We start from the raw sequence: 55,391 nt of genomic DNA, 5'->3' as shown, positions 1-55,391 counted from the left end.
AGAGCTCATGTTAAGGCACAGCAGCCAAATTTATAATTATTACTTGGTCTTACCTTAATACAGCAATATGTGACACTTTGTTTGTTCCTCTCATGTCTGTCCCATTAGTTCCTACTGTGATTCAGGTCTGTCCCGTTAGTCCTACTGTGATTCGGGTACCCAGTGATAGCAGCCTGCTAGCAGATGTTGCTAACTCTTCATCTCAGCTCTCAACTACCTGTACAGGTGACCCCTAACTCAGTGTCTGCAGGTGTATCAGCTGTTGTTCCAGCTACTGCTGCTGATGACTTCTGGGTCATAGCTGTGTTTAACTTTTACATTCAAAAATGTTCGTTTGTCCATTTTGTTAGCTGAAATTAACTCTCGCTGCTAGTGTTAACTTTGAAAATAGCACTTGATTGTCTGTGATTGGTCGGTTGTTTACCAATATGATGCTTTTGCGCACAAGTCAGGATATGATAGGCTGATATGACGCTTTTTTTGTTTAGACTGCCTACCCATAGGCTGCAACATACAGTCACACACAGCCAGTACATGTCTACACACAAGACAACTAACACCCAGTGTTATGTTTACACACACTCGCCAGCAGAAATGTATTATGCACCCACCACCCCTGGAGGTGCTGGAGCCAATCAAATAAGTGCCGGTCACGATCTGAGAGGTGCTGGATCTTGTTCTGGGGGGATCCGGCCCAAATTAAGCCCTGCTTATCTGGCTCTGTGTAAAAAAGTAATTGCCCCCTTGTTAAATAATGAGTTAACTACAGTTTTTGGAAAGCTGAGTTCAATTTCACTGGCCACACCCAGGCCTGATGACCACCAGATTGGTTGAATGTAAAAAAATTCCTTAAATAGAAGCTGTCAGACAAAATGAAGTGGGCTACAAGATCTCAGAAAGAAACGCATCACACCACCATCCAAAGAAATTCAAGAACTAATGGGAAACAAAGTGATTGAAATCTATCAGTCTGGAAAAGGTTACAAAGACATTTCCAAGGCATTGTGACTCCAGAGAACCACAGTGAGAGCCATTATCCACAAATAGAGAAAACTAGGAACAGTTGTGAACCTTCCCAGGAGTGGTTGGCCAACCAAAATGACTCCAAGAGTGCAAAGACGACTCATCACAAAAGAACCCAGAACCACAGCCAAAGACCTGCAGGCTTTACTGGCCTCAGTTAAGGTCAGAGTTCATGAATCAACCATCAGAAAGACACTGGGCAAAAATGGCATCATGGAAGAGTTTCAAGACCAAAACCACCGCTGAAAAAAAAGAGCACAAAGGCTCGTCTCACATTTGACCAGAAACATCTTGATGATCCCCAAGACTTTTGGAGAAATTCCAAATTCTTCTGTGGACTGACCAGACAGAGGTTGAACTTTATGGAAGATGTGTGGCCCGTTACATCTGGAGTAAAAATAACACAACATTTGATAAAAAGAACATCATGCCAACAGTCAAACATGGTGGTGGCAGTGTGATGGTCTGGGGCTGCTTTGCTGCTTCGGGACCTGGACCACTTGATGTGATTGATGGAACCATGAATTCTGCTGTCCACCAGAAAAATTGTGAAGGCCAACATCCGGCCATCAGTTCATGACCTCAAGGTCAAGCGCTCTTGGGTTATGCAGCAGGACAACGACCTGAAATATACCAGAAAGTCCACCTCTGAATGGCTCAAGAAAACCCAAACTAAGGTTTTGGAGTGTCGAAGTCAAAGTCCGGACTTAAATCCAACTGAGATGCTGTGGTGTGACCTTAAACAGGCAATTCATACTGGAAAACCCTCCAATATAGCTGAGTTAAAACAATTCTTTGAAGAGGAGTGGGCCAAAAGTCCTCCACAGTGATGAAAAAGACTCATCAGCAGTTACCATAAACGCTTGATTTCAGTTATTGCTGCCAAGGATGGAACAACCAGTTATTGGGATCAGGGGGAAATTACTTCTTCACACAGGGCCAGATAGATTGTTGGTGACCTAAAATTGTCACTATCGATAAATAGCAAAATATAATAATTTAATATTATATATATATATATATATATATATATATATATATATATAATATTAGGGCTGTCAAAGTTAACGCATTAATATCGCGTTAACTCAAATTACTTTTAACGCCGCTAATTTTTGTGTCGCACGATTAACGCATGTGCTTTCTGTATGACCCTCGACCCATCCCGTAGTTTGCCAGACCAGGAAGTGGCGCCGTCGTGATGTGGTGCAAGCGAGCAGAAATGGATACAGGACAGAGACTTTTGAATGACAGGTTCAGCTTTCAGATCATGTCAGATAAGACTGAAGTTATTTTCTCTTACTGTCGACATGAACGGAGTTACAGGAAGTTTATAGAGTCTTGTATAGCCCGCATCATTCGCTGGCCATGCACACCGCTAATGCAGAGAGCCACCCCCCTCGCCATGCTGGATTTGTTTACAATGGAGACACTCAGACAACTCTGCAGGGATGGACTCGCTATCTGGTATACCGGGCATTTCCCGGTATGCCGACGCACTTTTGGGCCTGTATGATTTATTCATTTATTTAGACTATTATATCTGCCATGAACCGGCACTACAGCTGCGCTATTGACTGTTGACTGGTCCGATCACGTCTCCTAAAGGTCCGCTCTCATCCCCACGCAGCTCCTGCTTGAAAGTGAAAGTATTCGGAAAAAAAACGAAACTTACTAAAACTATCGACTGGAACTGTGAACAAACGCCAAATTTAAATAACAGTCAACCAAAATGCTGCAAAACTGTCAAAGACTCTGCAGTCCCTGTAGGAGATTGTCTGATGCTGGTGAATGTACAGCTCCATCATGAGGAGGAGGAGGAGACCAAGCAGCAGAGGCTGGTGTGTGACAGGAGAGCAGAGGTTAGTGAATGAGCTCTGTAGAGTATCAGAATAGAAGCTGAAAGCATTATTAGAGTGTGGGTCTCCTTTATTTAGGAAGAAAAAAATGGTTTTAGATTAAATCTGTAGCTCTTCTATGATCTGAAGAATGAAGAGATGGTTAAGTCCTCTTACTACACCTTAAAAGTTCTCCACTGAGACTTCTTTTACTTTGTGTGTTCATGAGTTTTGAAAAGAGGCTTCACATGTGTTTTTATTGACATCATTCTAGTAAATCTACTGGACTGATGACAGTCATTTCTTACTGTCAGCATTTATTTTACATTTGGACTACATTTTGTAGTTTGAAAGTAAAAATATACTAAATAATAGCAGACATTTTTAAGTAATGACTTGCTTTTTCTCTTGAGCAGGGCAGATGTGTCCACCTTACTCACATCAGAACAGTGAAACACCATTAGATGTGCCTGTGCCTTACTGCTGAGCTCTCAGCAGAGACTTGACTTCTTTATGTCCATGTGTGATGATGAGATCTGATGTTTGGTGTTCAGCTGCTGAGAACAGAGGAGTTAACTTCTAGAAGTCTAAAGTTTGACTCTACATTGTGGTATTATTCAGTAATGTTACATTAAGGTCAGTATCTCCATCTGTTGTGGCTCCGACTAGAGAATTTTCTGGACTTTATCTGTTGCTGTTTTGGGTTGTTGACATGAACAAACATTTGCAAAAAGAAAGCATTTTTGTCCACTTGTGTTGATAAGGGTATTTAAATCTTGAGAAATAGTACTGTAAGGTACATTTAGAATAGACAAAAAAGTGCAATTAATTGCGAGTTAACTATGGAATTTGTGAGATTAATCGCGATTAAAAATTTTAATCTATTGACAGCTCTAATATATATATATATATATATATATATATATATTTTTTTTTTTTTTTTTTTTTTGCAAGACTTTTTTTCACACAAGATCAGACCTGATAATAAATATCAAATATTAGTATATTTTTAAGAATTCAACCCTTTCAGTGCCAGTTCAAGTAAAAAGTAAACAACAGGAAATCAGGAACAAGCATGCTGCCCTCATGACATCTATGGAAAAAAGGCCAACATTTGGTAATGAACAGGACAACGGATGAATCTGAAGACCAAAAAATGCCAAACAATGACCTCCACACCCTCAAGGGTTAATGATTAGAATAATAAAGGTTTACCTCCTTCAGGATGTCCTCCAGCACGGCAGGGTCGTTCAGATCCAGAGAGGAGCTCTGCTTCACCAGCCTCACCTTGATCACTTGTTTGGAGGCTGTTAGGGCTTTAAAAAGAAAGTTCATGAACAAATCAACATTGGTGATGGATATTCATCTGGATTCCTACAAATGTCCAAGTGAAACAAGATAATCGTGCCAGTTTTGGTTCTGATTCCCTCTTTCTGACCAAAGTCAGCAAAGGACCGCTCATCTGAAGGTTGTAGATTTTCCTGTGATGGGAGGTGTGTGTGGAGTGGTTTTACCCTCCCTGATCTGCTCTGAAGATGATCAGAGTCGCTCTGATCTAAAACATTTTACATGTTCAGTATCAATGATCAGAATTCCTGCTGTGTGGCAGGAACACCGAGGACAGTCAGGAATGCTCTCTGTGGATTGTTGCAAGAAATGGAATGACAGCCAATCAGGAAGCAAGATGACTGAAGGAGGAAGCAGAACAAACCCAGCCATGGCAACGATAGTAAACATGAGGCGGGAAGTTAGATGGACGTCAGAAATAGAGGAGCAACTTCTTGATTTGTGGCGACAACAGGAGTGTTTATACACCATGTCCTGTAAAACAAACCACAGTCCAACAGACAACAATGGATGTAGACAGCTAGCTAACAGCTAGCTACATCTACCTGAACTGAATTTGATCTTACCGCTGTAGCAGATGGATGCTCTCTTGTTGTGGCATGGCCAGTCCCCCCATTTGCCAGAGTTTCCAAAGTCAGCTGCCACACACATCTCATTCCCATAGTAGTTGTTGGGTTCAGTACTTCCCCAGTACCTAAATGTGGATCTACTTCCATCCACCCACTTCCAGGACTCCCTGGAGAGGCCAATCCAGACATTTAGTCCTGATGCCTGCTCTTTTATCTTCTGGTTCTCCTCCATGTTCCTCACACTGGCCAGGTCAGTGTGGTGTTCTCTGCAGTAGATCACAGCATCAGACCATGACATGGCGGTGGGGGCGAGGACAAATGTCACATTGGACCCTGAAGATAGACCAAAGAGAGAGAGATCAACATAACAAGGACATCTGTCCTCAGTGGTGGACTCTCCTTCAGTGCCCCAGTGGATCCCCTGGTAAGTAATGGTGACCACACCCCTAAATCTTGAATTTGATGTTTTACATCAAATAATTAAAGACATTTCCATAAAAAGTTACAGCTTAGCACACAGCAGAAACAACACAGTCTGGAATAAACGACTTTAAATGATGATCCCTGAACCAACGTGAAGCTGAGAGGTAAAGAAACTTCACTGGTTGAAGCTCAAATGTTTCCTGTTTTACCTGTAACGTCACTGCAGACTGGCTTATAGTGGTCCTCACACCATTTATCATTCCACAGTCCAGTTTGTTCCATGACCACACAGTGCTGTCTGCTGACATAGTTCCTAGGTTGTCCAGTTGCCCAGTTTCTGAATTCGCTTTCTCCAGGTTTGTAGAAACTTGTGTTTGTCAGTGACCACCTCCAACTGTTCACATCATCGTACAGACCGATCCAGGCATGCTGAAAGCAAAATTTGATGGTTTCTTCAGCTTCAGTGGTGGAAAAAGTCCTCAGAATCTTTACTGGAGTCATCTACCAAACCATGAAAATGTTCTGAGTAGTTGTACATCACTCTAGGGGCGTGTCTTACTGTTGCATAATGAAACATACGCTACAGGAAGCTGCTGTTCTGTTGCTGTACTTCATTCACGTCTGCTGCTTTGGTACTTGTGATGGACCGTTTTTATTCTCTGTGAGGTCAGTTGCCCAAGCTCACCCCTAAAATGTTGACCTTCAGCTCACCCACCCAAAAAATCTGAGTTCTACAAAGTAATGTCAATGAAATAAAAATGTGTGATTTAAAAAAAGTGACAACATAAATATTCACCCCCTTTAAAGTGACTGACCCAATCCGATGGGCAACTAGTACTAGTAGTCTCATGATAAGTGAAAATAAAATTTTTTAAACATTACTTTGTAAAAATCATTTTTAAAAATGTTATACCAGCAGGTAAGGTTAAATACAGTTTCATGGATTTCTTTTGTAAAAAAAAAAAAATATATATATATATATAGACCATGATTGATTCATAAAGGCAATAAAAGGGTAAAACATGCGAGGAAAAATGTAAAAATACTGTTATTGTTTTATTACTGTTATTTATTGTGATCTTGTATTGAAGATTTTTTTGTTACTCTCAGTTATATAAACTTAAAACAAAAAGTAAGGCAATTTGTGTTTGGTATATGATTTCTTTGTTGTAACAATGCTTCGTGGTAATAAATCGTATACTGTTGCAAAGCCTGTTTATTACCCTTTTAAATGATGCCACAATTGTAAGGATCATGCATTTGTGTGATGAGCAGCAGAGCTGAGTATGTGGGTTGCGCCCATGAAAAATGTGCCAAAATTTCTCTGCCAGTGCTAAACAGCTTATTTTGCTCCTGGCTCTTGTTTTGAGCTTCTGGTACCCCCGGGATTGGCAGCACCTGTGAGCATGGGCCCAGTGGTCAGTAGATGTCTGCTTCAAGAATCGGCATGCCACGTTTGACTGATCTGGATAGGGCCCGTCGGCTGGGCAACTTCAAGCTGGTGTTTCGCAAAACCAAGTTGTAGCATTGTTTGGGGTGAACCCTAGTACCATCTCCAAACTGAAGGCCAAGTTCCATTTAACGGGGAATGTCAAAGACAGGCCCCAAAGTGGGCGTCCCAAGAAGACGACACCCAAGAATACTAATTTCTCACCCTGTCAGCAAGAACTCTATCCTCCAAGATGACAACACTCGCCCCCACAGAACGGGGTTTATCAGAGACTACCTCCAGAATTTGGGAGTGGAGAGGATGGAATGTCCTGCCAGCAGTCCTGACCTTTGACCCCATTGAACACTTGTGGGATCAGCTTGGGTGTGCTGTTGGTGCCAGAGTGACCAACACAACCACGCTGGCTGACTTGCGATAAATGCTGGTTGAAGAATTGGATGCCATCCCACAGCAGTGTGTGACCAGGCTGGTGACCAGCATGAGGAGGAGGAGCCAGGCTGGTGACCAGCATGAGGAGGAGGAGCCAGGCTGTTGTGGCTGTGTATGGTTCTTCCACACACTACTGAGGCTCCTGTTTGTTAAATGAATAAATTGTTATATTGTCAATATGTCTTGTTTCTTCAGACTTGAATCATCCAATCCACCAAACACCAAAGAAAAGTCAATGGTAGAATCAGCTGTTTGGCACTGGCAGAGAAGATTTGGCACATTTTTCATGGGCGCAACCCACATACTTAGCTCTGCTGCTCATCCCACAAATGCATGATCCTTACAAATGTGGCATCATTTAAAAGGGTAATAAACAGGCTTTCCAACTGTATAAGATTTATTACCACGAAGCATTGATACAACAAAGAAATCATGTACCAAACAGAAATTGCCTTACTTTTTGTTTTAAGTTTATTTCTGATTACTGTTCCCTCTCCTGTTGAGCTGTTGTATTTTTCCCCAATGGGGGATCAATAAAAGTTTATTTAATTTTAAATAAAGCTTATGTTGACCGGTCTGATTTCCAGGCTACACTTTTCAAACTGCCATACTTCTCAGTGTTGATTGTGGAAACTATTTTAAATTTAGTGATTGCTTTTAGATTGAAATATTTTAGTTTTAGTCACATTTTAGTAATTTTTATAGTTTTAGACTAGTTTTAGTGGATGAAAACTAGGGCTGTTAACATTAGTGTGTTAACACTTGTGATTAATATGAAAACCCTAACACGTTAAAAAAATAATAACACAATTAAATCATATGACTAAATTTGACTACTAACGTAGTCCTCCAGCGCAGATATTTATGTGCCTGGGGGTGAAGAGGTGAGAGGTCAGACACAGCCAGCAGTGATGAGTGAGGAGACAGACCCAGGTCTGCTTAATGGTGATTTTCTTTTTAAAAAGCTGGAGAATGTTTGTTAAGATAAAACTAAAACTGTGGGTACATGCTGCAGTGGTGAACTGTCTTTACAGCGAAGCACAATGAGTCTGAAGTACCGCCTTCAGACAAAGCACATCTTTGCTAATGTTAGCAAAGATACTAACAACAACACGGGATCAAGCCATGGTCATACCACTCTGTTCAGCTGCTTCAGGACAGTTTTCTTCTTCAGCTGCTCAGATAAATGCTGAAAAGTGCTCCAGAACTTTGAGACAGTCCTGTTTGTTAACAATATTAACCCAGTGTAGAAATCTGCGGTGGAATCGGCAAAACTGAAGTTAATTAGTGAACTTTAAGCCGAAGACATGATGCGTTCAAGTAACCTCTGTAAATTAGAAGCAGGAAAGGTCAGCACTCAAAATGTCCTTTTACCGTTTATTTAGGCTTAACAGGCCACACTGGACGCGTTATTTGTATTTTTCCCTTATTTTAAGTGTCTTCATCCCTATTCATTGATTTTTTTATCTATATTTTTCTTTTTTCTTTTTTTTCTTTTAGTTTATTATCCTGTTTTGGTGAAGTTTTTTACCCTCTGCGTTCGTCTACTTTAGATCCCTAACTGTATGCCTAAAAGAGTACTTTCTGTATAGAAGATTCCTGTGTAACTTATTACAGGTATTTTTGAGACACTCACTTCCTGAGCGACACTGTTTTTGTAAAGTGTTACAGTATTTATAATATTTGAATAACAGACTGTCTGGCACATGACTCTCCAGTTTAGGATGGATACCTGGATACCTGACATGTCTTTTTATAAATGATCATATCAGGCTTCTGGCCACTAGGTGGAGTGTTTACTTATTCAAGACTTAAATTATATCCTTCTCTTGGATAACTAGCTCCTTCCTGGAGCTTTTAAACCATTTGATTTATTAGCTTTAATATGTTTCTATTGAAACTGAAGTATTTTGTATGAGATAGGAATTACTATTAGTCATTTGGATTTCAAAGGTTTAAAAGGATAAATTTGTCTCTGGAGAGTCATGCCTTGAGCCCTCTGGCATGGTTTAGGTAGGTAGGTTTCAATGATCAGTTGTGTCTTACCCAGCTTAAACTAAGAGTCTTATTTTCAAGGATGTACCTGTACCTTTAGAGTCATTTCCTGTATATAAGGTGCCCTTCCGCTCTTTGTCTACAACGCTGACCTACGTGTCGAAACGCGTCCGTTGTGGCCTGTTAAGCCTAAATAAACGGTAAAAGGACATTTTGAGTGCTGACCTTTCCTGCTTCTTGTTTAAACTTTATGGTCCTGCACCTACTTTTCAGTTTAATGTTAGGAGAGTGCTCCTTTTTTTGCTTTTCCGTAACCTCTGTAAATTAGACAACTGTATTCTATGATATGATGTGTTCACATGTCACATAAAAATGGAAAAATGTAGTTTTTCCTGAGAACCTTTAACAAATACAGTGTGACTATGTGTTTATATTTGAGGGATACAGAATAGATGTGACAGACTGAATCACAGCTTTTTAACTCAAGCACTACTGTCATGATCCAGATTCTGATTTGTCTTGTTCCTGAGTTTCTCTGGTGTTTTTCTTTGTTAATTCTCTGTTTTTTCCATGTTTTTAGTTTTACTTTGTATTTGTATTCCTAGTTTGCACTTTTTGGTATTTTGTGAGTTAGCTTTTCTTCCCCTGTGTTTCCTGTTTAGTTTAACTCCCTGTGTTTGTATGTGTTTCCTTGCTCCCTTCCTAGTGTCTCTTCCTGCTCCAGTGTTCTTGAGTATTGAGAAGTTTCCTGTTTTATTTTGGAGTTGCCTTCCCTTGTGTGTGATGCCAGTTTTTCTTCCTGCCTCAGTTTCCCTCCACTGTGATTACCCTCACTAGTTTCACCTGAGTCTGGTTATCCACACCTGTCTCTCCTGGTGCAATCACTCCCTGTGTATTTAGGTTTTGAGTTTCTCCCTGTCTTTAGTCAGTTCATTGTTTGCTGTTTGATGTTCCTGTGCTGCCTGTGAAGTCTTCCTCGTGTTCTGGATTTTTATAACCTGGTTTGTTATTTTTGTAAGAAAGTTTTGTTGGAGTTTCTTCCTTGGGATTTTTGTTAACTAAATTTAGTTTGTCTTTTTATCTGCTATTGGGTCCCGTTTTAAGTTTTTTCACCACACTCATGACAATTACTCGGCTAAGACCACCCGTAGTTAAATATTTGACCTTATTTTGTCTTTCCACCAAACTATACAAGTATTGATAGTGGTATTGATAAGGACTCAGATCAGCACTTTCAATGTGCTGTACACAGAATTAAAAGAATAAAAATAAAACACTTGACCATAACAACCTTTAAAAATCTAAAAACATAAAAATATACTTAAATTATTGAAAAGATGCTGATTAATCATGATTAATCAAAGCGTTGTGATGTTTATGTAATTTTGATCAGGTTAATGATAATTTTTTTTTAATTGAGTAACAGCACTAATGAAAACTAAAAAACACAGTACTCTGTTCATTCTGCTCAAATCTGCCATGTCATTCAGGATCTTCATGTCGTTCATGTCGTCTATGGTGGCCAGGTCTGTGTATTTCTCTCTGCAGTAGCTCTGAGCCTCGGTCATGTTCTTCTTCTCATAAACAAAATGAAACCGACGCTCAGCATGACAGAGAACGGCACACAGTCCTGCAGAGGAGAGAAGCACCATCATCAGATTCAGACACAAACATTACTGAGAAAATCAAGTATGGCTGCCATCGTTTCTGGGAGAAAAACTCCTGCAATGAAAAATGAGGTTGACAGTTCATGGTTTAATGTTGACCCTGCTAGGCTCTCAGGTCAGACCTAAATTCAGAATCCGGCCCCTGCTGTGACTGACACCGCTGCATTATTACATTCAATGTTTTCTTTTAAACTGAAGCCTGCCATGGAAAAATAACATTTACATTTAAAAATGTAGCCATGAGTAACATCTATAACTGACGTATATATTGAACCATTGTTGTCACACATAACATTTTAAATGTTTATCTCTGTTTGATTTTCCCCCTCTTCCCTCCAACTTTAAACAACCGCCCTAGTGGCGCCCTGGCGACCCCCCAGGGTCCAGGAGCCCCACTTTTAAACACCCTGAGTTAGGATGACTTGCCTGCTGCAGAGATGATGCTCAGGAGAATCTTCTCCATCCTCGCCGCTTCTCTCTTCCTCCCTCAGCTCAGAATGAAGATCTGCAGCTGCTGGAATAACGCTGGGGTTAAATAGGAACCTTGTAACATGCAAATTTATTCAGGTGAAAACTGCCTATCAGACTCTTCAGTGTCACAGGGCCGGGTTATTCAGAAGGTTTAATCCTGATAGAAAATGACTCAGATGGTAGACCACCCCCTTTTACCAAGGATCAGGTCATCCAGCTCACTTTAACCACACTTATTTTATATAAAGACTCCATAGGATCAACCTGATGCATGAACAATCTTCTAAGGACTATTAAACACAGATAAAAAGATTTTATAAATCAATCATGGTAAATATAATTTGGGATGGGCAGGAAGAAGTGATCTGAAAGAGAGACACAAGGTAAGTTTACAAAATAAAACAGGAAATGACAAGACTGGGAAACCTGAGGAAAAATAAAAAAGACTTCACTAAATCAACCAGGGGATGTGACACAGCTGGAGAGATCCACCAGGCGCCGCTCCACTTTACAGAATCTGTCAACCCTTCATCGACCCGATCAAAGGTTCAAGTCAGCCGATCTAAGCGGTAGCTACGGACTCCCTTCTTTCATCTAGATGGCTCACCTCCAGACTCCATCCCTCTACGGTAAAGTAGGTGATTCTGGTCTAAGTCCTCCTGAACGGGCTGATGTGGTTCACTCAGGTTCCATTAAAAGCCACAAATCAAGTCAGACCACTTTTCCAAAATCTATTTACAAATTCCAAAGTTTATTATTTTCCTGGATTTCAGATCACACTCACCCTTCATCAAATCAGATTGTTATCATATCTTTTTGTAACATTTAGTCATGTCCTGGTTTTTTTCATACATTATAGTCAATATTAGTTATGTGATTTATAAAGTGTAATCCTGTTATTCATGATAAATCTTCAGAACTTAAGTCGTTTGTCCTGAAAGCATCATTTTGGGAATATTGTCCCCAAAACAAGAATTCACAGCTGAAGTTATGAGACTGATAAACATTTAAAGGTTAAATGTGGTTATTCCATGTTTAATTCCCACATACGTGGGTGGAACCCCTTTTTAACAAATGCAATTTAAACTTCATATCTCTTGTCAAGTAAAGTTGAATCATTCCCTGTTTGAGGACTCCAGAGTGAGAACACCCTTTACCCTGAGCAAAAGATAACATACAGTCTATATGATGGAAAATCATAAAGCTAACTGCTGCAAGCTATTTTTGAGTGTAATAGATATTAAGAAATGAAATGTTTTAATCATTGTATGAAATGTATTGAACAAAGTTAAAGAAAAGTCCAGGACATGTCTCAACATGTCCTGTTCAGAAGTGCTGACCAGCCATGAGTCGTGCTTAACTGTGGGACAAGAGTGATGCTTGAGTATAAAAAGGGGAAGTCAAGAGTCAAAAGGGAATCTTTTAGAAATGAATAATTCATGGGTAAGAATTAAACTATAAGCAATCGATTGGTTAAGAAACACGCTAATATGAACCGATCGGCTAGAAAATGTGCTCCTATGTAAATGCTTGTATGAGACAGACCATCAGTATAAAAACAGGAGAACAGAACAAAATCTTGTTCCTCTACCCCGGACACCTTAGGAGCAAGATCCAGACTGCAAGAAGAAGTACAGGGTCGCTTCTCTACAGTTATTCTATTTTGCTGCTTTTGGGACTGAGTTTGGAGAGATTTACAGAAAAAAACTCTTTATTTACCACTGTTGGATTATTTCCCTGAGGAGTGGCAAATCGGGGTGGATAACCATCCTTTCCAACTGTGGACTACAAATTCGGACGGAGTTCCTTCTACTCTCCAGCCACAAGGAGCTAAAAGGAATTTGGATTATTTCTAAGGATTTTGTACAAGATCTTGGGACTATCCAAAGCCTATAGTTTGTTAAGAGGGGCCGCCTCGGCCTGGAGGCCCCTCTCTCGGTCTCCTAAATTAAAGGACTAAAACTCAGCATAAACTCTTGTGCAGCTGGCATGAACAAATGGATAACTGGCACCAACACAAGGGATAGTTGGTGGAATCAGTGACTGATGTCCATGCGAGCACTTGTCCATCTGGAGTGCTGGATGGGTTGATTGGATGATTGATTAATCTGATCAGCAGTAATGCATTTTGTGCACTTGGACAAGTTAACTGCACAAGGTTTTTACTACAAATTTTATATTACCATTAATTATCTCTATTAATCATAAGGTCTTACCTTACTCAATTATTCCATGATTTTAAGTTGTATGCTTTGCCCTGCTAAATTGAAATAAAATACTTAATTTGCACTTAAAGACAAGGACTGGACATTTGACTTCGTCTTTTAAAGTGCTCTGAGACCACTGATCCTGCAAGTTACATGTAACTTACATCTAAGGTTCCTATAGGTTATCCTAGCCAATAAAAGTAAGAGACCCTTGGGATTTTTTGTATAAATCTCTAAACTATTTCCTAACACAATTACCAAGAGCCAAGATTCATAGAGGAGAGCTGCCGTTAACTGACGCGTCTAATGTTAGTGTTCAGTCTAAGGCTACTCGTCTGAGTGCAGCATTAGAGGAAGTAGGGTAGACGTCAGGAGGAGGGCAGTTAGGAAGTTAGGCGAGTCTCCTCGCCCCCAGCTTAAACACTGTCAGTTCCCTCTGTCGCTAATACCGATAGGGTATTACAGCTGACAGTCTCACCTGAAGGATAGAGAGCTGGTCCGGTACCTCCTGTACAGGACTATAAGGAGGAGTCTTTTTTAATAATTCCACCTTGATGATGTTCCCCCTGTCAGGTACAGATCCTCAGCTGATGGAATATATTCATAGAAATGTTTGGAGTTGTAACGGTACGTTATTAAAGGGGACATATTATGCAAAAATCACTTTTTCAGGCTTGTCTAACAGAAACATGTGACCCTGGTCTGTCCACAATTCCCTCAAGTACCAGGAAAATCCATCCCCTCCCGCACCTCTCTTTCTCCAACTTTCAGAAAATGTGTGCTGAAACAAGCAGTTCTCAGATTTTCCCCTCATGATGTCATGTGGGGAGTTAGCACCGCCCCCAGGTTCTGATGGCCATCCCCACTTGTAAGAACATTCTGCCCTCCTCTCATCCATAAGCCAAATCCTTTCCTGAGAGGGGCGGAGTCAGACAGCTCAGTAACATTTAAAGCCACAGACACAGAAACAGCTGGTTCTGAGCAGGGCTGACACAGAGGGGGTTTTGGACATGCAGAAATCAATACTGGAGTGTTTTTCTGTAACAAACTTCCCAGTCATGTTTTGGGGACCTCTGAGACCAATATAAACTTGTCTGTAAAGGGTAAAATATGTGACCTATAAGAATTTATTTAGTCTGGGAAAAGAAGAATATAAAGCAGTGTTTGGCTTCCTAAAAAAATCTGGTTTAATGAACAGAATTTAGTTTAATGTAATCATGTATTTACTTTCCTAAAGCCAACTGGGAACTCTGGCCACACTGCAGCATAGTAGGCGGTGGTAACACACCTTTATCGTTGGATGCCACTGGCACTTAACCTTTAAAGCAGAAGGATTCACCTGTTTCCTGTGTCTCACTGGTGAATCCATCTTGCAAAGCTCCCATTTGAACCATTTGGGCCCAGTTAGAAAGTGACCGGACCAATCAGCGTCAAAGGGCGTACTTTCAGGAGCGGCAGAGTTGTGATGTAAGCACAGCGAGAAGAGACCGGTGAATGGATGGCAGAAGACATTAGTGTGGATGCTGCTAAAGTGCCAAGATATTTAGAACTTGACGACACTTCTTCGTTAAAACAAGAATAACAGTGAGATATTTTCTTTTCACAAACAATAATAGTCGTGTACCGACATGTCTACAGTCACCATGATCAGCTATCTATGGACTTTATTCGTCAGTACCTGCGCCCCTCGGTTTGGGGCTACGACGTCAGGTGTTTTGTAGAATATGACTCCTTTCTGTGATTATTTCCCAGCATGCATTTGGTGGAAATTCACAACAGCAATTTTTGGGTAGAGAACAAGATGCAGAAGGACATGGAGATCACATCTGAGTTCATTTCTCTTATAATCCGATGTTTTTAAATCATTATCATCGAGCAGAAACAAAAGTAAAGTTAAACAACGAAGCAAGTTTGCATGTCACTGTAACAACTGATCAGCTATCCCAGAAACACTTCAGAATAAAAGTACCAAATGAAAAAACAAGCCGTCTCACCACATAAACAAACTGCTGGAGCTTTTACTTTGAAAACTCCCAGTGGCGGTTTACCCTTCCTGTCATGTCAGCCTGAAATGAACTGACAGACAAGGCAGACAAACACACAGGTGCAGAGCTCTGACTGCAGCTCTGAGCAGAAAAGTTTTTCAATCTCTTGAGTTCTGAGCGGACATTCAGCAGCTCCAGACTGATCCACCCTCACATTCACATTTTGAAGAATGAAGTGAATGAATGTGCTTAAGCACAACACCGGCTCCCATTGGTCTTGGACAACAGTCACGTCACTGAGAAACACAATTTGCATACGACCAGACCTACGATAATATCAAACACATTTGATATTATCCTAACACCAAGACTAAAGAAAGACCACCTTAAAACGGCTCAGATCGAGTCTTAAGACCACCTTACACCTAACAACTGAGACAACGGGAGTGAGCTGCAACTTTAGCAAGAGTCCCATGATTTTACTCCAACTTTGGAATTGTCTGTGACTTTGCAATCAAAGGAAAAGTCATAAGGTGTAAGGTCGACTTTAGGCTTCAGAGCAGCCATGTAGGCAGAGTCTTTGTTCAGTAAGTCCAAAACATTGTTGAGTCCCAACAGGTGTGTGTGACCTAAAACCAATATTTGGAATTATTAGGCAGTAATTGAAACACACCACTAGGTGGTGCTGTAGCATTGTATGGTGTTCTGCTAAGGTAAGCAATTTTAGGTGTTTGTCCTATCCTGGACACCGTAGTTGCAATTGTTCTGTAGGGGGTGTCATGTTTGGCTAAGTATTCCCTTTTTTTTTTTTTTACCATTGTTGAAGGTAAGCAGTGCTCCTGGCAGCCCGCATTTTAACTAAATATAGAAGTTAAACCGCAATTAAACAGTTGATCTCTTTAAAATATGTTTCTGTGAAGTGTAAAGCACTGTTTAGTCAGATTTTAAGTGCTGTATGTTGAGATTACAGCCTAGATCACCTTAAATAGTTTGTGCTTATTTCCATGCCATGGGTGGGTATCTTTGTGTGAATGCAGTAGGACATGCTAGTATTTTCTATTTGTTGGTTGCTGAAAGTGTAACTTATTGGGTATTTTTGCACAGTGAATGAAAGGGTAATGCTATTATTTGCTGTTTTAAAGTATAAGGCAGTTTATTTACATTGAAGAGAAATGATTTACAGTGTATGTCATCACAGACAAACAACAGTATTCTCTTTTTTCACTCTTGTTGAAGGTTGTACGAGCATGAACAGTTGGCAACAATTAAAACCAGAATCTCCATCACAACTACGACCCCTGCTGTCTGACCCTCTTCTCTCTGAATGACACCCTGCACCCAATACACCAAGAAACACAACACAGAGCTACGCAGGGTTTGTGAAGCGGCGCCCTCCATACAGCAGACACACAGAGCCTTTGGGTTACAGAATCATGATGGATTTTTTATGACAAACAAAATGTACTTAATGTGGCAAACATAAAACTGCAGGTTAAACATGTGCCGCCCAGGCCTCAGAGTTGATTGGCTGGTAGTTGTGTTAAATGGAGCCAGCCCGTCAGAGTTGTGGGCATGATCACTTAACCCTTACCATTAACCCTTCATCATTTATCCCTTACCATTTACCCGTTATCCCTAATCCTTTATCATTATCCCTACGTCCTTCAACCCTTATCATAAACCCTTTATCCCTCGACCCTTATCATCATCCCATCATCCCTTAGCTCTTACCATTGACCCTTCAGTAAAACACTTGAAAATCAGTCTACTTACAGCTCATCAACTACTTAACATCAAATAACCTCTTTGACACTTGTCAATCTGGCTTTCTTCTCTACTATAGCACTGAAACAGCCTTAATCAAAGTAATAAATGACCTGCACTTTAACACAGACTCCAACAAACTATCTGATCTAATTCTTCTTGACCTCTCTGCAGCCTTCGATACAGTGGACCACAATATTTAAATCAACAGATTAGAGGAATGGGTGGGGCTGTCTGGTACAGCCCTACTTTGGGTCAAAACCTATCTGCAAGACAGAGATTTCTTTGTGTCCATAGATGATTTTAAATCAAATACAGTAGGTTTTAAGTGCTGACTACCTCAAGGATCAATTCTCACACCATTATAATTTAACATTTACATGCTACTACTACATATCATTCAGCAATACAGAATAAACTACCACAATTATTCAGACGATACACAACTGTACATTTCTCTATCCTCAGACCATCCTGATCCCATAAACTCATCCACCAATGTTTAAATGAAATACACCTGTGGATGTCTGAAAACTTTTTACAATTCAACAAAGACAAAACAGAAATTCTCATATTTGGTTCCAAAACTCAAAGACATAAAATCACTGCTCATCTCAGTTCAGTATCCTTAAAATGCAATACAGAAGCAAAGACTCTTGGTGTTATCATGGACAGTGATCTAAACTTCAAAAGTCACATAAATCAGATCACAAAATCAGCATTCATCTAAAAACATCTGAAAAACTAGAAAAGCACTCGGAGAGCGCAGACCTCCGCCAAGGCAGCTCAGTCCCCCCCAGCAGTGAAGAATCCTTTAAAAAATTCCTGGACCCTGGACGGTGATCCAGGTCACTCCCAAAATCTAATCAGTTCTTCCATATGCCATTTTTGACATTTCCTGAAAATGTCATCAAAATCTGTCCATACCTTTATGAGTTATGTTGCTAACAAACTAACAAACTAACCCTGCTGATAACATAACCTCCTTGGCGGAGGTAATAAGGAACCTTCTGCCAACACCCAACGCAGAAAAATGAGTACATGCATTTATTACAGGGGGGTTAGACTACTGCAATGGTTTATTCACCGGCCTTCCTAAATCATCTGTTCAGAGATAAATACTGCCTCAAGACTTCTTACCAGAACCAAAACATTTGAACATATCACGCCAGTCCTCACATCTCTCCACTGGCTCCCGGTTCAACCTAGGATCAATTTTAAGATTTTGTTGCTGGTTCACAAAGCACTGAATGTCCTGGTGCCTCAGTACATTAAAGATAAGCTAATAAGCTATGCTCCAGCCAGAACTCTCAGGTCTACAAGCAGCGGTCTTCTGACTTCTGCAGGAGAGGCTGCTTTTGGCTTCTGTGCCCCGAGTAAATGGAATGCCCTGCCCGCAGACCTAAGAGCGGCTCCAACAGTAAACCTTATCAATAATCCTTCATCCCTCAACCCTTATCATCATCCCTTCATCTATCAACCCTTATCATCAAATTGAAATATTTGTCCCTCTCTAGGCCTTGGAGAAAAGTCAGAACAACAGCAGCACACAATTCTAACCTGTTTATCCAATCAGATCATTTCCAGTCAACAGTGGTGATAGTTCCTCTTAACCTTCTGATTGGGGAGCCAAACATGTTTTCCACTGATCTGAATGAATCATCACAGCTCTGTACAAAGACATCTACAGATGTGGGTTGTGTCCACAGTGTCTCACTCATTTGAATGTTTGTGTTTGCATGAACAAAGTAAGGTCAAAGCAATGGTGAAGGATAAACTCACATCCTCGGTTGGTCCAGCGATAGACATCCAAATGATGGATTAAGACAAGGCTGGAAGAAAGGCTGCAGCAGCAACACACCTTCCCTCTCCTGTTGTATCGTCTTCATTTTTGTTCCAGTAATTAGGTCTGAAAATGTTGATTTCAACAGACAAATCACATAAATGTTCACTTCACAATGATTTAAAGAGAGAGAAGAAGCACATAGATATGGCTAAGAGCTAAAAAACAAAGATTGTTTAACTTTTGAAAATAATTAAAATCTAATGAAGCCTGCCAGTTAGTTCTGCCAGTAATCTCGAGCACAATCATTCACACCTGACATGCGTCTTAATCAAATCACATGACTCACATCCTCCTAAATTAGTGGGCTATTTAAGCTGCGAGATTTCCTTTCTCTTCCTCTGCTGCAACGCTGCGCCTGGATCAACGCTGTGCTCTCGCCTTCAACCCACCCCCACCCCCACCCCAGCATCCACCTGCTGGCTCTGACTGGGGGTTAAAGCTGTTATATACTCCTCAAATTTTGTATGTAAAATCTGTGAGGAGTGATTAAGTCGGCGCCTGACGCTAAACATAATATGTTGCATAATAAATGGTTAAACACACTTCTACACGAGATTATTGGCTGAAAAATGTTCTAATACCACTATTTATTCTGTTATCTGTTATGTCTGTAATGAAATGCTGGCATATGCAGCAGCAGCAGCTGATGTATTAATCTTCATAGTGTCTCACACATGAGTAGAGCTGGGAAACCCTCCTTCTACCCCTAAAACAAATCTGTGGCCAAGGTCAAGCTAGGCGGCACCCTTTCTCTGGGCCTTTTCACCCCTAGTAGTACACCCACAGACCGCCACAAAGTTTCCTCTATGGACCCCTAAGCTTATCCTGGAGACAAGTAGCAGAGCACATTTTGGGTAAAGTTGCTAATTTAGGTCTTGGGAAGCCTCTTTTTACCATGAACTGTGCAGTGTTTAACTTGAAGTGTTTGCCACTGTTTTACAAAAGTCTTGTTAAATCTGGTGACTGTTGGAAACTGGTGGACTGGGCCTGAACACGTCTCTGTACTGGCTGTTGAAGGAGCCCATACTGAAAGGCTCTGGTCTGGGCAGCTGTTTGGAGGAAGTGCTGATGATGTCTGAGACCCTGGTAAAACATGGAGTCATTACTGTCCAACATCTGTGTGAACTGGCAGGAGGAAGTCTGGACAATATTGTGACCTTTGCCATTGTGACCTTTGCCATCTCTGGTCTGTCCAAGCGGTTGGGCTGCTCTTGGAAAAGTCCCGGAAGGTGCTGCCTCATGAGGACAAAGCTCTTCTTCAAAAGTGTTTTGTTGGGCAGTTGCTACCTGATGATTTAGATGACTTTCCAAGGATGTGCATCAGACCAAAGCTGGCAGACTGTGAAGGTCAGCGCCCTCTGCTGGAGGTTAACAGTGAGGCGTGGATGCCAATGGACTGTGGAAAAGGGAAAATCCTTTATCAGGAGTGTGTCAAGGCTTTGAATAAGAACAAAAGTAAAGAGAGATCAGACACACCATGGAGGGAGCATTTAAAAGTCAAATCAGAAGTAAATCCTGTTTGAAGCATGCTTTTTACAGCACCATTAACCAAAAGTATGGGTGATTAACAATGGCGTATCCTTCATGGAATTGTGGCTGTAAATGCTTTTGTTTCTGTGTTGTATCCTGAAGTAAGAGATAATTGGAAACAATATTTCATTGTTTCCTACAGTGTGCCAGATTAAGGCAGTTATTTGGGATACTGAACAGCGGTGGAGCTACACAGCAAAATCGCCAGTGTTAGATTAACACTGAGAGTGTTAAATCTAACACTAGAAAAGTGTGTATATGTGTCCACTCTTTTGAGTGTTAATTCAACACTTATCAAAGTGTTACTTTTTTTTTTTTTAAAGTGAACCAGTGTTACTGCAACACTGTATGGTGTCAAAAATTTACACTGGTGAACACTGAGTAGTGATGATAGTACTCGACACTGGTGTCAGTGTTAAAAATTTACACAACGGAGTGTATTACAACTAATTTCAGCAGGTGTATAATACTGTGGATAGCAACTGCCCCTCTTCTACCAACCTGAGAATAACAAGAAACAAGACATGTAAGCTCTACTAAATAAGTGATGATAATCAGACACACTTGACAATATTGACTGCCACCTCACATTGTGAGGTGTTTGACAGTGATCAGGGTATTAGGCAGTAGATTCCACTGAGAACCTTGTCACAGATTGATCAGTTATTCTCACTCCCCAGCAGACATTATGCTGTTACCACAGCCAAAACTTGACCAACCTAGAAGACAACTACACTCATGGTGCAAAAGTTTTTAATGCATCAAAAACTTACGAACTCAAGATAATTCAAGAAACATGAGCAAGTGAATCCCAGCAGTGATCCCTGTACAAGAGGCAACATCTAAACACAGCTAATCATCTAAATACATCTAAAAACATCTGAAACCAGCTTAACACTCTGCACTAAGGCATGATGGGAAAACTCTGCCCTTCAGATTTGATATTGCAGTAGGCGGGGCTTGGATCAACTGACTCTCTACAGTGTTGGAATAACACTGGTTGATTTAACACTGTCAAATAACTCCAACACTGAAGACCATTTACTCTGAATGGAGTTAAAATAACACTTTGAGTGTTAAAATCAACACTGAAATGTTTAACACTGAGAATTCAACACTCCAGTTTTTGCTGTGCACTTACACCGACACCATGCAGATGCTTTGCAGCAACCCGTGGCTAAACCTGTTGACTCAAAACAGACGTGACTCGACAAATCCTCTGCCTGCAAACTGCCACCAAGATCTGTCCGGGCACAGAAGATAACAGAGTCTGTGGCCATGTTCATACGCAAGAACCTTCGACTGTAAAGTGTCGTGGAAAACCAAGGGTTTAAGAAGCTGGTACAGGTGAGCTCTCCATGTTTTACCATTTTGAACAGGAATGAGGAATTTCAAACTGAATTCACCTTTTTAAACCCAAATTTGAGCCGGCACACTGGGCTTCTCTGAGAAGTCAGAAATGAATCAAGCATAACATTCAACCACTAAAACTCATTTTTCTTTTCAGGAATGCAAGTAAATAACTATAATTTGACATATTCATCAAGAAATAATAATGTGCTTTACTATTTTTTCAGGGTTTTTTTGTGAATCAGTAAATTTGAAATTTCATGGATAACAATAATATTTATATTTTAGCATTAAAAATATCATTAGGGTTAAAGAGCTTCTACATATTGGTGTATTAACAATTGTAGAAACATTAAAAAATGATTTTGGTAATTACCAATGCTGTTCATTTAGGGCAGCTGTGGCAGAAACCTTACTTTGGGTGGTGGTCTAATAGATTTGCACTGTATTTGAATGAAGTTGCAAACTGTGTGCACACAGAATATTTTTGTTGTGTTGTCTCATGGAATGCAGTCAGTTTGTAATTATTTGAACACTCACTGGCAAATTTTATTAAAACAATTTTACCTCCATTATACACCCTCACAATGCATTAAAACTAACTGTAAAAATGATAAAGCTCCTCTTTACTGATGTGATTCATCTATTTTTTCAGCAGAGTGGGCTAATAAATGCCGCAGACAGTGAGGCAGTTGAGGTGCTGGAGCAGCAGGCAGAGCCAGCTGATGACCCTGGACCCCAATCAAAGAAAGCAAGGGACTCTTGAGCTCTGGCTGATCTCCTGGGGAACACATATACAACCCCAGTAGCAGTGTCCAGAACCACAGATGACAAGGCATTAGATGAGGTGATGAGGTACAAAGAGGTAAAACCACTGCCACTCTCCACCAATCCACTCAACTGGTGGAGGGAACATGAGGAGGAATACCCCCTGTTGTCATGCCAAGCTAAACGGTACCTCTGTATCCCAGGAAGTAGTGTACCAGCTGAGATCTTCTCAACAGCTGGTGACATTGTCACAGCCCAGAGAAATGCTTTGAAGCCTGAACATGTAGACCAGCTGCTTTTCCTAAACAACAATCTACATGTGCACACTTTGTATGTAGCCAGAAATGCAGGGAAGTGGTTCAGATGTGATACTGTTAAAAAAATGTTGTGTGAGGTTTATCCCAATTTCAAGAGGAACAAAATATTATCTAAGTTTACATGTGCTTCACCTTTTCAGTGTTTATACAGAACTGTCATGTTTTTTTTTTTACTTTTGTACTCCATATTATACACAAAAAAGTTATTGTGCAAATTTTTATTTTTATCATAATTTCCAAGAGGAAAGATATATTATTTAAGTTTACATGCACTTTGCATTTTCAGTGTTTCAACAGAACTGTCATGTTTTTAACTTTTGTACTCCATATGCACAAGTTATTATTGTGCAATTTTTTAGTTTCAGATGTTGTATTGCTCAAAAATGTGAGGTGACATACCACATATGTTCACATGGGCATGGAAATAAGTATTTTAAAATTGTCAACAGGTACTCTAATTATTTGTGCATTTCTACTTCTTACTGAATTGACATTGAAGCATTTAAATCAATATTGAAACAAATCGATATTGAATCGAATTGCAACCTAAAGAATCGAAATTGAATCAAATCGTGAGGTTCTTAACATTACCCAGCCCTACTATTGCCCTGTGTCCAATTGTTTATAATGTGTGTATTTTATGTACCTGACAGTGCCTGTGAGAACAAATACCCCTTTGGGGACAGTAAAGGTCTATCTATCTTTAATATCTGCCTGGCTGGTAAAAAATTTCACTTACCAGCCACTCTGGTTGGTAAGTGGAAAAAAAAGTGCATCTTCCAGCAGCTGCAGAAGCAAACTGTGAGTGCTTTGACATGGACTTGAGTGTCCCAGTTCTGAGCCTGATCCTGGATCAGATTGGTGATATGGTGTTTCCATGCTCACAGAGATACCTGATTCTTGAGCTCCTTGTAGGCATGATAAATACTAGTATCCAGGTTTCTGATCACTGCGTATTATTAGCCCAGGTGTCTGTCATGTTTATTTTTTTACAGCAGCGGACAGTGGCCAAGCATCTTGTCCAAGATTTTGAGAGATTTGAAAGTTTCTGGATCAGAGCCTCCTCTTTAGTTCTGATGTTACACTGTAACTAGGGATGTATTATTAGCATGATATCAGAATCAGCAGATATTTGATTATAAAGTTAATTATCATTTTAGACGGACATGAACATTTCTACTGAGATTTACAGCAGACATATAAGGTGTAAGCCCATAAGGGGGACCAACGCAGCCTTCAGCGGAGTAGGACTGTGATCAGAGTGGCTGATCTTTCAAAGGGTACTACCTCTTCTGCTGGTGTATTCGTGGACTTAGCTGGGTGTCGTGCATTATACAGTAAGTCAAACTCCTGAAAGATGGGAAGAATTTATGGGACTTGCTAAGCATTTAAACTAAAGTGAATCATATAATGGTGGTACCTTGTTACACTCACTGCATGGTCTGGATGTGCACCTATGTCCCAAGTTCCTGCTGTTGAGTTAGTTATTTGCTGTTCAGTGAGAATATTGCTAGCATGAATGTTTATTGTGTGTCTATATCCTCATTTGCTAACGGTAAGTTGTGCAGCTCTTAATTAGGTGCAGGCTTAGCGGCACCGGTCACGTGTGGAAAGTAGGTCAGGTTGTTTTCCCACTCTCTGCCAATAGATGGCAGCATCAGCATAGTCACTGCTCTCTGGCAGTAGCGAGGATTTGCAGAGTCATTGGCCATGGTTACATGATGTTTTTAATTCAGAATTAATTATTCAGAATTAAATAATTCGGAATTAAAGTATTCTCCTTCGCGTTTACATGGACATAGTACTTCCAAATTAAGGTTTACATGGAAAACACATTTAATCGCCTTTATTCAATTCCGCCTAAGGTCTGGGGGTTAGGAAGGATTCTGATTGGACAGGGGGCGGACGTGACGTATTTACGTCTACCAAAAGAAAACAAACTCCGTCTGCTTTCGTCACTCCAAGCTCTACATTATATCCATGGCTGTGTCCGCAGTCACTCCCTATTCGCTATATAGTGCACTACATAGTGAATAGGCCTTTTTGTAGTGGTGTCCCAATTCTGAGTGAGCATTGTTATTCACTATATAGGGCACTCATTTTCCCATAATGCACTGTGAAAAGTAGCGAACAACCGATGGTCACTAGTCCAGCAATATTTACCAAAATGCATCGCGATGGCTGCTCTCAAACATGATGGACGAACGAGAGGAGCACAGGAACATATAAAAACTTTTTAAAATGCTTTTTTTGTTTGTTGGTTTTACCAAATCTGTAAGAAAATATTAAGGATTCAAAACGGAGTAACTTTTTCCCTATGATGATTACAAGACATGAGGCCATCATCTTAATGCAAAAATAAGTGATAATACAAAAAATGTAGATTATTTTGTCACTATAGACACAACTTTTTTATCTATTAGTATATATATTTTTTTTTTTTTAAAATACGTTACATTTTGTATCAGTTTTCATTGAAATTCCACCGTTAATTCTGATCTTCAGCAGTTGTCAAGAAAATTTACAAGCTGTTGCTGCTTAACGTTTTAATTGTGAGACGGCGATTACGTCATCGCCCTCGGCCATAGTAGCGCCCGAAATCATTTTTGTATTTTGCAGTTGAGTCCACTATATATATATGCATGTGTCAGACTTGTGAGAATTTCATAAATTGCGCCAAAATTCTCATGAAACTGAGTCAAAGCATCCCAGCACAAGTGTGACCCCAGCTCTGACATGTGGAGGAGGAGGTTCTGTGGTCATTGAGGGTGTGGGTTTGCTCAGCTCTGATCATAAAGTCAGAAAGAACAAGCAGAAAACATGGACTCAGAAATTACATTCATTCATGTAAAGAAGAGAAATAACTTGAAGGCTATTAATGTTGTTTAATAAAGGGCCAAGATAGAGACCTGCTCTGGAGGAAAGGTATCCTTGAATGACTTCTTTTGTGATCTGGCACTATATAGAAAATACAAGTAAATAAAATGAACTTTAACTTCAAGGGGGACTTGAGGTGCTGTCAGGGGGGCAGGGCGCCCCCTAGAATGGAAGGGGACACACTGGAAAAGCCACAAAGAACAAAGTGTGGGAGAGAAAGAATAATAAAGCTCATATTCACACACAGTTAAAAAGACATGACAAATGAAATATATTTACACTGCTTCCATGGACTGGTGAAGTTTTCTTTTTTAATAAATCTACAGTGGACTGGCTGAAAATGAAGCATTTTCAAGTGCACCTTGAACTTGAACTTGAATCCTGACATTAAATTGCTCCTATAGGTTTTATAAACGTCTTTATACGCCGTTTTTGTGAACTTCATGAGACCATTATGTGAATCATAGAATTTGACATTTCTATATCATTTAAATTACCACACATTTATTATGGCAAAGATGGTTTGCTTTTCCAAAGTGTTGTCACTATAATTACAAATTTGTGCATCAAAATTCACAAAAATATAAGACCAATATATTTTAACACTGTAAACTCTCACATAAGTTCTTTAGTTGTTTTACCACAGGGTATTTAAAAAGACAGGCTTTAATATGAGAAAACATATCACAAGAATTCTTGAAAGCCTTATTTATTTATTTATTTATTTATTTAAGGAAACCCACTTTGTGCAAAATAAACAGTAATCAGCTCGCAGTAAGAAAGAAACCACCTCAGGCTCATCTTCAGACTGGGAGAAACCCTTATAAATCAATAAGCAGTTATTCATATGTTTACAAGATTAATTTATCAGAGCAGATCAAAACTGTAACACTTTCAATGAAATGATCAAGTACATTCAGAAAAGAATTATTTCACTTTCATACACAGCCCTTTGAGATGTTTGAAAATTTCTTTCATTTTTACTCCGTATATAATCGGATTAAAAAGGGGATGATATACAACCACCTGGAAGGTCATTATTAAACGTGCAGTTTTAGAAATGCGAGATTCCAGTCTGATTTTAAGTGTATCATATATGACCAACAGGCACAAATTAACTAAAACCAGCAGGTGTGGTAAACACGTCTGAGCAGCTTTCCTCCTGACTTCTCCACAGCTTCTGTAGGACACTATGAGGATCTGTGTGTATGTGAAAATGATGAAGAGAAAAGGACAGATTACAAGATTTAAAAAAATGATTAACCCAAGTGTTGTTAATGTACGTGAGCTTTCACAGTGAAGCTTTAACATGGAGTTGTTGCAGAAAATCCCTTGTAAAGTGAAGCTGCAGAGTTTTCTTTGTGTGAGTAATGTCACTTGCACTGTAAGTTGAAAAGCAGGCAGAAACCAAGCCAGGACTAAGAGAGCAATAACAGTAGTTTTCCTCATGATAACTGGATGCTGCAGAGGTTTACAGATGGACACATATCTGTCAAAGGCCATGGCTGACAGCAGTAAGAACTCTGATAAACCCAATGAATAAAACAGGAACAGTTGAAAGTAGCACATTGGATATGATATGACCTGTGTCTCAGACAGAACATCAACCAACAGCTTTGGGTAGATAGAAGTGCTGAAGAGAAGAGAGTTGATTAGCAGTGCTGCAATGAAAATATACATGGGTTCATGCAGGTTTTGGTGAGTCACAATCAGCCATACAATAGTTGCATTAAAGCAGAGGATTAAAATATAAACAGTGAGAATGATGAGAAAATAAACATAGCTGTATTTCTCTAGTCCTACAAACCCACCTAGAGTTATATATGTCACATTCATCTTTCTGTCCATCAAGCACCAAACAAACATTCATCTCTGAAATATGAAGGTGAGATTACAGGCAAACCCACTGAATTTGATTAAGGAGTTTCACATGAAGAACATTAGAGGAGAGGAAACGTAAAGTGATGAAGTACAACCTGTTAAACAAAAATCACATATTTTCAATATCAGGACCTGAATGCTGCAGAGCCTGCTTGTATTTATACCTGAAAAGTTCCCTGTTTGAGTCTGTGGGATGTTTTCATCAGGTAGTTTCATCCTCCATGGATCTCATTAACCTTTCTGGAAACATGTTGACTACTTCAGTGAACTCTAGAGGCCTTCATGTGTTTGAGTTTATGCAACTTTAGTTGGGTGTTTGCCCATGTTTAGTTTTCCATCTTATAAATTCTGTCTTATGATAAAAATTGCTTTTTTCTTAAATCGCAAGAGGTCCAAACAAATTTGAGTCAGCCATCAGAAATCCCCCTTCTTCTCAGCTTCATACTGTGTAAAGGAAATATAAAATACATGCAAAGGTTGTTCGGTGTCCATGCATCAGTGGATGTTATGTTCAGGGTAATGTTGTCTTTTTAATCCCAGCTGCAGTGCTGCAGGAGAAAATAACAATAACAGATATTCATGTGACATCAGACAGTGAGAGTCAGAGCAGTTCCAGTTTCTGAAGCATCAGAAAGCACATATGGATGACAGGGTTGAGTAGGGAGCCATAATCGGCCTTACTTCAGTTAACAAACAGACTTGACAGTGTTGGCTGAGGGCAGTATGGATCCTCTTTTAGGGCTGTCACCTTTAAAAAAAACACCTTTGAATTTAGAATATGATAACGTGATGTTGGAACATATTGGAACAGTCCTGATGTTTTCTGGTGTGGCATCATACAGTCTAACTATGTGACTTGATATTGTTGTGCGACCTGGGATGGTGTAGCGTGGCTCCAGTTTCATCATCAGGTCCTGGAAACCCTCTCCAGAAGCAACACCAATAGGCCACATATCCTTGCATATGAATCTTGTCTGTTATGGCTTTTTTAGGAGCTTCTGGCAAAGGGCCTGCTGAAAAATAATTATTCACTCAAGGTTGTACATCTGACATAGCGCCACTCCTCTGTGGAGCCTCCTCCACTCCCTCACTGGGGTGAAAAGCCGCCAGGTATGCCTGTAGATTTGTAGTCATTGACCAGTATGAGAGCTGCTTGGTACAGAGACACACGGCTCTATCTTTATTTTACCATCTACAGAGTAGAATCAAAATACTTCTACACAGCGCTTCTGAGATGTTTTGGTGTTGTAATTTTCCACTCGTTGCTCCACTTGCTAACGCCTTCCATTGTAAAATAGCGTTAGAGTCTTAGCAGAGGTCAAGAGGGCATGCAACGGACAAGTTTCTGTGAGGGCGCCCTCTGCTGGGTCGACTGGCAAACTACTTCAGACTCCATGATGCACTGATAGGGGGTGGATTTTGACTTTGAACGTCTCATTTCAGTTGGAATATGAACTTTCACCCTCAGGTTGGAATGAATGTTCAGATTTGGAATAAAAAGTGACAGCCCTATCCTCTTTGGTGTAATCTGTAACGTTTGAGGCCCTAATGTTGAGTTCATAAAGACACCAGATAAAGCCCTGATGGTACAGAACCACACAGTGTCTGGATTTCAGCCTACATTCATCCAGTCAGTGATGCATGTAAACTGACTCTTCTCCATTTTCATCCTCTTGTTTTTAACATGAAGAAAAATCAAGAGCATAACTTCAATCAGACTGATCATAAAATAAAAGAGAATCTCTTAGGTGATGGGGTGCTGACAGATAACAGATTCTGTTTTCATGCTTGTACATCAGACTCTGTGGTGTTCACTTAATGTGGCTGCTTTTAAAGCAAGACTAAAAATGTCCAGTCCATAAATATTTATCACAGATTAAACAACATAGTCTAAGCACGCTGAGTTGAATTTTATTGAGCCACATTTGAAGTTATTTGCAGAGGAGATGAATATCTCTGACCAAATAACAGTTTTGTGAAGAAATGCCAGAGGAAAAGGACCCAAAAACAGACTCAGGACACAGAGTCAAAGTCAGAACTGGTTTAATCAGTTCAGTGGTTCAGTACGCAGGAGGTCAATCAAAACAGGTGAAGGCTCTACCAGCACAATATGAAAGTTGACAACTGTTCTTTGTGAGTTTATTACATCAGACACAAACAAGAGGTCAAGACTGTTTAATGGGATGTTTTGGTATTTTTCAAGCTGAGTTGTGTAAGATCCCTGACAAGAGTTTTGGCATTACTCTTTAGAGCAGGGGTGTCAAACTTCTGGCCAGTCAGCAGGTGCGAGACGTTTAGGGAAAGATGGACATTTAAAAAAATATTAGGTCCTTGTGCTGGGGTCAGTGCTCGGGCCTTAACAGGTTGTATAAACATCTGGATCAGTATTGACTAAAATTAATTTGGAAGTATAATATAGGATATCTGCAGAAATGTAATACTCATCCCTGTTTAGTTCTATTGTATGTGTTTGAAATGGTTTAACACAACTTAACTTTTCAAACGTTGTTCTTATTACAGCCAAAGTTATAGTCATATTGTTTCTGGTGTCATCATTTCTCAGTTGTTTGTGATGAGCGAGGTGTTTTCTCAGCAGAATGCTCCCTGAGGTAGTACCTCAGGGTGGCCACAGGGTCATAATCAGCTGTTTACAGACTGGCTGTAGTCCGGCCGTCCCCTGATGCCGTCTCTGTTGTTCACTGGTCACCTGGGAGGTGACAGTAGAGACCCTAATGACTCTCATTACTGTACCATTACAGTAGCAGGGTGGACATTACTGCTGGTATCAGAAAGAGTTTCATCATACTGATTAGTGCTTACTTTTTCTCTCCTTTCCTCTGAGACAGTACGCACACACACTCACAGACACAAACAATCCTTTCATTATGATTCACTTTCTCAGATATCAAACCAAGTTGTGACCTCTGAACTTCTGTCAGATCGTGAAAGTTGTTTCTCCAAGAGATAGCTTTGAAACTTTCTGATGTAGAAAGATTTGAAAGACTGAATGAAAGTAGCCATCATTGAAACCTGTAAGCCCTCTGTAAGGGACGCTTCTGCATCATTAAAAAGCCTCAATTCAATAGTGTTCAACCTTATTCATACTGCTATCAAGTAGGGCTGCACAGTGGAGTAAAGTTTGATCACGATCACCATTACTGGCCTCCCACAATCAAAGAAACACGAATAACAGCATTATCCATACTGAAATAGACTGCAGGAGCTGTTATTAGCTTTAATTAGGGTTGTCCTGATCAGCCCGATCCGATTTTTAAAAATTTTATATCTGCCGATACCGAGTCCTTATCCGATCCTCATAATTACCTAGAATAGAGTTTCAACTGTTTCTGTTTTCTAAAATAACTGAAGTAAACTGAATAACTACTAGATATCTCAAACTTATTCCATTTAACTCAGTACAGCCAACATTGTTGAAAAAAACATAAAATCACATTTCTGCTCAGAATGGTGTAATAGCTCTGTTTCACTTTAATCATTTGTCAAAAAATAAAATTACATTTTCACTTAGTGCAGTGTTTGAATTAAATCAGACAATAGATCAGTCTGACAGACCTGAGCAGTCAAATAAAGTGAACTCTAATAACCTCAGTTCCTCCTAGAGGTGGTGAAGCAGAGTCAATAGTCACAATAACAAATTAATTCAATTAATGAATTTGAAAAATTATAATTCCACTTAAAAGTGGTGATTAACTTGACTATATTAGTCACAACAAAAACTGAACTCAAAAACTGAATTAAAAACATCCCAACTACAGGTTAAAGTGGTGTAAACAGTTTAACTTGAACAGGATCAAAAACATATGAATCATACAGATTCAAAACAACAATCTTTATTAAAATGTAGCAGCTCAATCTGAGACATGAACCAAAACAATAACACTGCAATAAAACCCAAATATCAAATACAAGGCACTCTTGTTATTACAGAGACATTTCTAAAGTGCACCTGGAGCTGCTACATCACTGTTTCCTCCTTCACTTTAATTTCTTTACCCACTGTTACTTTAAAATGAAGTGAAGCTTCTTGTTTAGGAACATCCTTGATGGTCTGCTTTACACGCTCTGCTGTGTGAGACCCACTAAACTGACGTGGATGTAATACTGCACGCTTTAACTCAAAGGTGGAGGACTGTGTAGTGAGACTCAGCAGTGACACGGGGCTAACATCAGAGCTCTAAATGTCTGTAGTGATGCTAACAGTGAAGTTGCTTTTGAAATTCTCTAGTATACTGTCACTTTGTTGTACAGCTCTGGTAAGCCAGTGTCAGTAATGTAATGTTGAGACGGGAGGGCATAGCATGGGTCTAAAAACTCAAGAAGAAGACAAAAACTCAAATTCTCCACCACAGAGATGGGCTGGTTGTCCAAAGCGATGAATTCAACCACTTTTCTGTTATCTTTTTGGCTCCCTCGAAGGTACCTGTCTTTCCTCTTAAAGTCCAGAGGTTGTTGCTGCATGTTTAGTTAGGAGATGACGGATCAAATTTGTAGAGTTCAACGCAGCTTTGCTGCTACCACCCTGTGAAAGAGGCCACTGGACTGTTTTCACTCTCACAGTTGAAGTTTATCCACACCGCTGATGTTTTAAACACAAGAATGCTAATGTTGCTACCGCTACTGGTGCGTTTAGGGCCTGTCGTAAATAGTGCTCCGTCTACAACAGCTGAACAAATTGCCGATCTCTGATCGATTAAAAATGTGTATGTGTGTAATGTATATCAGCTCTGATACAATACATACGATCGGGATGGGGACAACCCTGGCTTTAATATTAGGTACCTTTTAATTAAATGTATTCTTTAGTGATGCACAGATTGTAAAAGTCAGGGACCGTGCTGATACCAATGTTTAAAATAACTATTTGTCCAGTAGCGATGCCAATACCGATGTTTTTCATTTACTGTTGTTTGATTTTTGTGGTTGTTAACCTACTCATCTAAACCAGGGACCAAAATTACTTATTTTTTTCTAGTCTTTTATCACTTTACGTAAAGGGGAAGAATCCAAGTACAGAAATCCACAGTAGAATTTCTTATTTAAACCAAATATGCCACTATGTTGCCCAGCCCTCCCTCTTAGGCTGCCCACACACTACAGGATTTTAAGCCCGATTTGGGGCAGGATTTGCCTCCCCCGACGATCAGGGGGGTGTATCCCGAGAGGAGTGTCATCGCAAACAAATATTTGTCTGAATAATCCTCGTGTGTGGTGTAAACACAATTGTTTTACTGCACCAAATCGCGTTGTAGCCTCCAAAATCCCAAGTCGTTAATATCAAACATGTTTGATATTTACGATTCTAGGTCAGTGCCTACAACAACCAATGAGAGCGAGCAGACGGGGTAGCGTCACTGCCGGATCATACGTACTTTCAACGCTCACGACCATGAACACAACTGTACCTGAATTCCAGTCAGGATTTCATCCTGAGTCTTTCCCATGTTTTATGATTTTTGCTGCAACTGTAACACATGCCAGGACAGCCTGTGGAGGGACAGCAAGACGGTATCAACGGACATCCTTGTTTGTGTTTTTTTTCTCAAGTCACATGATCACCAAGGTAGTGGGCAAGTGGGCAGGTGTGTGGTCTCCAGTGATCTGACAGTCTGGCTGAGTCGTGTAGAGTGTGCGTTCAGAGGATTAAAGATGAAAAATCTTCAATCCTTTGTGGCCTCCCACAGTTTTAAAATCGTCTAGCGTGTGGCCAGCTTTAGTCTAGTCTTGGTAGAATGAAGATAGTGCCCAGCTCTTAAAAAGTTCTAGTCAGTCCAGGCTGATCACAGTGTTCCTCTGGTCCCATGTTTAAGCTGCCCGGGCTGTAGATTCAGCCCAGCTTTCAGGGCAACAAGTCAAAAAACTCGTTTGTTCCTGCTGCTTTTGGCTTTATAAATAAATTGTGAGCTTGTTTTATACAATATAATACAATACAATAACTTTATTTATCCCCGCAGGGAAATTCAGTTGTCTGGAGTCTCTCTCATCTGTTTACTGTAGAATTATAAAGTCTAATTGCTGATGGAATGAAAGATTTTCTAAATCTTTCTGTCCTGCAGCGCAGGGATAGGAGCCGTCCACCACCGTTCTTTCTTTGGTCATTTAGGAGATATGAAGTGGATGATCCATGTTCCTCAGATTGGCCTCCACCTTCTTCATTGTTCGTCTCTCCACCTCATCCTTCAGTGAGTTCAGCTTGATTCCGACCACAGAGCCAGCTTTTTTCACCAGTTTGTTCAGATGCCTTGCATCCTTGTGTGGCACACTGCCTCCCCAGCAGACTGCAGCATAAAGCAGAACACTTGCCACCACAGACTGATAAAACATGTGCATCATCTTACTGCAGATGTCTATTGATCGGAGTCTTCTCAGGCAAAAGAGGCGGCTCTGCCCCTTTTTGTAGATGTAGTCTATGTTTTTAGACCAGTCCAACTTACTATCCAGGTGTACACCTAAATATTTATACGATGTCACCACCTCGATGTCCACGCCACAGGTGTTCACTGGCTGAAGAGGGGGTTTGGATCTGCAGAAATCTATGATCATTTCCTTTGTCTTTGAGGTGTTGAGTAGGAGGCAGTTTTTGTGACACCAGTCACTGAAGGCACTTATCAGATCCCTGTATTCGGCTTCTTGTCCATTTCTGATAAATGCCATGATAGCAGTGTCATCAGAGTATTTCTGGATGTGGCAGGACTCAGTGCTGTATTTGAAGTCTGATGTATACAGTGTGAACAGGAATGGAGCCAGGACTGTTCCTTGTGGAGCCCCTGTACTGGCAATTGTATGGTAATTGTATTGAAATTTAAAGATGACATATTTTACCCCTTTAACATAAGTTGATATGGTCTCAGATAGGGGTGTACGTTAGGACGATCTCAGACTGTAAAGAGATAGAATGTATTGTTGATTTGCTAAAATTGTTTTATGGTAGAATCGTCAAATACTTCTAGCTCTTCGCTCCCTCTCCTCTTCTGCTTCCTGACGTAGCGGTCATTCACGGTGCAAATAAAAGTGACACTTAAGATTTCTAACTGTCTTATACCAAGCTGTGTCTTGGTTTTCTAAACCACCCATGTGCAAAACACAAATAGGAACAAAGTTTATGAATGTTTGTTTTCCTTTGAGGTTCAAACCATGAAGAGAGATGACCCAAACCCCGGTCCATGGGCTAGTGTGGCAGAGGCAGATCACCTACTGTTGTTTAAACTGTTACAGCCAACATTTTTTTACTTTCCATTGTTTCCCAAGTTATTTACAAGCCTTTCCAGCTGACAGGCTAACGTCAGGATTACTGAATCACAAGTGAAACTTTATATCAGCGTCTTTTTATGGAGGGAGGCAGTAATGTGTACTAGGTCCTCACATGGATGGTCATTAGAAAATGTCTTAACAGTGTAATCATTGATTTATGTACATTTCTTTAGCCGACCTTCATGATGCTGCAGCGTCTCAGCCTCCATCTCCTCCTCCTCTCTCCTCCATTGTGAGCAGCAGCAGGTACAAGTGTGACAGGTAGACTACTTCACCACTGTAGAGTCATGTTTTCACAGCCCTTTGTAAATGAAAACCAAGTTTATTTTAAAGTAACAAACAGTCACTAGTTCACTGTAGTGGTGGGTGGTAAACTGGTATTAATACTGACTGTTAGAGCCATAAAGTAATTTAGGTATAGTTTTGCATATTTTGCCTAATTTAGATAGTAATTAATTTATTTTTTGATTTTTATGTTAAGATTGTAAGATAGTCTTGCATGCAATCTTTTGCTAATATTGGTTTATTGTAGTATTTGCATCTAATCAGGATATTTGTGCTCGATTTGTTTGTCTTGCTACCGCAAATTTACTCTCTGCTGTAAAGCGCAGCCAAGTGTAGTAAAGTGATGTAAGGACACCTGCAAAACACATGCTCTCAGGGGAGGGACTTTCAACTAAGCAGGACAGGGAGCAACAGTATTTCTGACCGTCGCTATGTCGTTTTAGTAGTTGTCGTTTACTTATTTTGGAATAAAGAGACGGATTGCTTTATTTTACTCCTGCCTTTTTTCTTCTTTTGGATTATACATGGAACGCACGAGTCAGAAAACTTCATGTCCTGCTGGAAGTGGCAAAGGAGGTTTTGGTTTTTTGTTGCCACTACACTGACACCGGTGTGACAGACATGTCAGGCTGAGTCCAGCCATTAGCCCACTTTGCTCTAGTATTACGTGTAGTCAGGTAACTAACCCACCACCTACTCTTTCTGTTGTAACTAAGCACAGTTAACATGCCAAACACCTGTTCTTTCCCCTCCAAGTTTGATGGCTGTACCAACAGAGTCAGCGTTCCATCTCTGTCAGCCTGCTTGGGGCTTTAAAGCAAGCTGCATGCTGCTTTGGTTGGTCTCTGTATTCCTCTTACAATGACTTAAACAACCGTTTACAGGTGTTTTAACCTCTGACTTTCTTTTTTAAGTCCATAATGATGACACAAAGATCCAGGCTGCAACATTAAGAGGTCAGAGAAGCTGCTGTAATCGTGCTGCATAAACTCACTCTCAATGCTAAACACACTATTTCCATCAAGTTCTATACGATAAAAGTCCGCAACCATTATTTTTCTAATATGCTTTTAATTTGGAAAGGCCTTATCAGGAAATGTGCTCCAGTCAAAGTTCAGATGTTTTAACCATTCATGCCATTAAAGCTCAAGTCATTAGCAGCTTGACACAGCCCAGCAGGATAGAGAGGAAACGTCAAACTTGGAGCAGTTACAAAGAATTGAACATAGAGAGACTATAGAAAAACAAAACATTTTTTCTGTGCTCTAATGCTTAGGCATAAACTGAGTATGTCATCAGAGGCTTGTTTTAAGGGGAGATAGGGGTTTGTAATACCTGAATTTGGATTTTAAAGCATTATTTCTTTTTAATTGTGTAATGCCACGTTATAATACTGTTACCGTCAAATGCAAGAAAAATACCGGGATATGATGTTTAGGCTATATCACCCAGGCCTACTTCCCTGTATAACCACATGTCTCAAAAATTCATCATATTCTGGGAAATATTTATATTTTCTTACTTTTGTAGTTTTATAACTTGTAGTTGTAGTTTGTAATCAAGACTGAAGTAACTAAAAATGAACAAATAAAAATGCACATGATCATACTTCTTGTTTAAAGCTTCAGCTACATGAATTCTATTTATAGTCCGTGCTTTAAAATGTACATCAAGGTGTTAAAATGAGCCTTATAAACACTAAAGTGGAATTACAATCACAGAATAGGACACAAAAATAAAAATTTTAAAGTGGCATTGAAAATGCAGAAGATGGTTTCATTAAATATGTACAACTCAGCTTGAAAAATACCAAAACATCCCATTAAACAGTCTTCACCTCTTGTTTGTGTCTGATGTAATAAACTCACAAAGAACAGTTGTCAACTTTCATATTGTGCTGGTAGAGCCTTCACCTGTTTTGATTGACCTCCTGCGTACTGAACCACTGAACTGATTAAACCAATTCTGATTTTGACTCTGTGTCCTGAGTCTGTTTTTGGGTCCTTTTCCTCTGGCATTTCTTCACAAAACTGTTATTTGGTCAGAGATATTCATCTCCTCTGCAAATAACTTCAAAATGTGCCTCAATAAAATTCAACTCAGCGTGCTTAGACTATGTTGTTTAATCTGTGATAAATATCTATGGACTGGACATTTTTAGTCTTGCTTTAAAAGCAGCCACATTAAGTGAACACCACAGAGTCTGATGTACAAGCATGAAAACAGAATCTGTTATCTGTCAGCACCCCATCACCTAAGAGATTCTCTTTTATTTTATGATCAGTCTGATTGAAGTTATGCTCTTGATTTTTCTTCATGTTAAAAACAAGAGGATGAAAATGGAGAAGGGTCAGTTTACATGCATCACTGACTGGATGAATGTAGGCTGAAATCCAGACACTGTGTGGTTCTGTACCATCAGGGCTTTATCTGGTGTCTTTATGAACTCAACATTAGGGCCTCAAACGTTACAGATTACACCAAAGAGGATAGGGCTGTCACTTTTTATTCCAAATCTGAACATTCATTCCAACCTGAGGGTGAAAGTTCATATTCCAACTGAAATGAGACGTTCAAAGTCAAAATCCACCCCCTATCAGTGCATCATGGAGTCTGAAGTAGTTTGCCAGTCGACCCAGCAGAGGGCGCCCTCACAGAAACTTGTCCGTTGCATGCCCTCTTGACCTCTGCTAAGACTCTAACGCTATTTTACAATGGAAGGCGTTAGCAAGTGGAGCAACGAGTGGAAAATTACAACACCAAAACATCTCAGAAGCGCTGTATAGAAGTAATTTGATTCTACTCTGTAGATGGTAAAATAAAGATAGAGCCCTGTGTCTCTGTACCAAGCAGCTCTCATACTGGTCAATGACTACAAATCTACAGGCATACCTGGCGGCTTTTCACCCCAGTGAGGGAGTGGAGGAGGCTCCACAGAGGAGTGGCGCTATGTCAGATGTACAACCTTGAGTGAATAACTATTTTTCAGCAGGCCCTTTGCCTTTTCAAAGGTGGTTTTTTTTTAGAGGTGACAGCCCTAAAAGAGGATCCATACTGCCCTCAGCCAACACTGTCTAGTCTTAACGAGTAGAAAGTCTGTTTGTTAACTGAAGTAAGGCCGATTATGGCTCCCTACTCAACCCTGTCATCCATATGTGCTTTCTGATGCTTCAGAAACTGGAACTGCTCTGACTCTCACTGACTGACGTCACATGAATATCTGTTATCGACAAATTTCACATCTTACCGTTTTTTCTCCTGCAGCAGTGTTTATCAAAGCTTTGTGGGACTGAAAGATAACATTACCCTGAACATGAACATCCACTGATGCATGGACACCAAACAACCTTTGCGTGTATTTTATATTTCCTTTACACAGTATGAAGCTGAGAAGAAGGGGGATTTCTGATGGCTGATCAAAATTTGTTTGGACCTCTTGCAATTTAAGAGAGGAAAGCAATATTTTATCATAAGACAGAATTTATAAGACAAAAAACTAAACATGGGGGAGCAGGTGGCCTAGTGGTTAAAGGCGCTCCCCGTGTACGTGGGCGGCCCGGGTTTGAATCTGGCCTGGGGCCCTTTACAGCATGTCTCTCCCCCACTCTTGACCCTGTTTCCATTTCTATCCACTGTCCTCCTCTATCTAATAAAGGCATAAAAATGCCCAAAATTAAGTCTTAAAAAAAAAAAAAAAAAAACATGGGCAAACACCAACTGAAGTTGCATAAACTCAAACACATGAAGGCCTCTAGAGTTCACTGAAGTAGTCAACATGTTTCCAGAAAGGTTAATGAGATCCATGGAGGATGAAACTACCTGATGAAAACATCCCACGGACTCAAACAAGGAACTTTTCAGGTATAAATACAAGCAGGCTCTGCAGCATTCAGGTCCTGATATTGGAAATGTGCGACATTCACTAACAGGTTGTATTATTTCTCTTAACATGTTTCATCTTCATGAATGTTCTAAAAGTGGGACTCCTTATCCAAATTCAGTGGCTTCGCCTGTAATTAACCTTTTTATTTCAGTGTGGTTTGTTTTGACACTTAATGGACAGAGAGATGAATGTGTTGTATATAACTCTAGGTGGGTTTGTAGGACTAGAGAAATACAGCTATGTTTATTTTCTCATCATTCTCACTGTTTATATTTTAATCCTCTGCTTTAATGCAACTATTGTATGGCTGATTGTGACTCACCAAAACCTGCATGAACCCATGTATATTTTCATTGCAGCACTGCTAATCAACTCTCTTCTCTTCAGCACTTCTATCTACCCAAAGCTGTTGGCTGATGTTCTGTCTGAGACACAGGTCATATCACATCCAATGTGCTACTTTCAAATTTTCGTGTGTTATTCTTGCGGTTTATCAGAGTTCTTACTGCTGTCAGCCATGGCCTTTGACAGATATGTGTCCATATGTAAACCTCTGCAGCATCCAGTTATTATGAGGAAAACTACTGTAATTGCTCTCTTAGTCCTGGCTTGGTTTCTGCCTGTTTGTCAGTATGGTGTGCAAGCAGCACTATCTTCACTAAGAAAACTCTGCAGCTTCACCTTAAAAGGAATTTACTGCAACAATTCTGTGTTCAAACTTCACTGTGAGAGCTCAAATGTAATAACTACATATGGATTAGTCATCTTTATAAATCTTGTAATCTGTCCTTTCTTCTACATCATCTTCACATACACACAGATCCTCATAGTGTCCTACAGAAGCTGTGGAGAAGTCAGGAGGAAAGCTGCTCAGACGTGTTTACCACATCTGCTGGTTTTAGTTAATTTCTGTCTGCTGAGCATATATGAGCTGCTTAAAATTCGACTGGACTCTCAAATTCCTAAAACTGCAAGTATGATTATGGCCTTACAGCTGGTTTTGTATCATCCTCTATTTAATCCGATTATATATGGACTGAAAATGAAGGAAATTAATAATCATCTCCATAATGTGTTTGTTAAAGCAAGATTTTTTTAAATACACAACTTCTGTACAAAAAATGTACTAGAAAGTCTTGAATGGATGTGATTCATAGCTTTGGGTTTCAGTAAATCAGGAGTCCACAGGTCCAGCATATAAAAGACCAGAGGGGACAGCCAAGAGCTATGTTGAAAACATGGATGACTGTACACAGGAAAATCTGAGGAGTAATTTTTCCAGAGTAAAAATGTTTTACTCAAAAGTAATAAAACGTAGTCTTTGTTGAGTGCATTGATTAGCAGCCACTGCCAGAGTTGGAGTAAAAACACAGAGTAAATTCTGCTGGAGTAAAACTTTAACCACACCCACTTGAGTTCCAGCTCAGCTGGCGTCACTCACGGTCGGTCACGGCTGCAGCTTGTTAGGTGTCCCAGCTGCAGATAATCCTTGGCAATCAAGGCCTCCTCACCTGGTGATGAACCTTCAGACACCTGTGTACTACAGCTTCTAATCAGAAACCTAGCTCCTCTTCAACCTTTGATAATCTCATGATTTTAGGTGAGTTTTTGCATTGTCTAACTCCCATTTTGCCCTCCTTTTTTGCAGTGTCTCCATCTCACTGCCAGTGATTCTGCCAACCAGCAGCCAGCTCACCATCATTTACACTGTTGTTGTCAAATAAACTTCTTTAACCTTACTGCCTCATCTCGTACTCTGCTCCTATGTCCTTGTCATGTTCATCACAGTTGTTTCTGTAATATTAGAACACTATGTCTAATATTTATAAGCAAAAACACCTCTTTAGTTGTTATGTTATTTTTAGGTGGAAAGGCAGAATTATCTATTAAGAGGAAAATGTAGCTCTTTATAAAGAGGAAGATCAATCTATTTAGAGTAAGATACAGTTCTACATAAGTGTTACTCAATTGTAAATGGAGTAGAAATTTGTTCCGTAATGAGTAGGAAAAATTTCTAAAAGGAATGAGAAACAGCTCTGAAAGGACTAAATATCACTTTATATTGAGAAAAAAGCTCTATAATGAGTAACTAAGGTCTGTATTACTCTGAGTACAGTTGCTGTAGAGTTGCTTTTATTTTGTTCATCATGAAGCACATAATCACCATTTAGAGTTAAATAAAAATACTATTTAGAGTAAAAACAACTCATAAAAATTACTCTGCAAGCAGAGTAAATTTTAGTCTAAATAGACTGGGACCAAATGTTATGTTTTTTGAGTAAAATTTTATTCAGTTTGAGTAGAGGTAAATTTACTGTGTAGTCCTGTGAATTTGAATGACTTTCTGTTCTGTTTGCCCTGAAGCCTCAGACTTTTGCTTCTAACAAGGGAAATGAGACTTTAACAATAAATTACTTTAGAATTGGGGCTCATCTTTGGGGCAAGGCTGAATCAGAACAAAGGATGCCAACATGTCACTGAGTGATAAAAGCATCCAGGAGACCAGATGCCACCAGAGGACAACATAGTCTGAGCCAAGATAACTGGAGTGTTGTAGAAAATACTAAGGACTTCATTTAAGTGGGTCAGATAGACTGGAACTCTGCAGTACAATGTGAGGCCTTCTTGTTGGGTTTAGGTGACCATATCAAGGACTAGGGATGCAACTAACCACTACTCCGAAAGTTGACTAGTCACCTACTACTGGACTGATTAGTTGACTAATGGGGTGACACGCTGTTGGATCCCTTGATGGCTTTGACGCCTCAAATTTTTTCTTTTTCTTATCAACAGCTTAAAAAAAGAACTTTGATGTACTAACAAACATGTATGAACTCAAAATCTAGACAATAATTCAGAGTTCTTCATCCAAAAATGTATTTAATAACACTTTACTGCTTATGTGACAGCTGCAATACAAAAGATGTTTAAAAAAGTCAAGTTTTTGTCCATTGGTTGGTTAGAGTTCACTCCACTGTTGAAGTGTTGACAAGTAGTGAAAGAGGTGACAGTCATCACTCCCTCTGTAACTTGTTAAAATCAGAGCTAGAAAATGTGATGAGGATAAAAATGCCAATGTAACATTCTACTGTTGAGTTAGAAGTAAGAAGGAAAAGGTGTGGGGTTCTGTCTGCAGCACTGTGGTGTTACATTCATGTCAAAAGCCAGGACCACATCACCAGTGGATGACCAACGTTCACTAGCATAGAAAGTAAAAACGTGAGCTGGCTGAGCTCACTGCATCGTGATATTTAAGGTCAGCTTTACATATTTTACAAGCTGTCTTTCTTTGTGAAACGTTGAGGGTGAAATACTCCAAGACTTTCGAAGTTTTAGGATGTGCAGATGTTGCATCAGCAGCTAACTTCAGCAATAAAGCCGAAAAGCGGTTCATTGATGTCACCTCAGATTCAACAACGCTGCTGCAGTTCTAGTCCAGGACAATGTCTGCTGGGAGTAGAAAAGGAGAACCCACTAGAAGGCAGGATAGCCTCCTCCCTTGTAACATCCTACCAGTGTGAGAAAGGTTTTTCTGCTGTTGCCTCAATCAAGAAAAAAATGCAGACCAAAGCTGGACACTGACAAAGAACTGAGTGGCAGTCTCAAAACTGCACCTAGGATCCGATAAGATCCATGGAACAAAACAAGCCAGCAGTAGTCCATGCAATTATTGAAGGACTAGAAAAATTCATCTTTAAAATGTTCAAAGTTTTTATCTTCAGCAGATTGATTCTTTTCAGAGTCAGATCTTTAAAACTCTGTCTAAGGCAATGGTTTTAGTTATGACAGGAATGTGTAAAAATCCTGACTGACAGTGTGTTTGTGTTTCATTTACATGTTTGTACATCTTGATTTGTACACTGAGGGGTACGTGGGACCTGAAAATATTTTCATCTGCTAAAGGGGGCCCGGCAGAAAAAGTTTAGGAGCCACTGACAGACAGTGGTGCTCTGCCTTAGTCGCTATAGGGTGTTTTCACGTTAGGCCCAGTTGTTTTGAACCGTGCCGTGCAGTGATTCCTCCTCCTCCCTCTTTCCCCTGCTGGCTTGCTTTCACACTAGCAACATTGATCCGAGCCCACTTGCGTATGTACTCAGTCTGAAACAGCAGGTGGCGGTATGCAAGTAGCTGGTTTACAAACCTGCCAAGGAGAAGAAAGAAGAAACAGTTACTATGGCAACCACCTGAGCAAAGACTGTTTTTGTTTTAACCCAGCAAAAAAGTCCATGCTGCTACCATGGATATTTTAAAACCACTTTTTAAGATGCCAGCAATGTTGCTCTTGGTATCTGCACATCTACTACAGCTCAGAGGATTAAATGGGCTTGTATTACACAGATACAGCGGTTTTTGTGGTGACAGATTTTTATTGCCTTTGCATCTCATCTCACCGACTCCAACTTAAGTTCATCTGTAAGGAGAGTCATAACAGACTGGATTCTGATGATTTCCTCCTTTTATTGGGGAAAAATGTGAACAAACTGCTGCACCGTACGGGAGGAAAACAAGAGAATCACAGCTTAAATGAGAAACATTTTGACTTGACAGACATCCATGAGACAGAGAGGGCCATGTGCGTTGATATGGGGCCAGAAATGATGTTTCCTGACATTTTAACCTGATTTTAAGGAGCCTAAATAAAGAAGAGCCTGAAGACACAGATCAGCAGATTCAGTGAGTTTTAGGTTACTGTGACGCCATAGGTTGTTTTTGCTCAAAGTAAACTTAGCACCATCACACTGCCTCCACCAAGAGATGTTACTCAATCGGCGCAGCAATCAGCATAGTGTTCTCCCCGTCTTCTCCACACTTTGACCCTATGATCCACCTGCCGTTGGCAGAATCTGGACTAATCGCTGAACATAATGTTCCTCCATATGTTCAGGTTCCAGTGCACGTGTTGCCAACACCAGCTCAAACGAGCCTGACAGTGAAAGGCAGTCATGGCAGGCCTCCTGGCAGCCCTATGAGACCAGATTGTTTGGGCAGAGAACTGTCAGCCATATCTTCCTGTAAACCTTGACTACAAATCGTTACAAGACAGCCTACGGTACCTAAGTGCAGACAGGCTTCTTGGGATGCCCACTTCGGAGCCTGTCTCTGACATCCCCCTTTATAAGGAACTTGGCCTTCAGATTGGAGATGGTACTAGGTCTCACTCCAAACAATGCCGCAACTTGGTTTTGCAGAACACCAGCTTGAAGTTGCCCTATCACATGAACCCTATCCAGATCAATCAAATGCGACACCTACTGACCACTGTTGCAGGGTCCATGCTCACAGGTGCTGCCAATCAGGTGCCAATCAGACACCTGATTGTCAGCACCTGGGGGTACCAGAAGCTCAAAACAAGAGTCAATAGCAACAGCGGAATAAGCTGTTTGGCATTGGCAGAGAAGATTTGGCAACCCACATACTCAGCTCTGCTGCTCATCCCACAAATGCATGTTCCTTACAAATGTGGCACCATTCAAAAGGGTGATAAACAGGCTTTCCAACGGTATAGAATTTACTGCCAAGAAGCATTGTTACAGCAAAGAAATAATCTACCAAACACAAATTTCCTTACTATTTGTGCTAAGTTTATTTCTATGATCCATTTTCTTTTTTTAACTTTTGCTTATCTGGAAAAAGATTTCTCTGAGTTTACTAAACCTATTTAGATGCAGTTTCTATCTTTAATGAGAAATTTTATCCGGTACCTTTATATAACTTTTAGAAGTTTTATCCAGCTCCATTTTAACACCAGTTAATGGGATATTCGGTACTTTTGAGGTTCGGTTGCTAAAGTGCTTGGCAAAAGTAGTGGAATTATCCTCCTGAGATTTCAGTGAGTGTTGCCTCTTCTAAAAGGACAAAGAAGCTAGGAAGCTAGGCTATACAGCACTATAAGGCTGTTGGAATGAATTTTGGGGTTTGAATATAATTGGAATATTTACAAACTCATAAGTATACGAAAGCTAAAGTTACTATTTGAACTTGTTTTTGTAATGTTTGCTGTTTCTAATCGTTCTCCAGTCTCCCCCTCTCTCCTTGGTCTCTACTTCACCACCATAAGTGATGCAATTTGATCTATTTTTGTTTGACATTTAATTTCTGACCTGTTTGTTTTAAAGTTGACCATCAGTACCATAGTACCTGTTCAAGACCTCTAAATAGAGCAGGTTGCTGTGTTTGCAATAAAAAAGTACATACAATTTAACATTAACTACTTTTGCTTTTAGCTCATCATTTCCTTATTACAATCTCTAAGGTAATATTGGAGGGTCCTCTAGTGGACAAATGTTTAACTACAAAGTGATTAAAGCAACTGAAAGCTTTACATACAGTACATATCAATAAAAATGTGCATAAATATTCAAATATAATTCAAAATCTGTAAGAAATAACTGAAATTCAAATGGGACTGTAGATAAATACTGACTGCCCTACAGCACTACAGATGGGTGCAGTTGCTCAACGTAATTCAGTGAGTTTAAGGAAAAATGGGGCAGAAAACAATGTTGGTCCAATTTTACACTATGTCAAACTTTTTTGCATTTCAAATTTGTTTGAAAAGACAAAAATCTAAAGTTGCATCAGCTCTAAGGCCTCTAGAGTTCACTGAAGTAGTCAACATGTTTCCAGAAAGGTTAATGAGATCTATGAAGGATGAAACTACCTGATGAAAACATCCCACAGACTCAAACAGGGAACTTTTCAGGTATAAATACAAGCAGGCTCTGCAGCATTCAGGTCCTGATATTGAAAATATGTGATTTTTGTTTAACAGGTTGTACTTCATCACTTTACGTTTCCTTTCCTCTTCTCCAATGTTCTTCATGTGAAACTCCTTAATCAAATTCAGTGGCTTTGCCTGTAATCTCACCTTCATATTTCAGAGATGAATGTTTGTTTGGTGCTCGATGGACAGAAAGATGAATGTGACATATATAACTCTAGGTGGGTTTGTAGGACTAGAGAAATACAGCTATGTTTATTTTCTCATCATTCTCACTGTTTATATTTTAATCCTCTGCTTTAATGCAACTATTGTATGGCTGATTGTGACTCACCAAAACCTGCATGAACCCATGTATATTTTCATTGCAGCACTGCTAATCAACTCTCTTCTCTTCAGCACTTCTATCTACCCAAAGCTGTTGGCTGATGTTCTGTCTGAGACACAGGTCACATCACATTCAGTGTGCCACTTTCAGTTTTTCCTGTTTTATTCATTGGGTTTATCAGAGTTCTTACTGCTGTCAGCCATGGCCTTTGACAGATATGTGTCCATCTGTAAACCTCTGCAGCATCCAGTTATCATGAGGAAAACTACTGTTATTGCTCTATTAGTCCTGGCTTGGTTTCTGCCTGCTTTTCAACTTACAGTGCAAGTGACATTACTCACACAAAGAAAACTCTGCAGCTTCACTTTACAAGGGATTTTCTGCAACAACTCCATGTTAAAGCTTCACTGTGAAAGCTCACGTACATTAACAACACTTGGGTTAATCCTGTTTCTAAATCTTGGAGTTTGTCCGTTACTCTTCATCATTTTCACATACACACAGATCCTCATAGTGTCCTACAGAAGCTGTGGAGAAGTCAGGAGGAAAGCTGCTCAGACGTGTTTACCACACCTGCTGGTTTTAGTTAATTTGTGCCTGTTGGTCATATATGATACACTTAAAATCAGACTGGAATCTCGCATTTCTAAAACTGCACGTTTAATAATGACCTTCCAGGTGGTTGTATATCATCCCCTTTTTAATCCGATCATATACGGAGTAAAAATGAAAGAAATTTTCAAACATCCCAAAGGGCTGTGTGTGAAACTGAAACAATTCTGTTCTGAATGTGTATTTCAGCTCCATAAACAGGAACAACACAGTACGTGATGTGTCTGAGAAGACAGTATTAAGATAGTTAAACATCTGAGAATCGACCATAAACAGAATATGATGAGGCGAGGCGTTAGGGCGAGACAGAAGTCACTCTCGGAGTCCTTTGGTGCTGCAGGCAGACACTGTCAAGGTACAGAAAGAACAGAAAGAGTAAGGAGCTGTTTGAGATGTGTAGTGATATACGTCTGTCTACTAGACTTAGGTTTTATTTTAATGATCAAACAATGTGAGTTCCCTGCATTCTTAAAGCTACGGAATCCTATTCTATACAAATGTTCATTAATATAAATATGGTTATTAAACTAGACAATTTCCTCAACCGGAAATCGCAAGAGGGGCTCGGGGGGCCGTGATGGTTTCATCACATGGCTGTTTATGAGAATAGACCCAACTTACAAGGTCATGTCCAAGCCCAGGCTGAAGCAGCATGCAGCTGGACAATGACACGGTGAAATGGTTGAGAAACACTGTACATGACAGGAGACTTTATTCATGTGTTTTAGTCATGTGTGGACTGATTAGCTGATGTTGATCACCTGGCACCTGAGCTTCAGCTGTCTTCTTGATATACCTGGTGGTGTTGGCCCTCCCTATGAGCTGAGGTAACATTATGACTACATATGGACGTGGCTGTGATACAAAGAAACAATGAAATCAATCTAATGAAACAGTGTGTCTGTCTCTCTTACTCATGTGGCCTGGTCATAGTTTAATAGCAGTTACTAGAACATGAGGCTGAAGTTTGTGCAAATTCACACATGCATGTAACTTTTGCTAATGGATGCTCAAATAGAGTCCTTTAATTTAATTTTATACAGACATGCAGTTCCTGTCAAGGTCTTGATGAGAGCAGGTGAAGAAGAGATGAATTTTATCATTTCCAGCTCCATTTGAACATTTTAAAACTTTTATTGAGAAAGGATTGTGGGTTCTAATTTTGATTGACGTTGCCAAAGACAAGTCAACACACAAACAACACACATGCACTAAGCATGCCAACACACACAAACACACAGTCTCTCCCATTCTCTTCATATGGGACATATGTGTGGCTGTCTTTGGCGACTGACGTCGCCAAAGACTTTATCTCCATCCTGTTTAAGCATTGTTTAAATGGGCTGCTTTATTTGAACAGCTTCATGTGTGTGCATGATCAGAGCTCACTGAGGGCTGTATGTGTGTTAATCAGTGATGACATCATCAAAGGACCACAGCTGCAGTTGCCATGGAGATATGCCCCACCAGCGACAAACTGGTCTGAAAGACCTGCTTTCTGCCTCTGTGAGGCTCCTAAACAAATGTTAATTACGGGTAAACTGTAAATGCTAGGTGAAAAGTAAAATGATCATGAGCTTCAGACAGTTCTGGGGAACGTGAATATGTAATGTTTTTTAAGATACTGTGAGAAATGACTGAGTTATGGCAGTGTAAAAACAGTCAGTTCAACAGGGAAAAAAAACAGTTTACATTGGCTCTTATGGGACAAAATCAGGGACCACCGCCTAAACAGCTGGCTCCCATTTCAGTTTTTAAAAAGGTAGGGCTTCTAAAATGGGTTTATATGAGTCCCAGGAACAGTGGCCACATTCTGTGAAAAAATCATTCGCCTCCTTGGTATGGTTTGGCTGTGAGGGCGAGTTGTTCGCAAAATTGTCAGTTCATCTGTCGGCTCTCCCAGGCTCGAGGGTGATGACATCACCCACTCTAGCAGAGCGATTTTTAATCATTTTCACTCAAAGCACAGGAGTTTTGAAGACTATCGAAAACTGTAAACCCCATGGTCATACCAAAGACATTCCTGAAGACAGGACAAAAATACCTATGTTTTAAAGTTTGAATGATCCGTGTAGGTGAAAGTATGGCGAAGCAGTAGGGGTGGTAGGAAACCCAATTTTTTTTGTCGTTTCTTCATCCTTCTCCCCATTCATTTCAAATGGGACTTTTTTCGCAGTTTTTGCAAATAACTTTGCAAAAAATTCACAAATCTCTTAGAAAAGTCATAGCACACCGATCGAGAACAAACCACATGTTTTGATGTATAATTTGCAGGGGTTTTCTCAAAGCCCTAGGAGGAGAAGCGCTGCAAAATTTTGTCCGCAAGATGAAGAAAAACTAGATCAAAATTGCAATTTCAGCTGAAATTGCGTGGGGATGCTGAGAGCTGAATTGTGGAAAAACTGCTGAAAATAGCCATAAGGCACAAAAATAGCTGAAAATAACATAAAATTGTTGAAAATAGCATAAAAATAGCTAAGAGTAGCCTAAAAAGGTGAAATTAGCCTAAAAATAGCTGAAAGTAGGCTAGAAATAGCTGAAAATACCATAAAATTTGTGAAAATAGCATAAAAACAGCTGTAAATAGCCTAAAAAGGTGAAAATTGCCTAAAAATAGCTAGAATAGCCTAGAAATAGATGACGGTAGCCTAAAAATGCTCAACGTAACCAAAAAATAGCTAAAAGTAGTGTAAGACTAGCTCAAAGTAGCCTAAAATAGCTGAAAATAGCATAAGAATAGCTCAAAGTAGCCTTAAATAGCTGAAAATAGCATAAAAATAGCTAAAGTAGCCTAAAATAGCTAAAAATAGCATAAGAATAGCTCAAAGTAGTCTAAAAATAGCTGAAAGTAGCAAAATTATAGCTCAAAGTAGCCTAAAATAGCATAAAAATAGCTAAAAGTAGCCTACAAATGCTCTAAGTAGCCTAAAAATGGCTAAAGTAGCATAATTATAGCTCAAAGTAGTCTAAGAATAGCTGAAAGTAGCATAAAAAACCCTGAAAATAGCATAAGATTAGCTCAAAGTTGCCTAAAATAGCTGAAAATAGCATAAGAATAGCTTAAAGTAGTCTAAAAATAGCTGAAAATAGCATAAGAATAGCTCAAAGTAGCCTAAAAATAGCTGAAAGAAGCATAAAAATAGCTTTTAATAGTATAAGATTAGCTGAAAGTAGCCTAAAAATAGCTGAAAGTAGCATAAGAATAGCTCAAGGTAGCCTAAAAATATCTGAAAGTAGCATAAGAATAGCTGAAAGTAGCACAAAAATTTCTGAAAGTAGCATAAGAATAGGGCTGCAACGATTCATTGACATAATCGTGTCGATAAACAAGTGTCAATGCGTCTTATTATTGTTTTTTATATTGGTAAAATCTAGTACCGGCCGGTAAGGACTCATCTGTACTTCAGGAAGTGGTGGGGGCAGTATCGCTCCCACTGTTTACATTATTCACAGAAACTGAGAAGAAGAAGTTAAGCATGGAGAACGCACCAAAAAGCCGACCCAGAGCTTCTTAAGTTTGGGAACATTTTACGGAAAACAAATTGGCGAAACAAGTCAACTGCAAACTGTGTCAAGTCAAACTCTCATACCATGTCAGCACTACGGCAATGCACGAACACCTGAGAACGTAAACACACTGTAGCTGCCACGTCTTCAAATACCGCAAGTGGGCAAGTTTGCAAGTTGCATGAATATCTTTTAGATCTTTTGCATTTAGTTACTGAGCCCTTTGTGCTTCAGGCATGAGGATTAATTCCAGTAGCCTACTTATAATGTTGGTGCCGTACGTTAATCAGTCGGAAAACCATCTTTGATATTTGTTAGAGTAACGTTTTTTTTCAGTAATGCTATTTAGTGTGCAATTTACTTTAGTTATCAGTTAACTACTTTTATATTAGAGGAAAAACAAACCTTGACGATGTGGCAACTTGACATGTCATATCAATTTGCTAAACCATTAAGTTTTCACAGGTATGCATGCATAAGAAGGCAAGGTAAAACGGGGATCCAAAATAGTATGCCAAATAGCCACGATTAGTCGACCAATCGTAAAAATAATCGCCAGATTAGTCGACATAAAAAATAATCTTTTGTTGCAGCCCTACATAAGAATAGCTCAAAGTAGCCCAAAAATATCTGAAAGTAGCATAAGAATACCTCAAAGTAGCCTTTAAAATGAAATGTTTTCAAAAGTAGGAAAAGGTGGCATTGAGCTCTAAGTAGCCTCAGCTGAAAATAGCATAAGAATAGCTCAAAGTAGCCTTTAAAATGAAATGGGTTCAAATGTAGGACAAGGTGGTATTTAATGGCAAAAGGTAGCTTAAATGGGTGAAAAGTGTCAAAAATGGTGAAAAAGGGGCAAAAATGGGATATAGTGGCAAAAACGGGCAAAGAAGAGGAAGCAAGTGGTATTTAATTGCAACAGGTAGCTTCAATGGTACAGAAATGGCATCAAAAATGGTGAAAAGGAGCAACTATGGGAGCTATGTGGAGCTACATGTATGTGATAGTTAAGGGGAGTTAATCCTTGTGTCTGTGCAGGGCTCCGAGGTTGCTATGGTGATCAAAGCCTGCATGACATCATTGTTTAATCAAGGCTGAGATCAAAGTATAATTAGAAACACCTGAGACAGCTTCTGTTGAAACTGCTCAGAAAACTGAGTTAAGTGGCCAGCACATGCACTAAAACAAAGTCAATTTAAGCTGTTTTTGTGAAAGCTAGCAGAAAACCAAAAGTACCGTGAGAATCAGCAGAAGTTGAGGAACGCAGTGATATGTTTTTTATGTGTGGGAAGCAAAAAAATCATGCTTCAATCATTAGTTTAAAAATAGGGTTCTGAAAGCTCACAGTCAGGGATCTGTGTCCAAAATTGTATTGCTGCAGATGGAAGTGCTGACTGGTGTCAGTCATGCTTTGAAGATCACTGTGCCAAAACCGTTAATCCTACTGACCTCAAATCTTGTTTGTGAGCAAGAGGAGACGTGTAACTACGTTTTGCTGTTAAAATTATTTCTCTAGAGCCAATATTTTTCTCAGGAGAGCAGTTTGTTCGCAGGGCTGCCTCTAGTTTTTAAGAGTCCAGCCACACTCTGGCGGTGATGTCATCACTCTAAGTCTCACTCTAAAACGTCTGAGAGAGCCAAAATCTTGAAAAGGTTTGATCAGCAAAAAGCACGATAGTTCAAAAAGTATAAATAGTAGAAAATAGTATTACAGCTCGCAAAACTCAGCACAAGAAGCTGAAGAGTATGAGAGTAAAATAGTGAAAATAGCCCAAGAAGTACCAAAGTTATGAGTAGTGGAAAAAAGGGCAGATTTAGTGAAATTTTGCCATCTGTTTAACATTGTTAAACAAAGTTAAATATTTTAAAAATTATAAAAGTTAGAAATGAGAAAAGTCATAGCAGTCGAATGGCGGAGAAACAGGATTTTTTGAAGTTTAAATGGTGTTGATACGACATTCCTGTGCCGGCTTGCTACCCAAACCTCCTTGTGACTTTAAATTTGTTTTAGTTTGTGCTTCCTGGGAAAACTTGATATTTAGTTTTTACTGTTATTGGGATTAACAATGCTAAAGAAGTTACAAGTACAGAAGGACAAACATGTACCAGTAAAAACTCATTTTTATATTTATCTCCCAATTTAATGTCAAAGTAAGACACCTGGGCACCTGGGTGTGCCTTTCTACTATATCCTGCTCTCAGCATTGCAGCACCTGTCCAAACAGCACCTGTCCAGACAGCAGATGTTGAGAGGCTATTTTCTGCACTCAGGATTGTAAGATATGATTGAGAACACTATCACAATTCATGTCTACACCAGAATATTGCGAAGTTTATGATGCATGAACTTTTTTAAAAGATAAAAACACTCCTGCACAACAGACTTAAGGAGAGGCACCTGGATGTATGCTGTAATGTGGCCATTGATGGTCCAAACCAGAAGTCTGAATAAAAAGACTGTCTCAGGAGGTTCTACAAAATGAAACCAAGGAGGGCAGAATGGTCTGCCACTGGCTGTGCCTTGTGCAAGTAAATGGTGGTTGAACTGCCATGTAACCAAACTAAAATGTTAAACAAAGCACATATAAATAAATGAATATGCTTCAAAATAATACTTGTCATGTTTTAAAATTCATGTAACTACAACTCCTAAAATAGACCGCTAGTAAAACACTTGTTTGAGCCAGTTGAAGGTACGGTACACGTGCACCTGTGAGCCCACGATCAGGCACCACCACCACCTCATTTTAAGCCAGGAGAAAACCCTGATCATGGCATAGTTTCTTTTTTAGTATTCACATCTATTTGATTTTATTTAAATGATTACATTTTAAGAATTTATTTATTCAAATTCTTTCAAATCAGCATAAATCTGTTAATTGCGAAAACGGTTAAATTTAATCAGTTGAAACGTATGAATATAGTTAAAATATGACGAGCTGTGGATCAACAAAAATTAATTAAGTTAAAATTTATGGGATTGATTTACATCAGGTTTACATAAAGATTTCAGTACATCCATACTCATCCTTTCAAAACACATTGGGTTTATTGGTATTATTACATAAATCTCATTCCTAATTGTTTCATTTACATTTGGATGACAAATAAGCAGTACATAAAGTTTATTGGCCTGTTTATGTTAAATCTAAGTAATTCAAATGGACGGAAATGTTATATGCATTAGGCCTAAGTATTTCTGTGAGTGTGAGCTTCATTTGCAGAGGTGTTTAAAGCAGTGGCGGAGCTAGACTTTTATCCTTGGGGGGGCCAGAGGGTAGCCAAGGCTATTTCAGGGGGTCCACAGACTATGACAATGAACATGTTTCTCAAACAATCAATGGCAATCGGAGTCTCTAAATGTTAAAATATATCTAAGTACATATTAAGCACAGAAAATGAGATTTGTGTATGTAATTAGCAGTTAGTAACTTAAAACCCTCGCAGAGCTACACATTTTAATTACTTTTTACTTGTTTAACTGTAAAAAAAAGGAAGAGAAAAAAAAACAAGCGAGTGCCTTTTCTTCTTATTAAATTATTTTAACATTAATATTATTAAACTCATTTGAATTAAATGAATTCCAGATAATTAGACATTAGAGAAATTGACAATTAATATCTAAACATTACAGTGACAGTACACTTCTGAAATGTGTGAGTGGTTTTATGTTGTAGGTGAGCTTTCATGTGAATATAACAACCATTTACATTTCTAATCATCCTGTCATGATTTTTTAAATTGTATCAAAATAATTCCTGACCTCCAAACCCATTCCTGAGAGTCCTGAGGTCACAACAATTTAAGTGGGTTTTACCTTCGAATGAAGAAGAAAGTCCTTTCATGAACAGAGGATAGTTCAGGCACATATCAGTCCATTCAAACATCCAGCAGGTACGTACAGGGCAGGTCATCCAGGTGAGCCTCCCTACACTCCCATCCAAGGTTACCTCTACCTTTTCATTATCAGTGTGATTCTAAGAGAAAGAAACAGAGAAGAGGACAGAGACACATTCAGTTAGACATTTGATTTTCAAATAAGATCATTTTTAACTGTTTAGAATGAAAAATATCACATAAAATGTAAATGTCAACATACACAGTTATTAAAAAACAAAAATGACAACATGTATATACTTGCATTCTGCAGAATTTCCACCAAATTCAGTTACTTACCAAGTACGTCTTTAAGAATGCAAAATCTTCTTCCTCCAAAGACAGATGACAGACCTCATAGAAAAGACCCTGATGGCTCGGTTCTGGGAGATAGTAGACAAAGATAAAAAACACATAGTTTTACAAGGATACTTTGTTTATCTAATACACTTCAGAACCTTTCCACATTTTTAATTCCAAGGGATTACAGGAATTAGACAAGAAGATGACACATAAATAAAGGTGGGGGGCATAAGGCCAAGTGGAAATGGATGGAGAGGAAATGTGAAAAAGCAGCACAGGCTGAGATGACAGGAGAAATAGAAAACAATGCAGGCTATGAGAGGAAATGTGGAGATTTAAGCGGAAAGAGAGGAAAAAAGTAAAAGACAAGAGTAAATAGCGTAAATCAATGATAAGGCAGAGTACAATAAATGATGATCAGTAAATAATGGGAAAAGAGGAGGATCTGCTCACCTCTGTGTGATGTTAAAGCTCAGCCAGCAGCAGGCAGGTGAGACAGGTGAGGAGAACACCAGACTCATGTTTTAATCCCACGTTTCATCCGCACCTCTCTAATGGACCAGTAAATAACCTTAAACATAAAACACACACCTTAGACATGATGCTAGAACAAGAAGTAAATACTTTCTCTGCATTTCAAATTCAATACTTATTTCGGCGTTCATCTACAGGATAAATTTAGGGTTAAATCTATAACTATAGCAGCTCCAATCCTCTCTGGTTATCAGAGTAAAGTGCTGGTTGAGTCTCACTAAAAAGTATGACAACAGATAGAACACTTGTATGGATTTAGCCCCCTTTTAAAGTTTTATTTTTTTATCGTTAAATTGAATTAATAACTGCCTTTCAACACAGCGTGGTCACTAACGTTGA

General features: G+C 39.5%; 3 protein-coding genes across 3 annotated transcripts; 2 read left to right on the top strand and 1 right to left on the bottom strand.

Annotated features, from left to right (window-relative positions):
* Positions 1 to 26,783: 26,783 nt before the first annotated feature.
* On the bottom strand, positions 26,784 to 27,704 carry LOC121517438 (olfactory receptor 11A1-like). The gene has a single exon (XM_041799194.1). The coding sequence runs from the start codon at positions 27,702 to 27,704 to the stop codon at positions 26,784 to 26,786; it is 921 nt and encodes a 306-aa protein (XP_041655128.1).
* Positions 27,705 to 39,346: 11,642 nt separating this feature from the next.
* On the top strand, positions 39,347 to 40,273 carry LOC121517429 (olfactory receptor 11A1-like). Its single transcript, XM_041799183.1, has one exon. The coding sequence runs from the start codon at positions 39,347 to 39,349 to the stop codon at positions 40,271 to 40,273; it is 927 nt and encodes a 308-aa protein (XP_041655117.1).
* A 5,806-nt stretch (positions 40,274 to 46,079) lies between these two features.
* Positions 46,080 to 47,054, top strand: LOC121517424 (olfactory receptor 11A1-like). Its single transcript, XM_041799171.1, has one exon. The coding sequence runs from the start codon at positions 46,080 to 46,082 to the stop codon at positions 47,052 to 47,054; it is 975 nt and encodes a 324-aa protein (XP_041655105.1).
* Positions 47,055 to 55,391: the final 8,337 nt, after the last annotated feature.

This window comes from Cheilinus undulatus, linkage group 2 (genome assembly GCF_018320785.1).
Source record: "Cheilinus undulatus linkage group 2, ASM1832078v1, whole genome shotgun sequence".
NCBI classification, from domain to species: domain Eukaryota; kingdom Metazoa; phylum Chordata; class Actinopteri; order Labriformes; family Labridae; genus Cheilinus; species Cheilinus undulatus.
The sequence above is the reverse complement of the archived record's forward strand: the minus strand, read 5'-3'. Positions and strand labels throughout refer to the sequence as shown.

Bases quoted from the DNA above. Each gene is read 5' to 3' on its own strand.
- LOC121517438 (XM_041799194.1), bottom strand. From the start codon at position 27,704: ATGGACAGAAAGATGAATGTGACATATATAACTCTAGGTGGGTTTGTA.
- LOC121517429 (XM_041799183.1), top strand. From the start codon at position 39,347: ATGGACAGAGAGATGAATGTGTTGTATATAACTCTAGGTGGGTTTGTA.
- LOC121517424 (XM_041799171.1), top strand. From the start codon at position 46,080: ATGGACAGAAAGATGAATGTGACATATATAACTCTAGGTGGGTTTGTA.